Source organism: Porites lutea, chromosome 3 (genome assembly GCF_958299795.1).
Source record: "Porites lutea chromosome 3, jaPorLute2.1, whole genome shotgun sequence".
NCBI lineage: Eukaryota > Metazoa > Cnidaria > Anthozoa > Scleractinia > Poritidae > Porites > Porites lutea.
Window position 1 is genome coordinate 35,190,256 of NC_133203.1, and position 62,345 is coordinate 35,252,600.

The 62,345-nt window shown below is 38.6% G+C and overlaps 3 protein-coding genes, 1 long non-coding RNA gene and 1 pseudogene across 4 annotated transcripts in view; 2 read left to right on the forward strand and 3 right to left on the reverse strand.

Moving 5' to 3' along the window:
• The window catches only part of LOC140931021 (fibroblast growth factor receptor 1-like), an 11,683-nt gene extending 8,436 nt beyond the window's left edge, over positions 1–3,247 (reverse strand). The window contains exons 1-3 of the mRNA XM_073380767.1: positions 3,081–3,247; positions 1,606–1,897; positions 866–1,167 (exon numbers count right to left, since the gene is read on the reverse strand). Of these exons, the coding sequence (XP_073236868.1) occupies positions 866–1,167; positions 1,606–1,897; positions 3,081–3,233 (747 nt within the window). The 5' untranslated portion in view covers positions 3,234–3,247. The remainder of the gene's footprint in view (positions 1–865; positions 1,168–1,605; positions 1,898–3,080) is intronic.
• Positions 3,248–23,833: 20,586 nt separating this feature from the next.
• On the reverse strand, positions 23,834–52,719 carry LOC140931022 (oxidoreductase NAD-binding domain-containing protein 1-like). Its single transcript, XM_073380768.1, has 7 exons — positions 52,648–52,719; positions 52,274–52,380; positions 49,869–50,010; positions 49,138–49,368; positions 26,416–26,521; positions 24,676–25,570; positions 23,834–24,484 (listed from the first exon to the last, which is right to left on the reverse strand). Exons 1-6 carry the CDS (start codon positions 52,717–52,719, stop codon positions 25,398–25,400), a joined length of 831 nt encoding a protein of 276 aa, XP_073236869.1. The 3' UTR covers positions 23,834–24,484; positions 24,676–25,397.
• Positions 41,232–47,816, reverse strand: LOC140929967 (uncharacterized). Its single transcript, XM_073379644.1, has 9 exons — positions 46,884–47,816; positions 45,940–46,016; positions 45,518–45,721; positions 44,806–44,876; positions 43,498–43,681; positions 43,092–43,214; positions 42,533–42,719; positions 41,664–41,993; positions 41,232–41,268 (listed from the first exon to the last, which is right to left on the reverse strand). Exons 1-9 carry the CDS (start codon positions 47,507–47,509, stop codon positions 41,232–41,234), a joined length of 1,839 nt encoding a protein of 612 aa, XP_073235745.1. The 5' UTR covers positions 47,510–47,816.
• Positions 52,720–55,656: 2,937 nt separating the features above from the next.
• On the forward strand, positions 55,657–58,086 carry LOC140932206 (post-GPI attachment to proteins factor 3-like; annotated as a pseudogene).
• A 188-nt stretch (positions 58,087–58,274) lies between these two features.
• On the forward strand, positions 58,275–60,237 carry LOC140929673 (uncharacterized). The gene is made up of 3 exons (XR_012164767.1): positions 58,275–58,303; positions 59,515–59,624; positions 60,197–60,237. It is a non-coding gene; the product is annotated as an uncharacterized lncRNA (long non-coding RNA).
• Positions 60,238–62,345: the final 2,108 nt, after the last annotated feature.

Genomic DNA, 62,345 nt, shown 5'->3' on the forward strand with positions numbered 1-62,345 from the left:
GCTAAAGGTCCCTAATGTCACAGCTGTTGCGCACGCTTCTGAGGTCCCGTAACCTTTTCTCCTACATGTTGCTTTTTGTAATCCTTTGCGCGAGCTTTTGGCTACTGAGGTCTTTTCTCTCTAAGTTACTTTACTTTTTACCATTTACTACTCATAATAAACTCTTACAGTGCGAATACTCGACGCTGGGCTTTTGGAAATAGATTATCCAAACACAAATCATAATAATCATGGCGGTTTTTGAAAACGTAAGATTCTCATTAAATTTGAGGGCCAATTCCTGAGAGGTCAGGTAAGTTCAAACGGTTTTTAAGTTATCAACAGTTTCATAGTTGCACATTGAATTTTTTTTGGTCTGTTTACATTAACAGAGAATCTCTTGTTTCCAAAAAAAAAAAACGGTAAGTTCAAACGATTTGATTGGATAATAATCTTTCAAGCGCCCCGGTTCAAATAGTCATACTCTTTAAAACGCGAAAAACAAACAAATAGGCGCAGATTTAGAGTCGAATGAACGATTTAAATCATAACAAAACTCCTTGAAGCCAAACGGAGAAAATAACCAAGTGCTGGAGAATAAACCTTTTTAGCTTGTATGTTTTGTCTTCCCTTTTCAGACCACTTGATGGTACCCCAGAGAACCGTTCCTTTCAAAAGTTGTCCTTTGCTCGTGCATCCACGAGCATATGTATGTATATTTTATGAAAAGACAAAACGCCTTGAGAACATCACGCGGTGTGAAATGGGAAAATAAAACATAAGCCAAAAAGGTCTATTACAACCAAGAGCCACTACAACTCTTTTTAGAACTGAATTTCCTTCAGAAACGTGGGAATCCTTGAACGGGGCAACATTACTACATTACCTTTTTAGACGCCAGGTATTCCATTCCACGGGATATTTGGTAAGAGTAGTTTACAAGATTTGATATATTCAATCCTATCTCTGGGTCACTCGCAGTCGTAGTCCAGGTTGCTTCATAAACATCTCGCTTGCCTCGTAAGAACTTTTGTAAACTCCCATGTGGTGCATATTCCAGAATGACAAGGATACGATCTCGCTTGACACAAGCACCAAGGAGGTTTACAATGTTTTTGTGTTCTCCAACGCAAATTAGAATTTTCAGCTCTGATGCCAGGTCTCTTACTTCCTCTTTAGTAGCTTCCCCTGAAGAGCCAAAATATCGTACTCGGTCAGTTAAAAAAGTGCAGTTTCCACAGGGTCTAGTGGAGTCCATGTGACCATATAACAAGCAACGTTCACTTTAACTGGGCACAAACCTCAGCAATAGGAATGAGCACGAACGGTTCTCATGCATGAGAGACGCCCTATGCGAATTGCCCACCTCTCCAGGGGCATGGCTGGAGTTTTTTCCACTGGTAGGCGCAGATTCCCAAATCAACCCTACCCCGTCTCCCACATCATTACCGCGCAGGTAACCTGGTAACTCGTCCCCTCCCCTGCATATTATCAGCTGCTACAGTAACTATAAACCAAATTCCTTTTTTGTCCCCCTCCACCAACCCCGGACAAGTACCAGCCATCCTTGCTCCATGGTAAATGTTACACAAGTTGAAATAGAGATCTCTTGACTTGAAACATTACCTTTAACAGTCTTTACAGCTACGATGGTCTTCGAGTACGCACTGCCTCTGGGATCATGGTACGCATGGCCGGCCCTGTGTTGACGAAACATTTTAGGCCACCGCTGACTTTTCTTTTGACTTTTGTCTCTGGGACTAAAGTTGTTTATTCCTATAGCCTCTGCTTTAATGACTTCTCCGAAGGCCCCTGATCCTAGCAACTCCCCAAGAATGAGCTTGTCCTCAGGAAACTCGAAATCAGGGTCATAAGGCAGATCATTACATTGTTCAAGCAGTGTACGATTAGGGTCAATCTAAAACAATCAAGAAATATTTTATTAATTAACGTATACAGTAGGGACCTATTTAGTCTAAGCAATGGTAAGTTCATTCCCTCCAACTGGAAACTGTTTGGTTCATGAGTATTACCTGAATTTAGAAGGCCATTTCAGGGCGATGGATCACCTTTTTAGTCGAGTCAAAGAATAAACAAAAGCCAGTTTAGGTTTTAAAAGTAGACTTAAATTTATGGCCACTCCGCAAAGAAACTAGGCACCTCGTTCACGGTAGGTCGACAAAAAAAGTCGTGACTATTTTTGCGGAACAGACTGGTTCGTAGCCTGAAATGAAATGAACAAAATGCCAGCCATCTTTACTATCCGTGAGTATACATCTATTTATCCGTGAGTATATATCTATTTTAAAACGAGGAGCAATCTATGGTTGCAATTTTGCAAATTGTGTCTGTCGACTGGCCTCGAACAAGCAACTCAGATGCTGATAATTGTATAATCATTCATTTCTCAAAAGTGTCCAACACCATGAGAGTTTACACGAATGTACGTAAAGTGGCCATAAGTAAAGCAACCCTCCACTTTCGAAAGGTTACTAAGGATTTTAAGCAAAAGAGAGTCGACGATGGTAACGAGAAGGTAAACCACTAGCGGGTCGGATTAACAACCAAAAACGACAACTTTGCACGGGCTATCAAACCTAATTGCACGACTACGACGTGAAAAATTAGTCCCAATGAGCGTTTTGCGAAGGAAGTTAACCGGCACTGACAATAGATTTTTTATTACCTTTTTTAAACTGGTTGTCCATAGAAATTCAACTACTCCACGTAAAGTCACCTACGTTTCACATATCAAAGGAGATGACGATAATCGAGATGAAGTTTGAAAGATTGCAAATTCATTTTATTTTCGCCGTCATGTTTGAACAAAGGTTGAGAGACGTTTGCTTATAAAACTCCTTCTCTAATTTCATCGCTCCTCTGAGACAAAATTTTCACAAGTAAAAGAAATCCCCCTTCTCCGTTCTTTCGCGTTTAAAGTTGTCATTGTAGGTGTTGAGTATGATCCTTGAATGGGAGGGGTGTGAAATTTAAGCCGTCCAACAAGCATCATTTTTAGCCAAAATAAGTTGCAGAATCCCAGCAGGCACTGGTTGTTATGTAGTGGCTTCATTTTAAGCTCGTTTTACATGGTATTTTACCTGGTGTTTTCCAGTGTATACTGGAAAAAATTGATTACGATACTCCACAATCTGCTTCCGCTGGTGGTGTTTAAAGCAAAAGAAGGCGAACCCAAGGACGATACACAGGAACAGGATTGCTACGACAACAGAAAGGGCAACAGTGGCATCCATCCTAAGAACTTCTGTTGGAGATAGATTTGGGTTGGAGCTGGTTGACACTAGAAAATATTCAAAGACAATATCGCTTATTGCTTCAGTTAAATTACATTATTGTTCATTCAAAATATTTCCCTAATTCTGATTGGCTAAAACACACGCATAATTCACCATAACCAGTTACTGATGACCAAATTTTGAAGAATTTTGTGTTTAACGAGGAAACGACGTCACAAATGCAGCCCGCTGCAGGTTAAGGCACTGTTACCGAGAAGACCTGGAGACGTAATCAGGTCAGTTTCTTTCATTAAAACACTTACTTGCTTTCAATGATGTGATAAACACGTGCTGATATACGTGCACATTTAATATTCTAGGCCGTTGCGCGAAGGGCTTGTCTTTAAATCAAGGCAAGGAAGAGACGTTATTTACGTCTGCAAGTAGGAGTTATTCTGTTATATATTTGGATATTTTTGCTGGGCTTGTTGGACTTGTTTGCCGCTTTTGCTATGTGATCGCTTCGCTTTTCATCGCTCGCTGGATTAAAAATAGAGAACTTGTCAACAATCGAGCGGCGATCGCAGCGATTTTGATGTAACGATTGACTCGAGAGGCAGGTATTGGATTTGATCAACACCTTAATCTCAATGGATGACAATAGTACCCGTCACATTTTGCTTCCTAGTACCATAATTTGTAAACTATAGGTCATGCACGATCCAGTGCCGAGTTTTGTATCTCGATCGCTGCCGTATTGCCAAGTTGTTGGTTTATAATTGTAGTGTGTACTTTTTTCAAGCTGTGATACTCAGTTATTAAATTATAATTCCAATCGAGTTTACCTAGAAATAGATTTACAAAATCGTTTTCATGATTAAACAGGTTTAGATGAACATCTTATAAGTCTATCAGTAAAGAAAAGAATTGACTCCGATGTCTGAATGCTGAACGGCCGATCGCGTTTGAATATCATTTTTGTTTTTAACAACTTGAAAATTAAGTCATCTAATTAAAACAAAATTTGTTGAAAATGAAAAAAAGGGTTTTAAAAAAGAAAACCAGCGAAAAAAAAAAAGAAAAGAAGAAGAAGAAGAAGAGAAAACTTGTCTCGCACAAGATTTGAACTTGCGCCTTTGGACGCAAAACACAGGGAAAAAATACTGTAATAACGTACTCGGCCACGCCAGCAAGCGCTGAAAAATTAGGCTTAAAACAGGTACATATTCCATCTCTAAAATGATTGACAGTTTTCAGGAATAAGTTTTTAGGTTTTTTGTGCAACTATGGAATATTTAACTGAACTTAACTAGACAAAAAGTTAAAAATAAAATCATGTTCACTTGAAAGAGTCGACTGAACTTGATAAAAAGGTCATTCACGACATTTCTCCGTACGCATCTTGATTTACTGCTGAGTTGAGAATATCGAGCAGTGTAAAACCAAAAAACCTAATATTTTGATATGACTACATCATTTTAAACCCTAATAATTTAATAACCATAAAACTGGCTTTTTTTTCTGTGAGACAGTGATAGTTTTTTCTCTTTTGGCCCACTTCTGCTAAACTAAGAGCTATGACTAGCGAGAACAGTCCCATCGCATTTTGAAGCCTCGCATCGATCACAGTAGACTTGGAAAATTGTTCAGAATGCTGGTTTTTCATAAGCAATTTTGGTTATATATTACTTTTGGCGAAAAGAAAGCTTGACCACTAAAGGCTTCAGGTAAATAAAAGTTGGAGAGAAATGAGAGAGTGATTAGAAGACTCGGCTGTGGATATTTTCGACCGTAATGGCGGACGGAGCAAGAATGATCCGGCTTAATTTAACTTTTGCGTTTTTACGATTAATAGTCTGGAAATACGCATCATACGACTAATAATCGTACAATTTCAAGTATAATAACCGTAAAGTTACGTCTTTCACGGTTAATAAACTGAAAATGTATTTCACGATTATTACACTGGTTTGGCGTGGAAAGAACGATTAATAACCGTAGAATCTGCATTTCTACGTTTATTAGTCTGTACTCCAAAAGTATTTTGACGCTCCAGAAATAAATTGACGTCTGTTACAGAAAATCAGGACAGAATATGAATTGCGATAACTGAGACGAATGTGAAAGGCATGTGCACCAGTAAACAAAGAATTAGCGCGATTAACATATTTAGCGATTAATGCGGCCGTAAGACGCCAACTTCTTGTCAATACAACTGAACGTTCCATCAGTTAAATATGTGAACCATCGTGACCGACCTCTCTTTAAATTTGGTCCTGTTGTACAAATGCCGCGGTAAGAGCCAAAATTCACTTATATCTATTGCTCGTTTTAAGTTTTGTAAATCTTTCTTCGTTGTTATTTCCTTTGCAGTTATAACCTTGCCCTATTGATGTTTCATAGACTTTTTGAGGACCAGCGCCATGTGCTAAATAAGGTTCGAGAGCGACATAATGTCTTTATAACAGGCTAGGGTGGTACGGGGAAATCGTTTTTGGTTAAGGAAATATATAAAGAGCTGATGAGATCGGGAAAGCGCGTGGCGATCATTTGTTCAAGTGGAATCGCAGGAAAAGGACGTTTCTTCCATGTTAGCGACATTTCTAAGAAAATGGGGCGCCTTGTAACTCGGCAGACTATCCTGGTTTTATTTCATTATTTTTTTTAGCCGTTTAAATTTAGGCGCGTGTGCGGGGTTTGCTCTGGCGAATTGTGATTGGCTAGGAAGAACAATTGCCTTCTATCAAGTATTTTTCCAGCAGGGGAGGGTGGCTTTGGGCAAATGATGTATTGGTCCCCAGAAAGGTCACCCCAGGACTCCCGCGGGATGGAGTTTTTTTTTACAGTTCCCAGGCCTCATTTTCTTGGCCTGGCGTTGATCTGACCCGGCTACTTCGGCGAGCATGTTCTCGGTCTTTTTGGATTATATCCTTCGAGTTTGTCAAAGTCTGTGGGATTCGTTTCTCTATCTGGGAAAGCTTCATTGGTTTCTATATCTGCTGTTATTCTATTTCTACGATCCTGGCATGTTTGTTCGAATTTCGTGGAAAAAGGTGTGTTGAAAGGGAGCATGGCGGCGTCTCCTACCTTGTCTCAAATTAATGAGTGTCTCCTACCTTGTATATTATTATTGTATATAGAGTGAATTTGAACAAACTATCACGAAACTTCGTTGGAGCATTAAGGACAACAACAACTAACTACAGAGTAAGTTTCATTAATCTTTATTCAGTATTTTCTAGAAATTTTAGGATCGTATTTTTACCCCATACAAACACTGTAATTTTACCCCCGGGGGTGGTGGGGATTCCGCATATGAAAGTGGTGGGGATGCTCGTCGTCTCGCTTAGGGGTGTAGGTTTCGGATTTTGGTCTCATTTACGGTGTTCTGGGCAAAACGCCATCATATTTAGCCGTGAAGGTCTCGTTTAAGGTTGCACGCGAAAAAATATAAAAATATATATCTACCTGGAGTTATGAAAACCGGGTTAGCAAATATTTTGCAATTTTTCTCAACTTCCCCTGTCTAATAGCTTGTTTACTGTGTTGTTTGCTTATGTCGTTTTTTTTTTTTTGGTTGTTTTGTGGTCAGGGATTTGTGTAGAAGTGGAATTAGACAAAATTACTATCTTATCCCCCCCCCCTTATTCTTTTTCCTACCCACAATTCTTTCTTCACAGGTGACAGTTCATCATCATCATCATCATCATCATCATCATCATCATCTTCATTTAGAAACACGGTAAATACATGAGGCATTAACAATTTAATATAGAGCTACAACTTAATATGAAACTATGTATACAGATTAATCTTCTATAATTTAAAATATTGCTAACTATTAAAGAAAAGTAAAGTAAAGTAAAGCCTGTTTTACATGAACGCCGTGTCGGAATTAATTAAGAATCGTCGGAAATTAGTCAGAGATGTTGCTTGCCTAGCAGCAGAGGGTAGACTGTTCCAGAGGACTGCGCCACTATAGGCAAAGCTATTTTTGTAATGGTTAGTACGTGGCAATGGTATTGCAAGCTTATTATCAGAATCGCGCAAATTGTAAGAAGTAATCTCATAACTCCGCTGAATGAATTTCGAGGAGAAATAATTCGGTGCGAGGCCGTTTAAGGACTTTTAGACCATCTTAGCCTTTAGTTTTTGACGTCGAGTTTCTAAATTGTCCCAGCCTAATTCTTTAAATAGTTGGTTGGCGTCAGCATCATAACTAGAATGGGTAAGGACGCGGACAGCACGATTTTGAAGTCTCTGTAATTTGTCAGATAATGTTTTGGCACAGTTACCCCAAACAACACTACAGTAGTCAAAGTGCGATTGAACTAACCCATGATAGATATTATGTGGAGTTGCAGGAGGAACACAGTGACTTATTCGTTGAATAGATATCGATCCAATACCAGAAGAAATTTTTTTAGACATAGGGTTGATAGGATTACTCCATGTTAGATTCTCATCAATTAATACACCAAGAGACTTGGTAAAATCGACTCTGTTTAATTGTGTACCATTAATTTCTAAGTCTGGGAGAACGGATAGACTATTCAATTCTTGTCTTGATCCGATTAACATAAATTCAGTTTTTTGTCATATTGGGAGTCAATTTATTGGCAACGAGCCAATTGTTTATATTTAACAAGTCCTGATTTAAAGAAGCCTCAAGGGAGCAGATGTCATCGTCAGCATATGTTAGGTGAGTATCATCCGCATACATTCTTGGTTGCGAATTTGATAAACAATTAGGCAATTCATTAATGTATAAGAGAAACAGCTAAGGCCTCAGTATTGTCCCCTGGGGAATCCCACAAGTTGAAGTGCAGTTTTTAGAAAGGACACCGTTGACAGCACATTTTTGCGTACGATTTTCTGAGTAAGAAGAAAGCAATTCGTGGGCAATTTCTTTGACTCCATATGAATATAGTTTAAATAATAGAATAGAGTGATTGACTGTGTCAAATGCTTTTTTTAGATCTAAAAAGACAACAGCGTTAACATAGCCACGATCTATGTTAAAGGCCCAATTATCAGTGGCTTCGAGCAAAGCGGTTACAGTTGAGTGAAAGGATCGAAAACCAGACTGATATTTTGACAAAATATTATTTTCGGATAAATAGGAAGAAAGCTGATTATAAACTATTCTCTCGAAGACTTTTGCTATTGCTGAGATCACAGAAATTGGGCGATAATTGTTCATATCACTTCTATTTCCCTGCTTGAATATAGGCGTAACTTAGGCCAATTTCCAGTCATCAGGGAATGTGCCGGTAGTTAAACAGCAATTAAAAATAATTGAGATATATGGCGAAATAAGGTCAGCACATTCACGAATAAGCCGACTTGATAGCTTATCGAGACCAGCCCCTTTAGACTTATTTAGTTGCCCCCGCAGGGATTTAGCCCAGAAGGCGAAATCCCGAGGAGGCACTCTGGTAACTCGCGCGTATATTAAGGAAAGTACCTACAGTTAAAATATACAGTCATACAGTCAATATAGAAAAAATCTCGATTTGCTTGAACAGGGGTAGCCTCCCACGCAGGCGTTTTAAGGGGAGCTCGTGTTTCGCCCCCCCCCCCCCCCCCACTCCCCCCCGCAAACGCCTGCTCAATCGAGAACAACACTCCTTTCCCAAGCTTAGCCAATCACACTATACTTTAATTCCAAATTCTGGAAAGGTGACCTTGACCGCAGGGTAACCCGATAATTACTCGATCTGCATGAAACACAAGGAAATTTTTATGACTTCTAATAAATGTAAGACTCACAGCGGCAAAAGTAAAATTTAGTCAGATTTTAGAATACTCCGGCACTGCATAACCTTAGCGAAGGAATGAAGAGAAGGAAAAAAGTAATTCTGGAGTCACGTTTTTACACTACCACGAGCTTATGAGTCATGCTTAGCCTGTCAACACTTTTTTTCACAACTGTTGATTGGTCACGTACCACGCCAATAAAACAATGGGAAAGGAATGTTGTTCTCGCCTGAGCAGGCGTTTGTGGGGAGGGACGAAATACGAGCTCCCCTAAAAAGGCCTGCGTGGGAGGCTAGAACCGGGGCCGCGAGGAATCGGTAGGTAATGATGACGTTTCTATTGTTTGCGCCCGCAAGTGTGAAATGGTTAGGATGACGTTAAGACAGAACATCCCCAAGGGACCGCTTAGGTAGATTTTGTGACATTTATTGTGCAGTCATACTTCGACACTCTTTTGCGTTACGTGTTATTAGTGACATTCTGTGGAGCAGTTGTTTCAGTGAAAGTTATGGACCAAAATTTTAACGACACTCGTTAAGCGCAGAAGAAGTTATAAGGTGCGTATAACTGTGTTTAGTATATACTAAAACAGTGGATAGTGTTTTTCGCGCGCTCTGATTGGCTACTCAATCAGTGAATATCCTGCACTATTCACTGATTCACCTCCAGTTCCTCGGAGCGAGCGACGGCAAACTCGCGTAAGTTGCAAGCAAAATGCCTTCCCGGTTTGCTGCCGTAAACAAACAAAGAAATTTCACAACTAATCAAGCCAGCTGTTTCCGAAATACAGGAAGAAGGTGACAAAGTTTCGGTTGGAAATTTTAACAGGTAAAGCTTTGTCTTTTTGACACGAATTTATCGATAAAACCGGTGAAAAAGTTTTTTGTTTACAAATGCAAATTAAGCTGAAGTCTTGCCTACTTTATTTAGTTGAGTTGTTCATAAATAAGCTTAAAACTAAATTTAATAATCTTTTTTTATAGAATGATTTTAAATACAAAAAGAATTCACAACTCCTTTTAAAGAAATTTCCCCGTAAGAGCTAAACAAATGCCTTCAAAAGTTTTAGTTGTCGGCAAGAAAAAGCGACGGCCGCGGCCGCCCGGTCATTACGCGCCAAAATTGTAATCGTTGGCAACAGTATTTGATCAGTTAAAAATCGTCATTTTTGTGCTCAATTATCTCACTGTTTTAGTATATACTAAAACAATTATTCACCTCAGTGTCGGTGGCTAGTCGTGGATATTTACCTCACTGCTTCGCAGTTCGGTAAATATCCAGGACTAGCCACCTCCACTTCGGTGAATAATTGTTATATATATAAACACTTGGAGAGTTTGCCAGACACGAGTTCACAAATCTTTCATCGGAAACCTTGACAGACACTCTTTCTCTCTCTTTTACCGGAATAAGATTCAGCCCCAAACAAGCAAGACGAGTGAACAACGGCTAGCCTCTCACTAACAGAACGATGGACGATTACAGAAATTCGCCGACAATCAAATTCTGTGCTGACTTATTCTCTGCTCACAGATGTCCTCCCGCTATAAAGTTTAAAATAAGACTAGAATGCGCGAGTGTGAATTGATCAAACGTCCTTTTAATTTCTAAGGCTTCCTTTCCGGCAAATAAAATGAACTGAATGTAAAAAGTGACAGGGAAATAGCGAAGAATTTAACTTCTAATTAAATCTTTTCTTATGGTTTAGAATAAACTATTCTCGAAACTGAGAAAGTTTTGATCAAAGCTGTGTAAATCGACCTTAAACTGTGCATGGAACCTTGCGTTTCCTGTATTTATCTCACCTATTGTATGGAATATGTGTGAAAATCTTCTTTAGGAATGGGTATATTTCAAAGGGCTAAACATCGAGCAAGAATGCTATTGACCGACAATATACAGAGCGGGGGCAGCTGTAGTGTCAACTATTACTAGTTTATTCAGTAGCTTTAAAACCTGTCCACTATCAGTAGGGCGGAACTCGAATCTATTGTTAATGTGATGTCATTAGCAAGTTTAGGTCCTATTGATAAGAAATGATCATTGAAAGCATTCGACAAGTCGGATGATTCAAATATAGAAGTACCATTTAGATTTATTTCTCTAATCGATAAATTAACGGCCTTACGAGATGTAAGATCTTGGATGATTTGCCACGTTTTACGCGGGTCGCCATTAGTTTCGGTAAACTTATTATTGTAAATTTCAGTATTAACTTTGTTACGCACTCTTTTGAAATTGGCCCAATCGTGCAGATCATTCGACTTGATTGCTTTGATCTTTAATGTGTCACGATTATGCATGCGTTCTTTTAAACCAGCAGTAATCCACGGAGAATTTTTAGATCTAACGCGCTTAATGCGAATCGGAGCATGTTTGTCAACAATTTGTAAAATTTGGTTTTCCACTCTGTCCACATTTGGTTGGGATCAAGAGTTGGAGCCAAAAATTCCCAGTTCTCATTGCAGATATCGTTACGAAATTTGGCACGATTGAAAGTGTTAAAGTTTGTGTACGTTATTGAAGTGTGACCCTTTCCGAAGTTAATGGAAAGTTTACGAAACGCATAAACAAGACTGTGATCACTTATACTGATATGGGCAACTCAGGAGCAGACTACCCTCTTGTATAAATTAAATCAATCAGAGTAGATGATTTATCTGTTATCCGAGTAGGCTCAGAAATGAGTTGGTGGAGGCCATAAATATCAGCAATGTTTATTAGTTGAAGGACATTGTTGTCGTAATTGGTTGAGGCCGTATCGGCGTTCATATCACCAAGTAGGAAAAATTCATTATTTTGAAATGATCGCGCGCCTAAAGCTGGTTTCGGTGCCGTTTATCGCAGTTTAGTTTTCTATGGCACCATGAGAAAAGTTTCCCGGAGAGCATCATGTAAAGCTCTGAGATGGGACAAAGTTATTACGAGTCGCATCGTCTGCATCGTCCAACATCGTATTATACTATCGTTTCATTTGGCTAAACGGATCAATCATTCTGATCCGGGCTGAGACAGGAAGGTACGATATTGTTCGCTTTTCTAAGGTGACCACCAAGCCTTTGGCCTCGGGAATAGGCTCTTAGGAGTCAAATGAATTAGGTGAGAGCAAAATTGCAGGTGAACTTTGACCCGGGCCAAGAGTTTTTTTTCTGGTGTGAAAACAAGGCTAAGGTGATCCGCCGACCGTGTGACTCTACATCCGGGAACTTGAATAAGACGAGTGTAAGAGAAAAGGCCAGAGCATGTTTATCTGGAAATAGGCTGAGTTTTTCCGAGTTATTCGATGATATTTCGCTTATGTTAAACGTGAGAAGATTATGCGTGGTTGTGGATAGTCTTATCAGTGCCGCGAAAGTGTGTGATTGTGTGATTTCTGCATGGTGTTGACAGGTATGTAATGGCGTGGTTGAACAAAAATATTCTGTGCCAGCCATTAATATTGTTTCGTCGGTGTTTAGCTTAGCTGATTATACCTTGGAAAAGTAACTCTCGACTCAGGAAAATTGGATCTACGTCGAGTTTCAGCGGACTCTAATGGCATTGCAACATAGGCAGGTTTTTGCAGATAAGAAGGTGACAATTTGTACACTATGTTTCATTCAGTTTGTTGTCTATTTCATGCGGAATCCTGTTGTTTATCGGACCGCGAAAAAAGTAGTGTTTTGCTAACTATTTGAGTTGTTATGTAAGCCTTAACCAGGCAATCGTTTGCTGCAGTTCACTTAACTTAAAAATTCTGGACTGAAATGACACCGGTTTGAAACTTCGCGAAGTCAGTTTACTGAATATATGTCCTAAAATTTGCGTCATTTTAAATTTGGACTCGTTGGAATGCTTCTAGGGACCATTAACTTACTGCCCGACGTCAGCTAAAGGCTTTTAAGGTGACTCGACCCAGTTTTTTTTTTTTTTTTTTTTTGGGGGGGGGGGGGGGGTACCATCCTACTTTGAAGCTCTCTGGTATCATTCGAGCATTCGGAAGTCAGCCAAGCGTGGTAATTGCAAGCGTGCTGAACAAGAATGCTGTATAATGACAGACTAGAAACAATAGACAACTCCCAAAGCACAAACTCAGCCAAAACGCTAAAAATCTTCAATGTTTACTCAAGTTTGGGCTTATAGAAGATAATGTCACAGTTTTTCAATGACCATGAAATTCAGAGTCGGGGTAGTTAGTTAATCAATTGTGGCCCTGAAAAAATTTGAAGGAAAAAAAACTACGAATTTTTAAGAAAATGCTTTTTTCGTGAGATCTTTCTCACGAAAAAAGCATTTTCTTAAAAATTCGTAGTTTTTTTCCCTCTTGAACGCTGACAAACGTCAACAAATAGCGAAAACTATAATTTATATATGTTTGCTTTGCTCGAAATCGCGCGCATTTACAAGGCCCTAAAGCGTTTTGCTGACTTGCAATGACCCATCTGTTATAACGATGCCCAAAATAAAGAGATGAATCTCATAGTTTATTAGATATAATCCATGTAAAGTTTGCTTATCATTTTCGCATAAATTATGACCTAAATTTGGAAACCGGTGAATTTCTCGAATTGGGTCTTTGCGATTTTGATGAAACTGTTCAGCGCAAGGCACTAATGTGCACTATGTGTAGCCGAGAGATTTTCACGAAAAAATGCCGGCAACAGCAGATTTTCGACTCAGACCTCAAAGGGGCGTGGCATTATAACCACGTGACATTTACTCCGATGGCCAAAAATTTTATGTTATATTGTAGATTGATCTATATGTTATACATTCTATGTGTTAGACTTACGATAAAAGTAAAGGTGGGGATACAAGAGAGCTTCAAAGTAGGATGGTACCCTCCCCAAAAAACTAGGTCGAGTCACCTTAATCGGCCTTTGAATGAGTTTTGTTGTTTTAAATTGCCAAGTAGTAGAATGAGTTGATATTTTTCCTAACCCGGTTTTCAAAAATCCAGGTATATATTTGATATCCATATTTTTAATTCGTTTTATTTACTCCATTCATATAATCCAAGTTTTCTCATTTGTCTGTGTTTTAACATGGCCTCTTTTAGGGATCAAAAAAAGCTTGGGCCACTCCCAGATCGATCTCCTTTAGGGGTTTAATTCAAAATTTCCGACGAGCATCTCCACCCCTTTCATATGCGGAGCCCAACCCCTCCCGGGAATTTTACTAGAACCGTACTGTGGTACTATCACAGAGCCTGGGTTACCTTTGGGTCTACCCGGGATTAATACACTATATTTTGTTAATTTGTGAAAATGTGTCTTTAGACTGGAGCACGATGCAACTCGTTGGTAAATACGGGTGTCAGTAGAACGCGGGTCGGAGTCTATCTTCTTTTTAAAGAATACTGTTTTAGGGTTAGGGTTAGGGTCCGAGTTGACACCAACCCTAACCCTAACCCTAGCTTTACCCTAATCTTAACCCTAATCCTAACCCTAAAACAGTATTCTTTGAATAAAGGAATAGACCCCGACCTCGTCCCCGGCAGCGACCCTGCGTTTTACTGACACCCGGTAATTACTTTTGAATTCCCATAACAGTCCCGCAACTCAGGGGCCGACTCAAGCTGGTTCTGTTTTCTTCCATTGTTTCGTGTTATTTGAAAAGCGATAAGATCTGGATACTATTTTTAGATTTGGTTGGCAATTCAGAGGCGGATCCAGGGAAGGGGCCCGGGGGGGGCCTCCCCGTTATTTTTGGACCAAACTGAGGCCTGATAGGTCCAAAAAAAAATTTTTAAGGCCGCCCCCTCTTATCTCAGGGTCTGGATGACCGCCCCCCCCTATATGACGGTCTGGATCCGCCACTGCAATTAGTCCCATTGCAACACTATACTTAGTGACCACCCCTTAACATCACTGACCTGTTGAAGTTGAGTTTGTGGTATTTTGTGACGATGGTGTCGAGGAATCTGCAAATAAAGTTGATAAAGGGGAAACGTCCTCAACATATTACTTTCATTGATACAAAAAAAAATGGAAATTTTAAATGAAAAGAGAAACGAATACGATTACTAATAGAGGTAAACATATGAGTTTGTGAAAATTTCTTTAGACTGGAGCACGATGCAACTTGTTGGTAATTACGGGTGTCAGTAGAACGCGGGTCGGGGTTTATCTTCTTTTTAAAGAATAATGTTTTAGGGTTAGGGTTAGGGTTCGAGTTGACACTAACCCTAACCCTAACATAACCCTAATCCTAATCCTAAAACGGTATTCTTTAAATAAAGAAATAGACCCCGACCTCGGCCCCGGCCGCGACCCTGCGTTTTACTGACACCCGGTAATTACTTTTGAATTCCCATAACAGTCCCACGACTCAGGGGCCGACTCAGGCTGGTTCTGTTTTCTTCCATTGTTTCGTGTTATTTGGAAAGCGATAAGATCTGGATACTATTTTTAGATTTGGTTGGCAATTCAGAGGCGGATCCAGGGAAGGGGCCCGGGGGGGGGCCTCCCCGTTATTTTTGGACCAAACTGAGGCCTGATAGGTCCAAAAAAAATTTTTTAAGGCTGCCTCCCCTTATCTCAGGGTCTGGATGACCGCCCCCCCTATATGACGGTCTGGATCCGCTACTGCAATTAGTCTCATTGCAACACTATACTTAGTGACCACCCCTTAACATCACTGACCTGTTGAAGTTGAGTTTGTGGTATTTTGTGACGATGGTGTCGAAGAATCTGCAAATAAAGTTGATAAAGGGGAAACGTCCTCAACATATTACTTTCATCGATACAAAAAAAAAAGGAAATTTTAAATGAAAAGAGAAACAAATACGATTACTAATAGAGGTAATCATATGAGTTTGTGAAAATGTGTCTTTAGACTGGAGCACGATGCAACTTGTTGGTAATTACGGGTGTCAGTAGAACGCGGGTCGGGGTCTATCTTCTTTTTAAAGAATACTGTTTTAGGATTAGGGTTAGAGTTCGAGTTGACACTCAGTTTGGTCCAAAAATAACGGGCAGGCCCAGGTCCCTTCCCTGGATCCGCCTCTGAATTGCCAACCAAATCTAAAAATAGTATCCAGATCTTATCGCTTTTCAAAGAACACGAAACAATGGAAGAAAACAGAACCACCCTGAGTCGATCCTGAGTCGCGGGACTGTTTTGGGAATTCAAAAGTAATTACCGGGTGTCCGTAAAACGCAGGGTCACGGCCGGGGTCTATTTCTTTATTCAAAGACTACTGTTTTAGGGTTAGGATTAGGGTTATGCTAGGGTTAGAGTTAGGGTTAGGCCTGATAGGTTGAAAAAAAAATTTTTAAGGCCACCCGCTCTTATCTCAGGGTCTGGATGACCGCCCCCACCCCCCATATCTGAACGTCTGGATCCACCACTGTATTTTACGAATGCCGTGTTTAAGTTCAGGACGGAGGTTTTGGTTGTCGTCAAAAGGATTCAATAAAGTTAACAGTTAAAAAACAAAACAAAACGGACTGACCAGTTAGGGGGTCATAGTATCCGCAATGACATTCTTAAGGATTTGATTTAAAAATATTAAAAAATGACCTCGGGCCCGAAAAGTTACCGAGACTTTCGACAAACGGACCTGAAAAAAAGCGTTCATTTCGCGACGCCACCACTGTTTTCCCCGCGAAATGACGTCTGAGAAAAGAGCTCAGAAATTCCACACTAATGACGTGTAACTACCCAGATCTGGGCAGTGTTTCTGAAAATTTCCCGCGCGGCACGACTAATCAGAAGCACTACCCAGAACTGGGTAGTGACAGTGGTGGCGTCGCAAAATGTCGGCTGTTTCTCAGGGTAGTAGGGAGCGTAAGCAACAAGGAAGGCGACGGTTACGAACATGCAGTCACTTAAATAGTGAATTCGCGCTGCCTTAAACTTTATCACCCTTTTTCCATCTTGTTTCATTCGTCAAATGTTGGTAAAGTTTTTTTGAAGTTGAATTCTAAAGGACTGTATCAAAGTTCAGAAAAAAAAAGAGAAAGTTGTTGTCTTGTGTTCCCGGCCTCGACAAAAGCTGAAATCAGGCACTTTCATGTTGTAATCGTGCAACGAGGGCAAAGAAATATACAAAATAACTGTGACACACGTGCAAAGTTGTTGTTTTGCTTAATAAACTTATTGCTTTTTTGCCGTTTTCGATGCCGTCGCCGGCGTCGTTGCTTAAGCTATCTTAACCACGAGGACGGGTTGTTTCAGCTCACTGAATAACTGAATATGTTACCTATGGTACCGTTGGGCTGCGCGCGTGCAACAGTTCTCAGCTCAATGGCGCCTTTTCCGGGATTAGGCCTGTAGGGACAAGACATCTGACAGATGTAGATTCCATCATCTTCATGTGTCACGTTGATAATGTCAAGAGAAAACTCAGCTTCCAGACGTCTTACTCCACACTCGTTCTTTATATGGTGCTGCCTTATTGTATACTTAGTGCTGTTTTGGAGGGTCTTGTTTTTAGAAATATAGTGCCATGATAACTTGACAGGACTAAACCAACACTGGGTTGTCCAGGATAATGCCGAGCAATGCAGGCTTACGTTGGAAAACTCAGTGGCAGTGATTATGTCGCGGTGAGGAGTGATATAACCTTCCTCACCTGTGTAAAGAATTTAAGTGCAAATGTGTCACACTACAGAACATAAGAAGTAGTACAGTAAAACCCGTGACTAAGAAGTCAACCTAAACAGGATCTTACGGTAATTAGCACAGATTTAGGCTATGTGGGTTGTTAAATAGAATCTTATTTTCGGAAGAAAAATACACCGAAGCTAAGAGGATTTAGTGTTATATTCAGTTTATTCCTTATATAAAAATCTGCATACGATTACATTGCAGTTGGAGTGATAAGACTATGTCTCCAAAGAGGATTCTAAATGTTGACTTAATATCTTATTTGGACAAGTGTAGAGAATTTTTTTTTTATAGCTTTTAGAAAATAAGAACCTGTTTCAAATTTTCGGCTAAACAAGTTCTTGTGAAGAAGGGGTCTAACTGGCAAATTTTAGGCTAACAGGTTCTTAGAAACCAAGTTCTTGGTCGCGGGTTTTTACTGTAAAGCTCAATCTTGTTTCCAGAGGCGTCGATCCTTTTGATTAGCAGCAAGGATACCGCTGGACAAGGGTAATGAAGGCTTCGGGGACGAAATTGCAGGATAAGCACATATGCGCGACGTTTTTCCTCTTTGTGTTGGCGCATTACCTCTCATCCCACATGACAAGGGTTAATCCACGCTCAGAGGTAATTGTGAAATCATTATCGCACTCAAAGTTGCCTGCATCATATTGCTGGCTTTAAATCACCAAATGATTTCCAGGTTTGAGTTACAGAAGATATTTTAGAACTGTTGAGCACTTACCCTAACACACGTTGCAAGTTCGACATGGTCATTCACCTCGAAGGGGAGGTAATTAATAAGTTTTATGTGCAGGGGAACTTCGCTTCGCGGTTTAACCCCGCGTACTTGCAGCAAGTATTACTGGAAGCGATGCTAACCGAAAAACAATATTATTTATTCAGGTCTTTGTGATGGGCCCTTTTTGCCTGAATGTCAGATTTGACTTCTGTTCCATATTCTTCAATTGAAATAATCCTTACCCCTCTATGGACCTGAAGTCTGAAAAAGCACTGGCACTACGCGGCCACTACGGGCAACAAGAGCCATGTAGGCAAGTTACCCCTCCCCCGCGTTTACTCGTTTTCAAACGAGTAAATAGTTTTATAAAAGCAGATAAAGATTTGAGCTTACCTTTTGAGCTTTTTGTTACCTAAATCGGCCCCTTGTATTTGAATAAGGGGAGTACTATAGTTTTAATGCTTACGAACTCTATAGAGACTTAGGGTGTCTCTGTAAAAGGCACTCACTGATACAGCGTCCACATACTAAGCTCTTCAAGTTAAATTTGAATGAAATGTTCTTGATATTCTTCAAATACTAGAATCTTAACAAAATTGTGTCAGTATTTATCTTTTTTCAAGTCTCAGCGTCTTGAATTCATTAGTTGAATATAGCTCTCTTTAAATTATTTTTGATGACTTGGCAACAGCCTGTTCCAGGCTTTCAGATGGTAGAGTGAAGCGTTCAGATGGTGGGGAGCGCGTTAAACTGAAGACGCGGAAAACGAGGGGAACGAACGAAGGGAGACAGACTACCTAGCCTCATGCTCCCCTTGTTTTTTTTTCTCGTCAATTTTCGCCTGCGCTATCTGATCGCCACTGACAGGCTAACCTGGTATTAAAAATACGCATTAATTAAATAACTCAAATCCTCTTAAAAGGCCACACTTACATTTAACTTGGACTGTAATTTTACAGCAGCTGCTGTTGCCTCCTTCATTTGCTTTGCAGGTATAGGAGCCGGCGTGTTCCATGCGCACAGTGAAGAAGTTTAGTGTGCTGTAAAGTTTACCATCGGCTGACTGTTCCTCTATTTGATAAAGACCATCCGTCCCATTTAAAACCAGCTTATTATACTTGAACCAGGAGACATTTTGCACTGAAGGCCACGCATCAAATTCACATTTAAGTTTCCCTACAGTTTTCCCCCTTTTGAAAACCATATGTCCGCTGTAGGTGCACACTTGTGTGGCAGCTGTGAGACACAAGCAAATAACTCATTGAGCTCTGTTACGCCCGTCTATTTATTTGTTCATTTATTTACTAGTATTTAACAGGATTTGCCTCTTCAGCAGTTCTGAATGATAACAATACAAAAATATACTATGTTTCCTCTTCAAAATATTTCGTCGTTTCTGGTTGACTCCAATCAGCGGCTCATTCAATAACACACTGTCCTCAGCAGAGGCCTCTTTGTATCGTAGAGAGGGCTGGAGAGAGGGAAAAAGAAAGCGCGCGGGGGACAATGGGAATGGAAGAGGAGAAGCAAGGCCTTTTCCCGTTTCTCACGCCTTTTCCCTCTTCCCATCGTCCCCCGCGCGCTTTCTATTTTTCGATTATTGCTATTTTATTCTCATACCCAGTGGAAGCCTCTGCGAAGGAGAGACTCTGTGCGCAGTTTTGTTCCCACAGAAAGAGCGAGAGAGAGCCCCTGCCAAAACTTGTCGATTCTTAGACCTCCAGTTTTGCAACACATGAGTATATCTTTGTAATGATGCACCAACGGAGTAATGCTATTATCGGGTCAAACGAAGGATATTCTCAAACGCTAAGCTAAGTTTTGCAAAGCTTACGTTGTCCGTTTCACACTAGTCTCACTGTTTAAATTTTTAAAACAAAATACCAACATGACTGACGATATATAATACTTAGCTCTGAAAATTTTCTAAAATAATTCTGAGTGTTTGAATACAAAATCGTCAGAGCAGAATAACAATGGGGGACACCATTTGCCAACATAATTTGCAGAGCGACAAGCTCGATAGTTTTAAAAGAAATGAAAGTACAGTGAAGCCTCGCCTTACGGCCACCTCGGTAATACGGTCACCTCGTTATTTCGGCCACTTTATTTTGGCTGCCTGGCAAAACGGCCATACATTTTCTTGTAAAAATACTCTCGTTAAGTGGTCACCCGTTAATATGGTCAAATTATTTTTTGGTTCCATAGGTGACCGTATTAACGGGGTTCCACTGAATACTCTCACATTTAGTATTTTAAACCGAGTCGCGCATGACAAGTTTCCTCATTAAATAATGTACATTATGCCACTTAAGAAAACAAAACGAAAGAAAACTCTCAACGTTAGGCCACGGTGTAATTAAAGCCTGAACTTCTGGGAATCCCATCAGAATGGAACGCTCTGTCCCAGAGCCTTTCTGGTTAATTTCTTTTCCACTCGTTAAGAGTAACGCGGGAAACGCTTTTTAATCAACATCACATAACAACATTGGCACATCAATTAGCAACAAGACAAAAACAGAGTAACTGAAAATGCACTTGCCACGCGCGCTAATGAGGACAGTCTATTTAGCCGCAATTAAAGTTTGATGTGTGAAATTAAACTTGCGCATTATGGACTCTTCTTTGAGGCGACCAATTTCTGCACTGAAAAACCGGGGGGTACTTGGTGTAAGTTTAGCCCTATACAGTTGACGCAGGGGTTTAAAACACCAAACCTGAATAGGAAAAAATAAGGAAAATCAAACATCAGCAGAAGCCTTATAATGCTTTAAAAAGGCGGTTTCAGCACCGAGCTTTTCATAACACTACCCGCGATTAAAACAATGCCAGGTGATAAGTATTGCTTATCAGTACCAGCGTTTATTAAGCGTGAGATCTGCGCTCATCGACACTCAAACGCACGAATCGAAAATATTCTCCCACCACGGGCTCCTGCCCACGATCTTAATTTTTTTTTTCACGAAAAAGAGAATAACTGCTTTGGGAATTTTCTAGTTTATTTCTCTAGTGGTTAATTAGGTACGTGAGCGGAATAAATAAACTAAGTGAACTTTAAATGGTTTCCACCTTGTTTTTATTAATGATGCTCTTTCAGTGATAAAGTTTGGCTTACACAATGCAAAGCGCCATTTATATCAAAATTTTGGGGGTAATCCGTATACAAATCCGGTTTAATGATTGATATACTGGATATCAAATTCTAATTAATTATCATGACTTGACTACAGAGACAATAATGACTGCAGATGTTTTGCTTTGAATTAAAGTCAGGGCCTTTTATTGTGCAATTTGACTAAAAATTTTAGCCTTTGTAGCAGAGTGGTTTCTCAAAGAGATCGCATGGAAAGCGGGCCTTAGTGGGACTAATATAAACAATTTTGGTTACTATCCTTCACACCTGCAAACAAGACAAAAAAAACATCAACAAATAAAACCCAAGTGAAAATTGATTAGCAATAGAAACATTTTTTGTGACTAAGTTTTATCAATCATTGGGGGAAAAGAGTTCAAATAAATTGCTTCGTATATCTAGGCGTTTTATGCAAGATCGTCAAGATCCTCTTTTTCGTCAGTACGTAGCGAATTCAGTGTGCGTCAATTAAGAGATTTAACCAGCCCACAAGGAGTCTAACATATTCGCAACCAGATGAATTGTTTATGATATATCATAATTAATTCTTATCAAAAATCTTCTGAACCTAGGTTTGTAATAGCGACAGTGCCTAACGCTTAGTAACTATTTGATTACGTGAAATTTGTAAGACGGTTGACCTAAGAGATGCCTAAATAAAAATAGTCCTTCCTTTGTAGCGGCTAAATAATACTTTATTATGACGATGAAGTGAGAAAGACAAAGCAATGAGCCACGAAGGTCTACCGCTTATGAATGGATTTCCTTTGAACGCATCGGAAAGCGGGAAAGGCCTTGGTTATTCACTTTCCATACGATCTCGTAATTTGAGACGATGACCAAGACTGTGTCAAAAGTTTAAGGGGAAGCAGATGGGTCGGCTTTTCTTAAAATCCATGTTGGCCGGGAAAATGTCACAGATGTCATCCCACACGTATTGTAGACTGTAGGGATATTTTCACCAATTTACGCTGGAGAATCCGCCAGTGATACATCTGGGGCCGGCCAGAGGAAGGAATTGTAACTTCCAAGCGTTACATTTAAAAATCATTCTGTTTTTCAAATATTCAAATGTGTTTTTATCCTTGTTCAAATTCAATTGCCCAAGTAGACTTCAGCCTACCTGACATTCATCTCAGATGTAATCTTGGATGAGCAGTCCTCATCCAAGATTACAGAAGATGGCCACAGCTCTCTAAGGTTATTTTACTGAAAACCTGCATGGAGTTCGTTTTGCTTACAAGTGATAAGAATTACTCAGTATCCATTTAAATCCTAGGGTGGCGTCGTTTCCGCATTTTATATAAACGGCTTTTTATTCGGTGTAGTTTTGATTACACGGTTGGCCTAACGTTCAACATATTGATTCTGCATGTGATTGAATGCTTCATAATTTGAAGGCAGCGACACAGAAGTAATATGAACCCTTACAGGAAAAGTCAGTTGACCCTTGAAAATGTTTGAGGAACTTACCTTCGTTTAACTCTAGCACAAGGCAACAAACGATGATGTAAATTACAGTAAAGAGGTGGGCCATATCTACCCAAGAACTAAAGCCAGTAATTTGCGCAAATTCAGTCTGGCACCTGGTTTTTGAACCTTTGGTCATTCTCGACTAAATGCATAATGCTTTTTTGTCCTCGCTAACACCAACTGCTGCTTTGGTTGGTTGATTAGATAGTTTGGTCTTTAGTTTCGGCTGGATTGTAAATAAATGAAAAATTAAAGACTTAATTGGAACTTCCAAGAAAATTAAAATTTTGAAAATTACGAAGGTAGATATGTTACGAATTTGTCCTTTTTATTATATTTTTCACGTAAAATCAGTTACATGAATCATTTGCGCTTTGAGACTGGACAACCTTAATAGTACATTCATCAAACGCTGACAATTTTCTTGTGCTATATTTTTTTATTCTTTTTACATTGCTCTCGTGACTATTGACATCTAATACGCGACCCACTTGTACAGCATTCATTTCTGGCAGAGGAGTTAAAAGCCCCAAAATTTGCAAGTCCTTAATGAATGTTTGCCTTGTTACTTTTTCTATCGGCTTAATTTTGTCTTTGAAATTAATGTCCCATGTCCATAGGGAGCCCAAGCACATTATTTTACTGAGCTAAGTGTTTTTATTGATTTGTGAGGTGAAATAACTATCGAAAAATACTATTCTTACTAGTTATTCTTCTCATAATCCACGAAAAAAAAATTAGCTGATCAGCAGCAGATTCTTTGTCGTTTTATGAATTTTGAATCGTTATCTAACCTCGCTCTTTTAGCTTCTATTCTGGTCACTGCCATAGAGAGAAGTGGAATTTCTGGATCTCAAAAATCTTTTTTGACAGAGACAGTTATTTGCTTTGTCAACGATGGAAGAAAAGTATGGGCTACCGTTTTGTTCCCCCGGGGGGTGGGGGGGGGACTCCCATATGAAACAGACGGGGATGCTAGTCGTCTCGCTTAGGGGTGTAAATTTTGGATTTTGGTCTCGCTTAGGGTGTTCCGGGCAAAGCGCCAATATTTTAAGCCGCCAAGGTCTCGTTTAGGGTTCCGCGAAAAAACACAGAATTACGCGAAGAGAAACAGAAGCCAAATTTTCTTTTTAACTTTGTTTGTTATGTCTTTATATCATTAAAACTCATTGCATGTCGTATTTGTGTGTTTTTAAGCAGTCTCTTTTACAGGTCAAAATTTGCTTAAGCCACGCCCAGATTGGTCTCCTTTAGAGGTCGCAAAAAGCTTGAGCGACGCCCAGATGGTCTCCTTTAGGGGTTAAATTCAAAATTTCCGACGAGCATCCCCGTCTGTTTCTTATGGAAGTCCCCCCCGGGTTTTGTTCCTGAGTGCAATCATGCAAAGGAAAGTTACACATGTCAATTTTTTTCTGCCATTTTTGCAGGACAACGGTTTGTTGACTTAACGACTTCTGAAAATGAAGAAATGATCGTCGCAGTGAAGGCAATTTATGCAATTGCGTAAAGAAGCCTGAAAAAAAATTCAGGGCTTCAACGGGGTTTGAACCCGTGACCTCGCGATACCGGTGCGATGCTCTACCAACTGAGCTATGAAGCCACTGACGTTGGGAGTAGGTCAATTGTGGGTTCATATGTTCCCGTGAAAGAAATGAGTGTTAATGATATATGAAATTAATCATATATGAACTGCGGAAATGAAATGAAAATGAAGAAATGATCGTCGCAGTGAACGCAATTTATGCAATTGCGTAAAGAAGCCTGAAAACAAAATTCAAGACTTCAACGACTTCACCTCTCTATTCAAAAACCAACCACAAATCATCAAAAAATCACCCAGAGTGCTACATTTGTTATTCCAAATTTAGGATAGCAAGGGAGTTTGAAATATGACTCGTGGTATTTATACCAAATATCATTACAAATCATGCTATTACCTATACTAATTCGAGGAGGTTTTTGTACCTTGGGCAGGAACAACACTGTTCAAGGCAATTGCATATTACATGCATTAAGACGGAATCCAACAGGAAACTGAGTAATTTTAATTTTCACTGGACAAAAACCTTGTACCAGAATAATTTAAACAATATTGCATTCTTTTTTACATTTTTCAAGGGCTATAGATGTAATTAGTTATCTGTAATAACGCCAAAGAAAATTTCTTATGAGAGCCCGAGAATATAAATTAATGTCAAATTTCACAAAATGACGTCTTACACATGAAATCTTCAGAATTTTACCTGTGTTTTCATAATTCTTGTGAAATTTGAAGCTATTTGACATCTATTTTCTCGGGCTCCCATGCGAAATAGTCTTAGGTGTTACTACATATAACTAATAATATCCATAGCCCTAAGGCCTAGAAAAATGTAACTAAATGTAAAAAAAGAATGCGATATTATTCACATTTTTCTGGCAAAAGGTTTTTCTCCACTGAAAACTAAAATTACTCAATTCCCTGATGGATTCCTTCTTAAGCTGTGTGGCTGGAAGCTGTTGGCTACCACCATTTTTCGAAGTGTATTCTGCTGTCTCCAATGTTCAGCCTGTGTAAAATATCAGTTATATGCTTTATCATAGGTGGTGGACCGCAGATATAACAAGTTAGCTGACTTCTGTCCAGGGAAGACACGGCTTCTTTGAGACTTGAGTCGCTTATACGACCATGGTGACCTGAAAATGCATTAACAAAGCATCAGATTTTCACTGCTGATGTTGACATCAAAAGCTGTATATACAACGTGTCTTTTATTTTGCAGTGATAATCTGATTTGCCTGAAGCTAAAATTTCAAAATGATCCCACTTGAAGTTTCTTAACGCTGGGGTTTTGACAACGTTGGCAATAGCTGACTGGGACTGAAGTGAGGTCATTTTGCGGTCAAGCGTTCAGTCTTCTGATCACGGATTCGTCGCTTTGTTTTGCCAATAGGCTGATTTAGCAACAGAACGGGGACGTAAGTTGACGACGGCGCGGGCAGTTCAAACAACTGGCTTGACCAATGGTAGAGCGGCAAATTAAGCACCGGAAGTCGTGTTTAGTCCTTTCCGCGCGCTTTCCCGTCGCCAACTGACGTTTCCGTCCTGTTGCTAAATTAGCCTGATGCAGAAATAGTTGCAATCCAGCAACAAACTTTACAAATGATTTTGGATCTTTAATAGTGATTTAGGGGGTCTTTGTATGCGAAAAAAAAAAGACTTATGTGGCAAGTGTTTTGAAAAGTTATCTTTAAACTAACACAAGAGTAGGTTGTAATGGTATATGCAGGATTTTAGGCGCTTTCATGACGTAGAAATTTGGTTACTTTGAAGACTTAAGTAAGATAACAGGATAATTATCCTGTAATAATCCTTTAATTATGTGGATCTAGAAATAGATTTAAAACGAAATTTGCATGTCCACATCCCTTCCATGTCATGCCTGTCAGTCAGAACACTGAGAGCAAAGTAAAGGATTTAGCATTGCTAGCAACAGTCACTCAAAAATACATTTTGTACGTTTTTGGAAAGGTTTACATACATTGTATACTCTCTGCTGCAGGTCTTTGATTGTCACTTCCTGGCTTTGTGGTAAAATACTTGCAGACTATTGAAGGGTGTCTTTTAGAAATTTGCAAAAGAGAATTCTGCAATGAGTTAAAAGTAGAGTAAGTATTACAAGGTAGAATTATCAACAAAGAACAGGACTTTCATGTAATATGCAGTACGAATACAGTACAAAAAAAGATATCTTTCAAAGCCAACAAACTCTTGAAAGTTATGTGGAGCTTTTGGAACCCATCTGGATCCCTTCATCAGTGATGTTTTCTGTTACCGTAAAATTCCGAAAATAAGCCCCCCAATCCGGTAACGCAAAATACTGTCCGTTAAATCGCCCCTCCAAATATAAGCCCCCAGGGGCTTGTACTTGGAAAATTGCAATCAAATACAAAGTAAAACAAAGCAAAAACGGTAAATTTACTTCCAGCTATATGGCTAGCCCAATCAATTTTGAAATGCAAATTTCCCTCCGTAGATAAGCCCCTCCAAAAATAAGCCCCTCAAAAAGGGCCTTTGAAAAATATAAGTCCCGGGGCTTATTTTTGGAATTTTACGATATTTGCAGCCTTGTTTTGAGGAGGCTGCAAATTGTTTCATAAATTGGGTGAAGGTGGTAGCCCTGAGATGCTTTCCATTCAACCAAAATTCCGGTTTGACATTTCGGAAATTCCACATGCCCAATAGAACGGTACATTCCGGTTACACAGACCCAACCCAAGCCAACGGCATTTGGTTGTTGTTCTTGGAAGCAGGATACAAAAGAGTGGTACTGGGGACAACAATTTTGTCAAATGGAAAGGGACATTGCGGTCCGACTGACCAAGATAACCTTCAAAGCTGGTCGTGCATATTCTGGTCGGACCAAACTGAAATGGTCCATTCCATTTGATGTACCAACCAAATTTTCCGTAATTTTAGGTTGAATGGAAAGCGTCCCTGATCAGTGCACACAGTACAGTGCATCATCACAAAGGAATGCAGTTTCCACTGGTACAATGTTCCAATGCTAACAATCATCTGTGAGGGGCTGTGCTACGTTACAGTAAAAATCTTCTACATAAGAATTTGGAAAGGTAGGGAATGAGAATTACTGTGCATTACAGAAACGCGCCCATTGAAAAACGTCGCCCGTGAAAAGTGGGGTACCCATTAGGCTTTGCGAGCAAAAACGAAGTTTCAAAGACTACCGTCGTTTTCGGGCTCTTATGAACTTCATAGCGGTTAACTATTCTCACACTTTCAAGAGACAATGCAGAAACAATAGAAGTAGGTTGCCATTGTTTTAAGTGTTGGAATGTCTTTGTCATTGCTACAAAGAAGAAAATGTTTATGCAAAGAGAAGCATTTTTCTTCCTCGTATACTAACATAAAACCCTCGCGAATTCGGTAGTCTCGTGCGAATCGTTTTGATGGCAAAACAGTTAAAGCTAATCAGAAACCAAAGTATTCTTCACTTAAAAACTCATCTTCACGAAAATCACTCGATAAGATTGAATAAAAATGTTTGCAGCGTTTATAAATATTATTATCAGAAGCGGTATTGTAGTTGTTTTCAAGAGACGGATTAGATCGCTGTCTAGGTTTGGCCGTTGAATATGTAGTTATAGCGTTCTTAAAGAAAGTATCACTCTTAATTTTGCCTTATACTTTGCTAAAATCAATATCTTAAATGAAGAATGTAAGTGAGAGTGCTTTTTCGTCGAATTTGCCCGTAAATTTTAAGGTTTATAATATTATCCAAAACCCGTGACAAAATGTAAACAAACTATTAACGCATCGGTTGCGCTCATATTTCATCGATCGATTCGAACACCAAGAAGTTTGTAAAAGGTAGAAATTCATTTTAAGTCAGTGCATTGAATTATTTACGGCAAAATCAACAACAATGATCCGAGGATTTTTCAATTTTGACGCGTTTAACAGGAAAAAGTCACATGCTAATTCGGAGTAAGTTTATATACAGTGCACGATTTGGGGACAACTGATTAAGGACACAAAGTTTGTGATCGCATAGCCGCGCATGGCCTTACACAGCTGTGCATAGCCTCGCATAGCAGTACATAGCCGTACATTATTGCTCGATTTCTGCCCCTTTATCTAATAGCTTTGACCTCGACCTATGTGTTTGCATTTGACCTCGACCTACGTGTACGTGCGAAGTTATTCAAGCGTGTTAACGAAGGCTGTCCCTTGGTATTTCGAAATTGAATTCTGAGAAATAATTTGTTTCAAAATGCGATTCTGTGAGCGTGCAATTGTGAAGACCTTAGAAAAGGAAAGTGCAAGTGGTGCGAGTGATTTTCATTGAATCGTAGTCACATGCCCTTAAATCTGATACGCTTAATTACGATGCTACTGTGCATGGTCAAACCTTTTTTGTTACTGGCCCCTTTGCCATTTGTAAAGTTATTGAAAAAATGATCGATTAGTTGTATTAAAAAATATCGAGTCAGCACTAGGTAAACCATTTTAAAAGTGCACAACCCCCACCCCCCTCCCCCACTACACTTCAAAAGAGGGGGATCGACCCCCTCACTTTGAAAACTACTCTGGGGGCCCTGAAATAGCAGGAGAAAAACAACCAGATTGAAGACTGTATATAATTTACAGCCTATCTGATCATGCACTGCACTTGTCAATAATATAATAGTTAATTGTTTCAAGGTTTAATATTTATGTTATTATTCTGCCTAGTCATGACCCAACCAGAATTTGTCATTAATGAAAGAACCATGGGAGTTATGGGACAAGATTCTAAAGGCAATCCTAAATATTTTGAGAAGGCCAGTTTTTCAATAACTCTTCTGAAACACGTGGAAGCAGAAGCCCAGGACAGTGGTTTTTTGTCATTAGTGAAGTGCTCCATTACTGGCAAAGACAAGTATGTTACACTTTTTATTATTGTATTTTTGTCAACTGAAAGTTATTGACAAATTATTTCTGGATTCACTTCTAACTTCCTCATTAAAGGTGTGTCTGAGAAAACGGGGCAGAACGGAAAAAATGTAGGAAGAAGGGGGTTCGGCAGATCTCTGTCATAGTTATATATGTTCTGGTATGCATTTAAACTAGAGTTTCTGGAATACGCTGTCAAAGTTGACCAAAAATCACAACTTTCGTCACGCCACTGAGGCTATTTTTATTTTGTTTTATTTTTTTCTGGTTAACATAATTATTCAGTAGTAGTAATAAGATAAAATCTGTCAAATTCAATTTTGCCAAAAAAGCACTCTTCTGACTTGGATTTTATGTAGAACATGTAGAAATTGGCTTGTCTATCTAGTCATCATAAACTGACTTGATTAATAGTTAACACTTACAAAGAAGCGATTGAAAATTCTGGGAGTTTTAACAATGTAGTTCTAAAGCTAAATTGGAATTTCTAGAGGGGAGAGAGGTCATAAGAACCTCCCTTTGCATGGAAGTGGGGGGATACGTTTATTTTCTAAAATCATATATACTTAACTAACAATTGGTATTTTTCCTAATTATATCCAGGCAATGTTTCTTCAGGGCACAGAAAGTAATTATCGGAGGAGTGAACAAGTTCTTGGAGGAACTTAATTCCTCTTTCGGCCCAGGAGTACTGATGTGCAACTTCGAAAGTGGAGAATTTAGAATGTTTCTGAAAATGATTATGTCATCTTACTTCCGGTGAGTAGCAGAATATTGAGTTGTGTCTACACCCTTGAGTCCTTTTTTTCAAGGAAAACCCATGTGGCTCTAGAGATTAAAAGCTTTCAATTTAATATGGACGTTAAGGCTAACCAATTTCACTTGCACAGTTTGGCATATGTTACTTTATTTTACACATACACCAAGCTTTTCATTTGGTTTTGATAGAGTCACTTACCGTACGGTCATGATTCAAGACAGGTCCAGCTCCCATTGACAAAGTTTTTTTTTTTTTTTAACAGAAACTGTGCAAATGAGAACCGCTGCGACAGTTTCAAAGCTGCTACCACGCTTGGCAGACCAAAAGATAATTTGAAGGTATGGGTGATGGGAGAAGTGCAAGTGAACAACCTTGGGGAAGTGGTACCAGAAGATGCCAGGGAATATGTCTACATTCCAGAGTTGACGGCATCAAGGATCAAGCCTCCTGAGTTGGTGCTCCCATTCAAAAAAGAAGCATTGAATGGTGTCTTCTCTTCTTTGAAAGACACCATTCACCACAATTACATGGGAGGACTTGTGGCAGTGGGTAAGAATTAAATTACCATTTTGTAAACTTTATCAGACTTAAACCAGAAACCTGTTGTTTTTAAACATCTGGGTCCAGTACTGTTGTTCGAAAGGTTGATAGTGCTATCCACTGGATAAATCTCTATTCAGAGGATAATGTGATTGGTCTCCCTAATACTTGTCCACCAGATAGGGATTTATCCATTGGATAGTGCTATCCAACGTTTGAACAACTGGGGCCTGATGAAAATTGGTCAATAACAATAACAATATAATTTTTGTCTCATAAATAGAATAACTGGATGCTTGCACGTGATATCTTAATTAACAAAAACCTGCCTTTTTTTTATAAAAATCTTTCAAATAAAATCTGTCAAATTCGTCAGTTGCCAAATAGAGATTATTCCCAAAGCCCAACCCTCTACTAAATGAAAAAAGAGGCTGAAAAAAACAAAAATAGTCTTCTGACTTAGATTTCATTGAACTTTGGGATTATCGTGACGCAACTTCATGAAAACATTTTTTTCTTTAGCTGGGCTCTGCATTGGGCTGCATTATGAGCAAATCATAAGGGAGGGGTACCACTGCCCCATTCCTGTCATTTGCGGTGAGCATCGCCTTGGAAAGACAAAGAGTGCTAGAGTAGCTCTCCGGCTGATGGGCAATGACCATCACTTCTTTTCTTCTGCGAGGGAACGGTTCATCCCACACCTTTGCTCACGATCATCCTTCCCTCCAGTGTTGGATGACTTGAAGAATGCCCATCAGCTAGGGGAGATTGCTCTAGCATATTATGATGGTGGCAAGGACGGTACATGTGCAAAAGAAATGGAACCCAAGACGTGTCCGATGGTGACCATGAATTGGGAGGCACTCGACGGCCTAGCTCAGGACTATAGGTATGGTTTAATGTTATATTTAAGCCCAAATTTGCTAACAATTGTTTAATTAAAAGCTTCTTTATTCATCATCAGGTTTCATTTGAGCAGGCGTCTTGTGAGCAAGTTAAGAACAGAACTCACTAGCCCAATAATAAAATCACCTTGCCCTGGGCTATCAGACAGTTCTTTGTTTGCATGCTGCCCATGCATATATGTGCATCTGAAATAAAAATTTAAAGAGACACTTATCCACTAAGAAATCAACCTATTACAGAAGGCACATTTTTGACACAAAGTTTTTTTTTTCTCCATATTCAGGGTTGCCAGTCGCCTAACATTCATCCCCTTTGTCGTGGGACCACGTAGTCCAAATGGACTAGAGCAGCAGCAGCAAGCTGAAGCCACATGGAAGGCACGATACGATGAAGCACCCATGGCATTGGGCCCACTTCTGGCCATCAATGTGGCTGACGTGATAGAACAAGGGAAATGCCTAAAGCGTGAAATAGCAGGCTTGTACCCGGATGTTGATGACCGTATTTGTGAAAACTATGGAATCCTTCTAGCTATGGCAAGCGAGGTAAAGTAAAAAAAAAAAACAACAACCTTCTTAACTGGTTGTCGGATTAAAGAAATTGAGGACTTCAAATAAAAGAAAAGAAAAAATAAATAGATGGTGCAAGGTACACAATAAAATTAATACCGGTATGTTCAATATTTGGCTAATGTATGATGTTTAGTCAAGCAGTTGAGTCAAATCATCAATCTAGTGAGGTGTATTATATCAAAAAAACCTGCAAATTGCAGTAACAATTTATGTTTCCTCAATTAACTTAGTCAATTGTTCTTTTCATTATTATAAATTTTTGTTAAAATTTTTTTTTTCTTAAGATCATTGAAATCGTGGGTGATGAAAAACTATGCTCCAATGAGGATCTTGGAAGATACTTCCACCAGGTGGTATACCCCCTGGGAATAAACAAGTATCAAGTGAAGCATTCACATGCAACCACTGAAGATGGAGAGCCCATAATCACCACCCTCGTTATGGATGCAATTAACAGCGAGGATTTCACTCGAGGATCAGTACGTGCAAACTGAGTTTTTTTTTTCTGGACCTGTTATGTAGCTCAATTTTAATTTTAAGAAGTAAGTCACCAGACAATGCTGTATGCAAATTAATATAACTTAATTTAACCAGTCCACTGAATGTACCAAAACCTCCAGGTGAGGGGAACAAGAAAATGGGCTCCATAGATCGATGGTGAAATTACAGAGAAGTCAATGTCACACATGTCTCGACATTAATTTCCATTTTCATTTAGTTTCAACAAATGCGGATTATAATTTGTGTATTAATGTTTGGAGTATGTGAATAACTTTTTCTCCATTGAATACATGTTCTGACACTTTTTTTTTAAAGCTAGTTAATGAAGATTATGTGTTAATGCAATGAACTGGTAACTGCGTATTTCACTGACATACTAGTATCCTTTTTTGAATTGCAGTTGCTAACCTGCATCAACCCAAACGTACAATTTAAGCAGGCCACACCAGAAGGGGGGGAAAGAAAATTTAGTGGGATTGCTGTGGCGCTGAACCCCCTAATTAACCTGCTCACAGAAAAAGGAGTGGAAACGCCAACTGCTGAGCAGATCAAGAACAATATCAACATTCACAACATTGGGACAACGAAAAGGGCTAAGCAAGTCTTCAATGTTGCAGCAAATGGCATGACCATTTCAAGGTCGTGTAATGCCGTTGAAACAAAATTTAAAATCTGTGTCCTCATCAAGAAGACTGCCTTTTCACCCGAGGATTGGCTGATCTTTGAAGCTTGTAAGTATATCATTATACATTTCAAATGTCATAATACATAAATTTTGTAGACTGATTTAACAACAATCTACATTTTAGTTTCTCAATTTATGTTGAAATCATGATCTGGCCATAATATACAGAATGATTATTAAAAGAATAAGCACAGTAGATGGGTAATATTAGATGGTATTATACAAGTGCAACACCAACAAAGTAAAAGTTGTAAATTAAACCAATTATTAGTTGGATTATGCAGATTTTAAGTTTAACCAACAGACAACTAATGTACCACATTCAAATGTCAATAGATTTTGGATTGACTGATGAGGCCACCAACCAGATAGAAACTGGTAAAGGGGAGGAACCATTGAGACAAAGTCACACTGAAAAATCACCAGTGACACCAGGTGAAAAGGACGTGACAACAGTGACACCAGTTCAGATAGAAGTGAAACCAGTAAGAGCACTTCAGAAGGAAGTGACACCATTTCAGATGGAATCATCAGAAGTGACACCAATGAGAGGAGGTCAGAAGAAAACATCCACAGTGACACCAGTCCAGATGGAATCATCAGCAGTGACACAAGTTAGAACGGCTCAGAAAGAAGTGTTACCAATGACACCAGTTGAGGTGGAATCATCACCAGTGGAAGCTGCTCAGAAGAACACATTACCAGTGAGAGCAGGTCAGGTGGAATTGGGGTATTATGTCTCACGCACTTAGTGCATAATATGTTTAATAATGTTACTGTTGTTATTCATAGATTCCCTGGTAGAGGTGACCGAGACAGCAGCTTCCATCCCTAAGGACTGCAGCCTAACAAGTCCAAGCTCAAGAAGTGGAAGCAGTGTAAACAAAGGTATGTTGAATGTCACATTTGTTTACAATATGCATGAGTGCTTTATGTCCAGTCATGAACTTGGCGTATCTGCCTGCGTAACATGTTATCTTCATCTGAATTTTCCTACCTAGATTCCTCACTGAAGTTGACTGAGACAAAAGACTCCAGCCCTAGGGACTGCAACCTAGCAAGTCAACCAAGCTCAAGAAGTCAAAGCAGTGTAAACAAAGGTGTGTTGAATGTCAAATTTGTTTACACTATTTATTAGGGCTTTATGACTCATGAACTTAATGTATAAGCCTGCATAACATGTTAATTTTGCTGCTGTTGGTCATAGATTCATCAGTAGAGGCGACTGAGACAGCAGCTTCTAGCAACCTAACAAGTCCAAGCTCAAGAAGTCAAAGCAGTGTAAATAAAGGTGTGTGGAATGTCAAATTTGTTTACAGTATTTATTAGGGCTTTATGTCCAGTCATGAACTTGGTGTATTTGCCTGCGTTAGGTGTTATTGTCAACTGAATTTTCCTTCGTAGATTCCTCAGTGAAGTTGACCGAGACAAAAGCCTCCAGCCCTAGGGACTGCAACTTAACAAGTTCAAGCTCAAGAAGTCAAAGCAGTGTAAACAAAGGTGCGTTGAATGTCAAATTTGTTTGCAATATTTATTGCGTGCGCCTTTATGTCTCACAAACTTGGTGTATCTGCCTGCATAACATGTTAATCTTACTGTTGTTATTCATAGATTGCTTGGTAGACGTGATAGAGACAGCAGCTTCCAGCCTTAGCGACCACAGCCTAACAACTCCTAACTCAAGAAGTCAAAGCAGTGTAAACAAAGGTGTGTTGAATGTCAAATTTGTTTACAACATTTATTGGAGCTTTATGTCCAGTCATGCACTTGGCCTATCTACCTGCGTAACATGTTATTGTCAACTGAATTTTCCTTCATAGATTCGTCAGTGAAGTTGACCGAGACAAAAGCCTCCAGCCCTAGGGACTGCAACTTAACAAGTTCAAGCTCAAGAAGTCAAAGCAGTGTTAACAAAGGTGTGTTGAATACCAAATTTGTTTTGAAATATTTATTGGGGCTTTATGTCCATTCATGAACTTGGCGTATTTGCCTGTGTAACATGTTATTGTCAACTGAATTTTCCTTCATAGACTCGTCAGTGAAGTTGACCGAGACAAAAGTCTCCAGCCCTAGGGACCACAACCTAACAAGTTCAAGCTCAAGAAGTCAAAGCAGTGTGAACAAAGGTGTGTTGAATGTCAAATTTGTTTACAATCCAGGAAGTCTGGGAGGCAGCGTGCAACTGCCACCTGGTTAGCTCAGTTGGGGTAAAGCATGTCTGCTGAGTGGGAGATCACCGGTTCGAACTCCAATCGGACCAACACTCAAGGTCTTTTAATAACTGCCTTTGTAATGACATCTGCACAGCACTTACACTTATCTGGTTCTTGTGGAACGTAAAAGAAAATAGTAGGGGGCATAGACCCCAGTGGCATGGTCAACCTTGACACATCAGTCACATCATGGGTTGGGTGGGTACAGTAAGCATGTAAATGGACTGAGAATGGCTGTTAGTAGTGCCTTTGTATGCTGACGTCTGAGCGTACTTATATATAAATATACTTAATACATATTGTAAGAGGGCACGTCTGTTGTCCTTTCATCCATGATTCCTTTCTTCCTTCCTTCCTTCTTACAGAGACTTTAACTGAAAAGATGATTGAATTGGAGGGGGGTCACGAGGGCCAGCAACTGAGTGGAAAAGACATTGGTGTTGAGACACCTTATTTGACTGGCCAGAAAGGATATGCAACGAAAACAATCCAGGGTAAAGAAATTTCCCTATATTTTTATATAATAATATTATTTTGTTCTGCCTTATTTCAAGATGAAGGTCATAATGAAAAGTTTCTTAAGAATCTTAAAAATTTATTTATTTTCTTTAAGTAGTGGTAATTTACTGAGAACTTGACAATACTGACATTAAGAAGGTCTGAGAGTAACATCCCTTGTTCAATTTATAGCTGAACACCAATTTCCCAAAGTGGTCAGAGGAATTAATTTTGAAAGTGATTGGCAACTCACCAAGTCAAAGCAAACGAAAGGTAAACAGAGAAAAGTTGCTGCTAATGAATTAAAATTAATGTTATAAACAATGTAGCCAGTGTGGCGAAAAGTGCAATGAACTGAACTAGGAACACCCGAACATTAATAATTGAAGTAATCGCATATCACATTCACATCAAATAAATCTGACTATTGAGTCTTTACACTGTCATAAAGGAGAAAACATTCTTTAAGTCAAGTTAGTGTAAGGGAAAAATTATACTGTGTCTAAATATCCTTCCATGGCCATGTACATCTCAAAATAATACATGACAAGTACCTGTTAGATTGAAGTGAACATCCATCCAACCAGTAATACCTCATTTATCACTTTTATGAAATGTACTAATAGACATGTAAAGCATGTAAAGCTGCACAACTAATAATACCAGTCCATTCCTCTGTAGTACAAGGGAAAAGAAGGAAGACCTCAAAAAAAGAGGACAGACAAGACAATAAGAGGCCTAGGAAACAAGAAGGTAATCAACAGTATTAATGCCCAAGCAAAAAAAATTTATAAAATGCTAAGTTTTAGAGGAACCAAAACTACTTGAGTAGCACCCTGTTAATAAAGACGCCAATGAAACCTTGAACATTGTCTGTATTATTAACAAGGTTTCTACGATGATTGGGGGCAAAAGTATAGGGGTAATTCAATCACAACAGTTCCTATCAAAAAAACACTTAAAGTCACTGATAGTCAGTGCATCAGTCGGCATTTGTTAAAAATTTCTATGACATACAACAAGCATATATGCCTATGTTTAGCACTTAGTTCATCAAAAGAGAAAACAGTTCACTGCCCCAATCAAGGGTTGTCTGTATTAAGCGGTTAAATTTTCAACGCAATGTATAGACTTCTGGCCAGGACTGAAGCTTAATGTTTGTTATGTACAATAGGGTGTCCAGAAAGTTGGGTTGGACTGTATTTTAATATCTTCTATATAGTTTTATGTTCAGTGTCGGATCACAGTACACAACAAACCTGTCTGACTGACATGATCCTTTTTTGGGTTCCTTAGATAATTCGAAAAAAAAGTCAAGTGTTGGATATAACTACTGCACATGTAAACAGGTAATCTAAATCACACCATAATTTAATATTGTGCCTAGCAGATCAAATATAAATTAAATGTTAACTGTAATCTCAACTCCAATGTGAATAAAATGAAATGCTTTTGATTTCAACAGGAGACAGATGAAGTGATGGTGGAGTGTGAAAACAAAAAGAGAAAAACGGGTCAAAAGGTAAGAAAAATGAGAATCTTGGAAGCATTTTATAACTTTCAAATTTGTCATTGAGATACAAAGCTGAATGATAGAGTGCACACACAAGACTTCTGATAAAATACTCTGGAATTATGTCTGAATGTAGTTAAAGAAGCCTTAATTAAGCCTTACAATCCAAAAATGTATAATATCCTATCAGAAACTGAAGGTTTTAAAATTTTATTTACTTTCAGTGTCCTGGCAATCGATATTTCCACCTGACTTGTCTCAAGCTGAAAGAAGTGCCTGAGGAAGATCCATGGTATGTGTCCCTTTTTTTTTGTATCAATCTCAAAATGTTTTCCACTACCAGCCAATGGGAAATAAAACCATTCACTATTAAAGAAAAAAAGCAATATTAGATGTGCTTGGTAGAACATTCCATTGAAAACTCAATGAACTAGATTAAGCCTGGTAAGAGCTTTTTACCGGTATCGCAGAGGTCAAGGGTTGAAATCCCGTACAAGCCTGAAATGTTTTCAAGCTTTCTTGTCTATAACTGAATAGAACTACTTCCATATAATAATTTAAGTGTCATACTAATAAAAGAAATTAATCGTTTCAGGTATTGTCCAACATGCAGGAAGCAATTCAAGTAAATCATGAATGCTAATTGTCTAAGATAGACAAAGAATTCCATAACAAGAAAAAACATACCTTTTCGTTGATTAAAAATTTCATGGAACAGATGTGAGGTTTTTTTTTAAACCAGACAACATGAACCAATGCAAAATAAAGAACAGATGATTGTCGAATTTGTATGTTTGAGGTTGAAGTGATATTTATATTGAAAGATATAAAGAGTATTAAAATGTAATTCACACAGCACATTGTCTCCTGGTCGTGTTTGTTGAGTAACACCTTGCGGGTCCGAAAACCTTTATCGAAATACATGTAGCTGTATTCTCAGTTTGCAACCAAGTGACAAGGAGGCCATGTGGGTTCAATACAATAGAATTTTTTCAAAGACAATGGACATGAAAACAGACTCTAGTTCCAAGAGGAGTGAAATGCTTTTGTTCTTGACCACAACATGGGCTCCATGACGTCACATGCAAACCAGCTATACGTAATAGTGCATAGACTAAACAGTGCTTTAATATATATGATCCGTAAAATGAGTTAACAACTCAGCGCTTAACGCTAATGAAAGTCAGCCATAAAGAACCAAGCAGGGAACATTTTTCTCGCAATTGCAATGTCATAAAATTGCATAAAATTGCAATGTCATAAAAGTTTATTTTTTTATAGCTTGCATCAGATTGTCCGGCCTCAAAATCAGGCTATAGTACGAAGTTTGAGTGAATTGTTACCTCAACACTTATGCAGGCTACCCTGAGCATTTTCGAGTCGCACTTTATATAAAAATATAAATGTACAATTACTTGGATGGCTGATTTTGCAGACTGGTGAATTGAGCCAGAAGTGGTTCCAGCTAACTGTAACACCAACGAAAACTTATCGATTAGGGAGAACTCTGCGTGGGGGACACCAACTTTTCTCACTTTACCCTAACCTGTTGCGCATTTCATCAAATTGTCAGTCATAGCACTACATTAGCTTACCTATAAAAAACCTGAAACACTTATTTTCTTCTTTCCGAGTCTTATAAGGCGTTGGATGCAAACTTCATATTCGTTAATCAAACAACTTCGTTTCCAGGGACTCTCATTTTTTGTTTACCTTCGGAAGTGAGAGACTTGGTAGGAGGTAGAGGAGAATCAGTCTCGTTAATAAAGGCTCGTTAGAGAAGAGGTTCAAAGATGGCAAAATTTCAAAATTAGGGTTAACCTATATCACTTCGGTAAACTTTACCAACTCTGACATGTTTTGTCACACGTAATTGCACTGTACTAAAATGATATGAAAGAAAATTGAAACTCTCTATGGAGAACAGACTAAATTCACAATTAAACTGGACAATATTATCATCATATGCCAAAAAAAACCTTATTAAATTGAACTGAGTTCTATTATTATGCTTAAAAAAATATAGAACTCCCTTCAGATTTACTGGTCATGCACGACGGAGGAAAGTTGTCCCAAGTAGGTGAGTTAGCCCCAGCATAACGCTTACAAGGCAGGTAGAGTCATCCAGTTGCTGGGTTATCATAGAGCCTGCTAGGGATAAGTCACTTACTAGGGATTACTACAAACTAGGGAAACCCTGAAGTTGAAGGATAACCCCCCCCCCCCTCACTGTAAACAGGGCGTTAAAAATCGAACAGAGGACCTTCAATGGATTCTTTACGTAGGAGACCGCAATATAACTAAAGCAAAAACCTCTATGGGCATGCCCTATTTAAGCGGCCCAGTAATAATTGTATTTTTTTTTTAATCATGAGTGCCAGAGTCTCAGTAATTCACCTTCACAGGGCAGTAACAATGAACTCAAATATAGACGGAAATATAGACGGTGTTGAAAAATAAAAAGTAATATTCATTGACTCTTGAAAATAATTACTTAAAGAGGAACATACAAATCAGACATTGGTGTAATGGGTTATCAATAATAGTATTTTTATTGAAGTTCTAATTCTGATTATTTACAGTGTACTGCATACCCCAACTTTATCCTTGATATGTAACACGAGTCATTCAATGATGGATAATAACAAAAGAAGAAAAAGATATGTATGCTAGTAAACATCTGAAACCAACTATGTAAGAAAACCATTTACATGCAAACTATAGTTGATGTAGCTTCAGTTGAAGCTGAAATGAATGCTTCTAAGTTTGTATCTTTAATTAAAATCATGATCTTTGGGAATGTAACATCTTACAAAGAAAACTAACAAGCTGGGTCTAGTGAGATACAACTTAATTGAAGAAAAACATCATATTCATGGATGAAAGAAAATCGTTTTGGTACATTCTTTTTTATGTGGATATATATTTTAGGAATATCAAGGCTGACATTTGCAAAATTAATCCGTTAAGAATAAACCACAGGCAATTTAGCCGATGCAAAGATCCCCTCCCACCCCTTTTCCATTCTGAAAAAATAGGGTAGTCTCTATCCCCATTTTCCTGAGGGGAAGGGGCATCTGTATACAGGGTGATATAATTTTGTGTTTTGAAACTCTGTAAACACCAAAGAATGTATGTTTCAACTTGCATATTTGTATAAACAGAAAACTAGAAAAAAAATACAAAAGTACACTATTATTGATACACCAAAAATTGGAAAATGACCAAATAAAAAATGACATGTTATATAACCTATACTTTATAAATTATTCAAGAATATTTTCAGCCTAAAAACTGCAGAAAAATAAGAAGATTCAGCATGGACTGAAAAGACAACAATCTTATAAGAGAAAAAATTGCATTCAGATCCAGAGGGGACTTTGGAGAAATTTAAAAACCTGATTTAGCCAGAATAAAGAGCGTGAAGCTCAACAATATGTCAAACAAAATGCCTTTGCAACAGAGGGCTAATCTGGCGACCAAAAACAAACCAAAGGGAATTGATATGCGTGCCATGACCCCGCCTGTATACAGATGTTGTTTTATTTTTCCTTTCATTCTTTTCGAAAAGATTGGCAAGGCCACAAGTGAAGTGAACGCGCAAGAAGTAGCGCGGAGCGCGACAAATAACAAAAAACATCTTGGTATAAGGAAAATAATTTGCTTGTTCAATAAGTTTTCTCAACTTTTCTTAAAATGATTTAGCCCTTGTTTCACACTGAGAGGTAATGGCCAGCCTGTTCACAGACCCTAAGAGAATAAAAAGCCGTAAAGTATGTAGTGTTTCAAAACATGTTGGGAGTGCCATGTATTGTAAACATTTCTGGAAATAAGAGAAACCCCTTAACTGTCACTGTTGTCAATTTTACCGAAAATGACGAAATGTCTGGCAAAGACCTCTCTCTCTCCCACCTCATACCCCCTGTGCCCAACCCCCCCACTTCCCTCCCCCCCCCCATCAAAGGAAAAAGACATGTTAGGAATAAGGTCGTAACAAAACTCATGTGCCTTTCCTAGCCTTAGGGAGTACCGGTTTTTTCCCATTTTTATAACAGGTCACGGTGTAAGTATTTCTACGAACAACCATTCGATGCAGGAAGAACATATGATGGATTTTGGGCATTGAACATAAAATTTTTTTAAACCTGGAAAGCCAGGTAAATGTCTGTTCTCCTGCCATGGTGTTTCCATCAGGTAGCTTGTCCTTTAACTTAGCTGGATTGTACTTCTCTTTACAATCCCCCGACTTATGGTTACTAATGTGCAAGGAGTCAATGATCTTGTTTACTTTTAACCACATGTTGTCAAAAGGTGGTTGGAAGGGAAGAGCCTTTCGTGCAACATTCATCCCATCAACATGGCACATGTTGTCGTATGATAAGAATATGTCACCCCATTGACTTTCAGGAATGTCTTTGAAAGTGACCAGCATCCATTCAATCAAAAACAGGAAAGCCTGAGAAGGACTTTCAGATCTGCAAGGAAAGGAACAAAATTAACTAAGCATTAATTTGTCATTGCTACTGATTATTGACATAATTTCAAATACAGAAAAGGTTGATGAGGACAAGAGAGGAACTTGCTCTAATTGATTCAATTTCTACTTGGCTTAGTTTGAGACCAGTTTTCCACGACACTAATATTATGGACCTACATGGATAGAAAATTCATGCTGTTTGAGTGTATGTGCTTATTCAACTAGGCCACTAATCAGTATCATCTGAACCAATGGTTGGTGATCAATATTGATTAGCTAATAATTGTACATTATGCGGGGTTGACGAAAATGTTATTGGTCAACAAAACTTTGAGATTTGAACAGGAAGTGCGATTTCTGCACTATGGGACTGTAAAGTTTGGCAATCAGCTTTGTCAACAATAAAAAGGGGATAAAGTGAACTTTAGTTGAACAAATATTTCACTTAAAATACATTTATGTACTTTGTTAAAATGCACTTTTCCTATAGCCTACGAGAGACTTGAAATAGCTACAATTAATCTACTATCACAATACCTGAATAATGGATTCCACTTGTCGATAATGCCACTTCCTCGAACAATAAAAAAATGACCCCTAGACCACTTGTGCAATGCCTGCTTTTCCCCTGTATCCTTGTTGCAGGTAGTTGGATGCGTCTCCACACAATCATCCAGGATGGTATTAATTTCTGCATCGTTTAACGTAAGGACACTAGCATTTCCTGGACATGTTAAGGAAAAAATTAATAATTATTATCAACCTAACTTTTCTACAAGGAATAAGTATATAAGCATACAATAAAATCTGTGGGCTATCAATCTGTGTAAAGATTAAAATTCATCAACACTATAGCAACTATTGAAAAATTTGGACACACTTTGTCTATATGTTACCTGAGATACTTGTAGAACAAATTATGTTAACTAGAACAATGAGATATACTCTAACACAGTAAAGAGATACTAGTGCCATTAAAGAGGTAAATACCAAAAAAAATGCAGGTAGAACAACAGGCTATGTGTATCTCAATCACACCTCTCTAACCAACATTGTAAGTCAAGAATAGTACTCTACATGTGCATTCAACACATACCTTGAGATTCAATGACAGAGATTCCCACAGTTGAGGATCTTTCATTGCTCAATTGCTGTACCACAGATTTCAATTTCTCAACATCACTTACATTCGTGTCCCGGGTAGCAGACTCCACATCATCTAGGAAAGATTAATAAAAAGGTAAAGTAGAGGCCAGACTGTATCTGGGCTAGGGTTCCAGACAGTAACACAATTATCAACTTCAGAACCACTGCTTCCTGGTCAGTTAAATTGCTAATTAAGAATAATTGGCAAAGGGTCATAAAATAAGAAATAAATGGATAATGTGGAAATCAGTTTAACAAATCACTGGAATTTCCCTGCCTACAAGAAAACCAACTGTTAGCATTTCCTTCATCCCAAATGAAATATAGGACTTGAAATAATACTATGGGTGATATACCTGCAGACAACTGTGGAGTTCTTAGGACACCACAGTATTGTAGAAAGCCACGGAGATCTGTGGGGACTTCTGGATGACTGCTTTCAATGAACTGACAATGTGCCAGACAAAATGCTTTCCCATGCTGGGGCTGGGCAGTACATACATCTGGATAATTCAACAGTGGAAGGCCACTTACGACATTCTAAAAAGAGAACATGAATGTGAAATTGTAGAGATAAGATTGACTGGCAAAATACAATCTGGTATATTACTTTAACATGATAACAAAATTAATATAAACCAATAATTGTTAATGAATTATTAATTATTAATGACAGAAAGGAAAAAGAATAATTATTTTAAGCTAAAAGAGCTGCAATCAAACTGGGAGCAGGAAATATTGAACACAAAATTGTGATGGTTATATTCTGGAATGGGAAAAAGCACAATACAGTTGAAGCTCTCCTTGCACCCAATGTCGTAAGGGAACATCTCCAGTTACAACCACCTTCGTGAAACCCTGTTTGAAGTGTGACTTAAACTTTGTAATGAAAAGCTCTTGTAAGCGACCACTCCTTTGAGCGCCCACAACCACTTTTGGGTTTACACAACTGACCTTTTCTTTTGTTTTTAAGCTCTCGTAAGCAACAACTCACAGATTTGTTCACATAAATGAACACTTTAATGAAACTCCACACTCAGCGTGCAAAGAAAGTAGTGTCCGATTGCCCGGGGCTAGTGGATTTTGCTATCGGGCTAGTGAATTCTGTTTTTAACTTGCCCAACGGGCAAGTGATATTTTTTTAGGAATTCGAATAACAGAAATACTGTAATCAATCCTGCTCATCAATTTTTTTTCAGGCTAGTTGAAATGACTTTCGGGCTAGTACATGTTAGTTACAGCTTGCCCGAATGGCAAGCTGTAAAACTGACTTTCTTTGCACCCTGACACTGATGTTATGGTCCAAAAAAAATTGGACGTAAAATTTAGCCATGTCTACAACAGAAGTAAAGACACTCATAAAACATTAATTTCTTTTGTAATGAATTATTAATGAGCTTTTTAACAATAGTAAGACACCATTCTCTGTTGTTATTCCATGCAGTCACTTCTGTCAGCTCATTCTTGTAAGCAGACAGTTCTATTTATGACCACTATTTCAAGTTTCGGAGGTGATTGCTCATGCGAGTGATGACTGTATTTAAAATCAAAAGTTGCTTTTAGGAGCAATGGACAAATATGCATGTATGAGAATTAAGCAGATCCCCTTAAGGAAGGTGACTGCAGAATAAGGGCTAGAGAAATTAACTATGTCAAGTTTTTACCTTTGTAGACATTGCACAATGTGGGAACATTATCTTCCACAGCCCATCAGCCACCCAGAGCCTACCACAACCTATGATTAGAAATTTAATTGAACTTTCAAGGGTGTTGATGGCATTCCTTGGCAAATGTATACATGTACGGGTTAATATTATAAAATACCCATGCAGGGATACATGTCAATAGTTGTTGATTTGACATTACTAAGTTATTAAAAAACCTGCAGCAACAGCTGCCCTTATTGGAAATTAAATTCAAAATTAAACTACCTGTTCAATCCAAAAACTTAAGACATCAAATTGTATGAATCAAATCGACTTTATTAAAAAGCATACAATTGTCAAAGAAATTAACCCAACAATAGCAGTTTTTGACAAAAGAAACGTGAAGAAGTTAAATTTAAAATCTTAATAATAAATATTAAAAATTAGTGACAATATTATAATATACAAGTGACGTCTCAAATGATATTTTACAGTTATACAGTAAGCAACAATACTTGTGTGTCAACAAATCATACAAGGAAAATATGCAACTATATGAGGAAACAGTTTAGCAAAAAATAAATATACAGAAATCTTCTGTGGATAAGTAATAAATAGACTCTGCATTGCCCTGAAGTATTTTATTACAAGTTATCATAAGCACCAGATAACAGGCACAGCATCGTACTAATAATGCACCATTTAAAGAAACTAATTCACTTAAACATACCCCTCTTTTTGCAGTCTTGTGAACAATCCTCGGAACTGTGAACATAAACTGACTGAGATCTTCTTCTTTCTATTTCCTCCATCACTGCCTCCCTGTCCTCGTTTTTATGGAATAATCCATAAAAGTTAAGCTGCCCTGTTCCCCTAACTTCAATTTCCAGCTCACCGTTCCAAAACGTAGCTGCTACTTGTTTTTCCGACAATTCTAATACAGATGACAATAAGGGATTAGCTATACTGCACTAAAAAGTGGTTAAAAGTATTAGCAGTACACTGTTGAGAGACATCTTTTAAGAAAATGAATTCTCTAAGTAAAGGCCAACCAATACGAAAAATCATGAGAATTGGACAAAGCAAACATATGAGAGGTACATGTTTCTTTATGAGTTTCTGGTATGAAAACATTAAATACTGACTACTTACCATGGGGGTTAGAAAGTAGGCCAAACGCCTCATTATATGCAACACACCAACCACTAAAACTCACCCAGCAGTGATTTCTGCGGTAAGAAAAAACAATATAGTATCAGCAGGATATAATATAACAATCAGCGAGATTAATCTAGCCATTCTAATGTTCACAAGTTTATACGGTACAATTGCTGGACAGAGGATACCCACACGATCTGGTAGAAAAACTGCTATCACAAAATCAATATAACTCACACCAAAAGGATTCAGCGATTAAAATAAACAACGCAACTCAATAAAAGAAGAAATCTTGCGTTTTGAATGGACCTTGTCACGGTTTTCGACGACATCTTGACGAGTAGGCAAACGTGTGCGAAATTGCAGTGTTTGTATGAGAATGTACTGTCGAATGATTTTCGTAAAACGGCTGTTCTCAAAAAAATATTAATTGTAAACTAAACCTACAAAGCAAAGGATTGTCCTAAAAAAATTTTCGGGGGCGTACCTGTGCTGAGATTTCTCCAGAGGCTTACTCTAGATTAATTTTCCCTATATATAATATACATTACTCTGTAATTTTCCCGGGACATAATGTATATCGTTAATGACACCCCCTTGCAGTTACTCACTTCACAAATGTCACATTAATTCAAGTTGGAATGAATTCATGTATATATACATCCACAAATATTGTAGCCTGTGCCTGTTGTTCAGATAGCGGAGGAAGGAAACAAGTCAAGGAGTGGGAAAAAACGGCGAGAGAGACGAGAAAATATGAGACGTAAAGGACAAACAAGAGATTAACTAAGCTTAAGATAAAAAACAGACCCTTTTCCCTTTTTCTTGAACAAAATAATAACGATGGGTGAGCCTAACTGGAATAATCATCACATTAGACTGGAATAATCAGATAAAATAACAAGCTAGAATACAGTATATGTAAGCTATAAACTTACGCTAGCGAACACTGCAGCTCGAACATAGGTCTTTCGACGAAGCAGGCGTCGCTAGCCTCAACCAAATCCCTGGCTTCCTGATACAGAGTCCAACCATCCCCAGCGTTTCCGAAGGAGGTGTAGTTGTATATGTTGCGGCAACGCTGACACCTTGTGGAGATCTTTGTTGCTTGCCTTGCCCCACCAAAACCGTACACTACTACGTTGCACTTGTGATGTACACTAAGATGAGGTGAATTAGGGCAAAGCAAGCAGGAGGATGTAGGAGGAGTTAGAACAGACGTTTGACAACTCTTTAACACAGCCGGCGAAGTCCTGGCAACTCTATGCAGCACATGGAAGTGTTTGGCATCAACGTGGGGATGAAATGTCGCCAGCAAACGTTGTTGTTCATTTGCTGGCAAGGACATCGCAGATCGAGTGAAAGATAACATTTCAACGGTAGCGAGGAGACCATACCTTGCAACAAGCCAAGCCTCGAGAGTTCTAGGATTCGACTCAGGGGCATTCTCTGCTGGAAAGGCAATAAAATTGCCCAGGAGTTGCTGGAAAGAGCTCTCGTTGGCTACCTCTTGTCTGAGGTCATCGACTGAGAACGATTTCCTAACCCGCTTCTTGCTAGTCATTATCAAGAGGACGTTCCTCGAACTGGCTTGGAAACGGCCTGAGCACTTGATTGTATCTGAAGCAGCAAACAATAATACAGCAAACTGTTTTCATTAACTCTTTTGTGTCAACAAACTATCACACTAAGCCACGCACAAATAATTCAGCCGAAGAAGCGACGACCGGAAATAAGCCGGTGATTTATGGTATCGGCTATCCTGTGATGTATCATCAAATAAACAATGAAAAAAGACTCTTAAATAATTCTTTTGTTTTAACCTGATAACGCGAAATCAAAGCAAAATAACACGGCATTCCAAATAAATCACCCTCGGAAGACAACAAATTACCAGTATTGAAATCGGTGAACAGCAAATAAATGAATCAATGATTACCAAAACTCCCCGGAACCTAAGAGATTATTAACCGTTATTTCATACTGGGCGATATCCTTTGAATGTTCCTATGTGGCATTGTGACATTGCGAACGTTATGAAGATTGATTATGGTACACTCACACCTTCTCTCTTGTCTTTAAATTTAGTACGCAAATTGTGATGTTGTGATGCTCACAAATTGCAAGGCCCAATCCCCCACTCCCCAAATCGGGCACCAAGTGTAAGTTTAGACAGTTTTTAAACAGACTGAGCTATTGTTAGTCGCGTGAAGTTCTATTCTTCATCAAAGAATAGGCAAATGTTGCGGATGTCTGAGCAGGAACAATAACCAGGAAAGGGATATACCCAGGAGATTTCTTGATTGACACTAAATTGACGTCATTTTTTACTTATTTGCATTTTCACGATCGACGTTTTTGAATGGGCGCGTTTCTGTAATGGATGGGGGTAAATTATATCAGCAGGGTCTTGAAGGGTATTTTCGAGATCCAGGATTTGACCAAAATACAGAGCGGGATTTGCAAAGACACAAAATTTCTACATGGGATACATCATTTGACTGCTGCTCATGAAGTGGGATTTGCTAAAAATGTTGGCATGGGATGTGGTATTAGTATGGGTAATAGCATGATTTGTAGTGATATTTGGCATAAATACCACGAGTGATATTTTCACATGTAGGTATTTCAAATTTAACTGAAATACCACCGCTTTAAGCCAATCAAATTTCAGAAATTATTTTCTCATGTAGTAGTATAGGGAAAGAAAACTGTATTCAGGATAAAGATAACAGAAGTTCAGGATGTGGAATTTTCACCAAAGAGTCGCACCAAGTAAGGGAATCCAAGACAGTCTTGGATTCTGGATTCCATACCATGGATTCCGGATTCCAGGTACTATATACAGGATTCTTTACCAGTGGAAATTGGATTCCGCATTCCAATCATCAGCGGGATTCCGGATTCCTTGACAGTATTCCGTAATACAAAGCCCAGGATTCAGGATTCCACAAGCAAAAATTTCCTGTATTCTGGATTCTGCAAGCAAAATTTTCTCAGATTCTGGAATCCGGATTTCCTTAAACGGGAATGTGGAATCAAGACACCCCTTAGAGACCCTCAAAACTGTAAATCCCAAGACTGATCAACATCAGTTTTCTCCCAACAATATCAATATATTATCCAAAAACAAGGTTATGAGAATCAATATGATGATCACCAAGGAGAAATACTTTGAGTTAGTTTCTGTACCTTGTAAAGCAGCTCATCTTGGTTTTTTGCACTAAATAACAATGTTGTTTTTGCAGTATAATTATGCTGGGGATCACTGGTAATATCACCAACATGTTGCAGTATGGAATAAAGTGGGTTAATACCAACTCCGCCAGCAACTAGAAGCAAGTCCGGGCTTGGAGCTCCAGGTTCTGGATCAAAGAAAAAGTTACCACCAACTCTCATTTGAACCTTGCTGCCAGTGTTGCACTACAATTAAAAACAGCACATGTAAAAACATTTATAATATTATTGATTGAAAGTATCTGCAGTCCACATAACACAGATACAGTCATAAACAGTTAAAGGTTAGAAAATAATACAGTTAAATCTGAGGGCGCCTTCCAAAAGTCAGAACTGGCCAGCCAGACCATAGCCGGGCCACTCATTTTCACAATGAAAAATGCTTTTTTCCAAGAGCTTTTTTTGAAACACCTCTTCCTTCATGCATGCTACTTAGGATCTGACTAAGAGTTTTGATTAAAAGTGTAATTCTCATTATGACTGGAATGGTCTAGCTGATCAGTTCTGACAAAGGGGAAGTGCTCTGAGTCTACTTCTACACAATGAACACTTGTACTTTGAGAGTGGTATTAATCTTTTTATTGGCTGACTTTTTCTAATAAATTAATGAAAATCAATTTTGATAATTAATATTTTTACCAATACTTTAGCATAAAAAAGGCAAATGCTTATAATAAAACACAAACCTTGGTGTGTACCCAAAGAGCGGGAGGGTGATCACTGTATTTAACAGCCAGCTCAATGGTGCTTGTGTCTTTAAGTGTTTTGGGACTGGAGCAGATAGAAAATCCACCCACAGTTTCTACGCCAGGAATAAAAAAATCAACCCTGTACAAAGAAAAATAAAATAAAATAATTAAAGCTGATGGTGATAAAAAATAAGTGTTCAGTGAGGTTTACTAAGTTGATCCATAAGGTTTGATAATTGATTTTAAAGAAAATTAATTGGTGGATTGTTTCCAAACATCACATTGGCTGATGGGAGGATTACTGGTGCATGAAAGATTTATATGAGGAAGTGATTTCAATTATTACATTTGTAATTTGTTCCTGACGAATCTATAGGAAAACCATGACTCCTCAGAGTTTGTTAAGTGGGCTACATCTCATAATCTCTCCCTTTGTAATATGGTATAAATATCATAGGATTAACAGGATAACAGTAGCCTAAAGAACCGTTCAAAAGGAAGTTGACACTTGATTCTCGATCCTCTTGAGAATCGAGAATCGGGTTGAGAACCGATTCTCAATTGTTGCGCCTCGATCTTCGATTCCCGCGAGACTTATCAACCAGAATGGCCTCTTTAAAAGGGTTTTTGTTTCTAGTAATTTGCTCTCGATTCTCCGCGCAATACTCAATTGCTGCAAGAATCCACAACCTTTGTTCAAGTTTTGAGCATCTTCTAACTTCTTCTACGTCAAAAAAAGTCTTTCTACTCCAAAAAATAACAAACTCTACTCAGCGTTTGATTCTTGTGAGAAATTCCTGAACTACATGTATGCAAATTATACAGGAGCGGTTGACATTTACATTTGCTCGCACGGCTCGGGTGGCACTTTGAGTTGAAATCTTAAAAAATGTTCGAATGGCATTTTGTATCATTTAAATAGCAGAAATTGTCTGTAATAGTTGAACTCAAAAAGCAATTTATGACTTTTTATCTGTAACATCCAAAATACATGGAAAAGGCAGCTTGTGTAAATAAATGACAAATACATGACGATATGTAAACAAAGTCTCAAGGGGCTTCTCGTTGCTTTCAAATTTTACTTGCCGATATTTTTTCAATTGCCTGTTTGTGAATGTCCATTGGCATAATCGCAGCTGAATGTCTGATTATCGTTTATATAGTTTGAGGTTTTTTTTTTCACTGGAAATTAAACTTTACTTGTACTTTGACCTAGAACTGCTGTTTAATTTTGCAATACGCATTAGCATCTCCATTTGATATTTCGCCCTTTGCTTTTTATGAGAAGTGACTGCGCACAAAAAAGTTTTGATTTGAATATACATGACTGTAAAGTTTCAGAAAACTTCCAAAACGTCCAAGAGCTTTGAAAACAATATTTTGTCTCGTGCAATATGGTCCGCTTTTGAAATCAACATCTCACAATTTTTCATCACGGTAGTTGCAGTCACGTGCTAAACAAAAAAGTTCGCAAAACTGTGAAAGGTTTGAACCCAGGAGTCATTTTGCGCCTGTCATGTTCCATCGTGGAAGAAACAAGCCCAATTTTAAGAGAGATTATCTCAAAGACCTCAAATTTTAAAAAACACGCAAATTTCCTAGTAGAATTAGAACCACTGTCTCAAAAGTTTTCAAGGAGCACGAACGCAGTTTCAGAGATTAGTCATGTTAAGGACGGGCGTGTATGTTACAGCTGATCTTTATCAAGCCAAGTGGCCGGATAAGCCCAGAATCGTTTGACGTTACAAAATAAACATGCTGTTGCTTGTACACAAGTATACACTGTTTGTTTGCATAATTATGGAGCAGGCATTTGAAACTTTACTTGAAACATTCCCTTTATAACTGGAATCAGTCTTGTTTCTAGCAACAGTTGCTTTTGTGAATCGCTTATACATGTGTAACCATGCTGTTGTGTTACAGCTGTATGTCTTTGTAAAATTTTCAAGAAATCAGTGATAGGTGAATCTTTTGTTTTTTGTCCTGCCAGACTCGATCGTCGACTCGATTCTCCATAGCTTGTTCTTGAGTCTCGATTCTTGATTCGCGCAGGAATCGAGAATCGAGACTCGCAACGGACTGTCAACTTACTTTTGAACGGAACTATACATGAACATAATTGTAGGTTCTCCAAAAGCTCGACAATAGCTATCTGATCATCATGGAAGTGCTGGCTAGTCGCAGAATTATTATTAAGTAGGATAATAAATCTTGATGCACATTTGTTTGAAAACTATAATGATACAATGCAATAATTATAAAGCAAATGTGGATATCTCATCTTACTGCTAAAATTCATAATTTCTTGAACTGGTATTTAAATAATTGATTAATCAATACATAAGTTATTAATAATTATTACTATAATTATTCTTCAATATTAATAATTAATAATCAATTACCATTGTCCTGGTTTGAAGGTGAACCTGTCATCCTCAACTTTTAAGCACAACCTTTTAACAGTTTCTGACAAGTGACTTATTTCAGTCACAGTAGCCGGGGCTATAACCTACAATGTACATATAGTAGCAGCAGAGAAAACATATGATTACACTTTCAAATATACAAATGATTACCTTGTATAATAAATACATTGTTTATAGATTATTACAAAAAGTTGTCTTGCGCGACTAGCGTGACCACGTTTTGATACAGAGGCCCGGGGGACTCGGAAATGGCCTATTGGTTCTATGCCAAAAGTAGCTTTAAATCTTTGAGACCTTTCTGTGTGAAAAAGGGAATATCATGTCACTATTCTTTAACCTCAGCTCATTACCTCCTGTCTTTCCAAGGTCTCTGTTCTTTCAACGTGAGTGCCAGTAGTGGAGCCATTTGAATTGCTTGACATGCTAAAAATAATCAAAGAACCATTGCAAACAAATGACCCATCGAATATACATTTTGCAAGAAGAAATGATAAAATTCTTCCGCAGCTTGCGGCTGTTTGAACAAAGAATACACTTTACGAGCAGAGCAGGAGCGCCAAACGTTTGATAAGAGCAAGGAAAACGACCGCCAAGGGCTTGAGAAATTGTAGCACTTTCGCACTTGGACCTATCAGCTGTTGCTATTCACTGTCGTCACGTCACTGACTTCACTTTTCACCAACCTTGAGCGGCAAATCGCCCGTCTCGCAAAGAAATACTGTAAACTCGACGAAAGGTAAGCTACTGGTAATCTCCAAGTACTAACCAAGGTGAAAGCCATGTATTTAACCTTTAAATAACGCCATTGAAACTACATAAACTGTAGTTCATCAACCACTGGTTACATAGGGTGTGTTCCTTTCGGTAAATCCAAAAACGGATTTTAGATCTAAGAACGGATTTCGCGTTCCTTTCGACAAATCCAAATCCGGATTTTTGATCTGGTGAATCCTTTTTGAAAAAGGATTCATTGGATTTGAAATCCGAAGAATCCAAATCCAGATTAACGGATTAGTGATCTACGCTGTTCCATTCACAGTGGATCCGAAATTAGTCAGATGATCCAGCGGTATTTCCAGTTGAAGTATTCCGATAGAGGCCGTAGAGTTTCCTCGTTGCTGTCATTTGCCGCAAAACATCTGAAAACACGAGACGACTGTTCCTGGTACGTCAAAATATCCATATATATACTAACCATTTGTCTCTAAAGATTGCTTGAAATCAGAAATAAGTTAAAGTAACAAATGAACTGCTATCTGACTACAAACTCGCTTGTAGACGCGACAGGCACTCGATCGTGTTACATAAAAAAATCTGAGCTACGGAACTGGATCAAACTGGCCGACATTCTTTAGATAATTTTCAATTTTAATGCGCTTCTTTCTTTGTCCGTTTTATATGTTCCATCGTCGCTATTCGAACTGTCGACCACTAAACTCTGCACAGTATAATCCCATAATTTAATATTTATTTTCGTGCGTACATCTTCAAAATCCCACGGTACGCCCTTGAGCATGTCATTTCTTGAGAGGCTGTCATGCATATTGCACGCGTTGGTGAAAGGTCACCAAGGTTACAAATCCAATTTCGGATTTCACGTTCCTTTCGACCGCAAAATCTGGCAAATCTAGAATCAAAAATCCGTTTTTGGATTCGCCGAAAGGAACACACACATAATTATGAAGGAAATGGAAGAAAAACGTCAGGCGTTGCTTACATGAGGAGAGGAGACTGGTAGCAGTGTGGAAATCGTCCCCAGGTCTCTCTTGCGGGATGAAGAGTTCAAGAGTTCAGTGACAGTGACTGTTCGACTGTGAGTGTAGTTGTTTTTAGCCTCACACTTTTTTTCAGTGAATGACTCTTTAGGTAGCCAGTCATGCATATTTCTTATAGCTGAACCCTCTAGTCTTCAGATCGGCGAGATCCTCATAATTACGTGAAAATATATTGTGTGTGAACTTTCCGGTTTCAGCTGGGTTCGGATCAGGAGAATGGCGTGACAAGAAGGAAAAAGTTCGTAAGCTCAGGTTTTTGAGGAAAGATTTTATCCCAGTAATAAGGTTGGTAACCATGTATTTCTATTAACAAAACTATTCAAACGCCCACTTCCATAGTTTGCTCTCTTTTTATGTAGGAGTAGCCACCCGAATTTTGGTTGTGGAACTCACTTTTGTGTGTTGATAAAAATAAGCTTAATTAAGTTTGATAACAATAAATTATAAATGAGGTAGTATAATTGTTTTACTTGTTGCCCATAGATTATTGTTGTCACGATCGACCTATGCCAGTGGGTTGGGGGCCATCTAATATCCCCCCTATATTGATGAGGTGTTTTGGCAGTACCCTCTTCAGAAAATTTTCCCTGGGGTAACCCCCTTCAGAAATTAATATTTATTCGTAGAATCCCTGAACAAAAGTATCATTTCTGTTCCCTACCCCTCAGAAAGAGGGCAATGTTATTTGTCCCAATCAGAAAAAAAAAGTACACTCAGAGCACTCACTCTTCATCAGGACAAGATTCAGAAGAATCAGTATTGACACCATCCCTGTAATTATGAATGATGTAACACTCCCCTTATTCCTTCAGAAATTTATTCATAGTATTTTCAGTCCTCAGAAATTGGTATTTTTGATAACAATCCTCTTCATAAAAACCTCTCTCCTTAAGAGTTGACCCACTCAGAAAATCTAATCAGTAGGGCAAGGCTCAGAAAAAGTTGCAATCAATAGTCAGGATGAATAAGCTTTCTCACTGGGTAAGTAACTTTAAAGCTCACTTTTAACCCAATGGTCAAGGATCCAGTCAAGTCATAGTCTCCTTCGTAGGGGTTTTTAGGTTCGTCATGTACCAGCGTTGTGTGATGAGCCTAAAAACGGCTGTGAAGAAGACTAGTCAAGTCACCCTCCATCTAAAGACATAAACCTGGTTGCCATGGTCGATCTGTCTGCAGGTACCAACATTATCATGGGTGGGCAAGGTGAGATGGATCATCATAGACAGGGGCGGATCCAGGATTTTTTTTAGGAGGGAGTGCACTCGTCTCTTGCTCTACTTCAACACCAATAAACCAAATAGTTTTTTTTTTGCAAAATACCAGTTGTATTGGAAAACCGCAGGTCATGTCAGGGAGGGGGGATGCACAGCCCCTGCACCCTCCCCCTAGATCCGCCCCTGATAGACCTAAGCAGCAGCAGTAGTAGTATGCACCTTCATGTGCGGAGGTCTGATCTCACCTCTCTGAATCCTTTGCACTTCAAGACTGGCTTCATGGGTTTGGGGGTGAAGGAATTGCACCATATTCTTCTGCTAGATTTCTTCTATTTTTCCAATCTTAAAATCACTTTTACAGGACTGGTGTACAATGTACCTTCAAAGTATTGTTGTCTTAATGGTCTTGTTCCACGTTCCTTTTAAGTGCTCAAAAGGAGACAGGAGTTTCCCTTTTCGTAACTGTGTAAAGAGCTGCAAACAACGTGGATGCCACCTTAATGAATATCCTGGCAAGCTGCCGCTGTATCTGACAATATTTTGGTGGAATTGTCTTGATGAATGCAAGTACCAGTGCATGCATAATGTAACAGCAACAGATGTAAAATTCAATTATCCAATCAAACAGTTTTATGGCAAGGTAATTTCTGATTTTTAATCATTCTGAAATTTGCATTATATTTTAAATACTAGTGATGCAATTTATATTGCTCAAATTTCATGCAATCAGTAATAAAAAATAATGCTCTGAAAACCTGGAGCAATTACTTTTATCAATGAGTGGTTACTGTTCTACTACATGTACACCTGTATTGATAAAACAGTCATTAGCAATAGCAAATTATCCTCCATGTTAAATATATTTTTGATTTTACTTAGAACCATTACTATTAACATTTATAAAATAAATAATGAATAATAAAAATATAAATAAAATAATAATAATATGAAATTAGCAGTAGCACATCCAAATAGTGGCTTTTTTGTCTACCATTCCTTATTGGGATGTTGGTTGTTGAGGAGAAAGATAACTGGAGTAGTTTGGAGTGGAGAAAAACCTCTTGGTCGAGCAAGGGTCAGAGAACCAACAAAAAACTCTACCCACATTTGGTGTTGAAGCCGGGATTTAAACCTGGGGCACATTGGTGGGTGCTAGGCAAGTGCTGTCACCACTGTGCAACCCTTGCTTCCCCATAATAACATTTTAACAAAGTTTTATGTTGTAATGTATTGAAACATATTCATCTTCTTGATTGATTTATAGTGGCCATTTGTGAGATTTCTTGGCATACAAGAACCTGCCTCAGTTTTATTTTCAATTTTCAATGGAGTTGGGCACATTTTTGGCTGGAGGAATGGATGCTCAGATCTACCGTTCCAAACAGAGACTACAGCATGTTTTTAGTTTGGAAAATGAACCTAGTGGTAAGGCTCAAATTTCAGCAAATTTAAGCATTTTAATTTACCACTCGACTTGTGGCAGTTAAATGGCTCCATGCCTATTTTAAAAACAATACTGGAGTACGCTTTTGTAAGAATTTAATTAACTTGATGGCTGATTTTTATTTTTGATTCAAGTGGTAACATAATCATACTTTTACTGTCAAACTCAGAAAACTATCCAGAAATTTTTTCGTTGTGTCTACAGTTTCCAAAGTTTCACAGTAAACCATATTTACTCTAATTGCAGGTTAGTTTAAATGCTTGGTTCTGGTCAGCAGTTTTTCATACTCGTGATTTAAACTGGACTGAGGTAAATAATATTGTAGTATTGCCTATTTGCCTTAATTATTCACGAGAAAAAAAAAATATATTGTTTTTTTTTTTATCCTTATGATTTACAATATATGATACCACCTTTCAATAGTAAACAGACTGGTTTGTTTTACCCTTTATTCTGATGAGTAGTTTTTTGCCTGATCTTTTTAAATTTATTCTGTTCTCTCTGTAAACAGTTTTCAAGTTGGCAAATAAAGTAGTTGGTTGTTGTATCGTTTCTGCACAACCCACTGTCTTAATAGTCAATGCATTTATTTCAACTGTGGTTCCACAGTGGTCAGCCAACAAAAACATTGAGGTTACTTGGATAGATGATCATGATTGATTATGTTGGGGGAAGGGGGTGGGGTCATATGTATATACTTGTGTGTATGCAGTTTAAAACCAAACATATTCCTGTTGGTGGAAACAAAAATATGAAAACTGTGTTCTAATTACATCCTATTATTACATTTGAACCCTTGGTACTAATGGCCACCTATACACAACGGTACACCCCAGCAGATACTTTATTTGTTGTTTTAAAATCTCCCCCACAGCCACTTCGTTTCTTCCCAAAGTGTGTCTGTTGTATGGAACTTAAACTGTACCGGTATTTATTTTATTATTTTTTTAAAGAAAATGGATTACTTCTGTGCTACATCTCTGGTGATGTACTCATTCTTTGCCTTGTTTAATGAGGTAGGTGCTTGACTCAAACAGCTGTACAGTGTATACCATTTGGTTCCCCAGCTAAGGAAATTGGGGGAATTTTTGGTCGTGGAATCCACAATCCGGAATCCACAAAATGGAACTACAACATCTATACATTCCTTTACATGGGGCGATATATGGCACTCTTCATCAGTCATTATGAACAATTCTCTCTAAGTCCCTCCCGTAATGGCAAGATTTACTGATTTGTGACTTTAACTTTTACATCTCTGGACAAAATCGTAAGTTGTTACCATTCTAATATATATTATCCTCATTTAATTTTGTACTCTGTTATGGATGGATTTTTGTTTAGGCTTTGTGTTAAACTTTTTAAAAAAGTGTTTTCATCACAGGGAGAAATACCCTGTATGGTGTAGCCAGATTACTTAATTTATAAAGAACTTATTATAATCTGCATTGATTGTCTGCGGTAAAGAACCCGGTAATTAGACTTGTGACTAGTAAATTATTATAATTATCAAAAACGGTGTTTTTGTTCTATTTTTGCTTAAAAGGTTTATTGGGCTCAAGAATAAAGTCCGGTAGGTGTTAATATGACAACATAATTGTTGGGTCATTGTTATTGATTATATTTATATTACAGTCGACTCCCGATAATTCGAACCTTCAAGGGAAATAGAAAAAAGTTCCAGTTATCACGAGGTCGAGTTATCGAGGGTAAAATTATATGGAAAATGATTTGAAGAGAATTGAAAATTTAATTTAATTACTTCGAATTAACGGGAGGTTCGAGTTATAGAGGGTTCGAGTTACCGGGAGTTGACTGTACCAGTAAACATGCAGTCAACGTCTCTAATACTTAATCTCATGCTAGTGCCTTATTTAAGTTTCATTTGGAGGCTGCTCTTTTAAGACGTTTTTTATTGGTCTTATTAGAGACCCTTAAATTCGAGGACGAAGACGACTACGAGAACTAGATTTGACTATTAGTTTTTTTCTCGCGTATTTTCAAAATCTAGACACGCTGGAAAGCTTCATTTTGCTATTTTTCACCAGAAAAGTTAACACGGTTATTTTAATTTATTAAAGGAGGTTAAGCCCTCTCCCGATCGCAAAATGATAAAACTTTTAAGATTTGATAACTTCTTTCCGTCACTACCTGACGACATTTTTGCTAAAACTGGTAGTGGATCATGTTTTCCCGCCAAAATGACGCGGGTTGCACGTGTACCGTACTTAGTATTTAGAAAATGTCGGAAATCTTGTCCTCGTAGTCGAAGTCGTCTTAGAATCTTATAAACAAATCGAAAAGTAGGGTTCTATCTAGGATTTATCGTTTCGGGAAGAAGTCTAGGGTCTGTACTTTTATCGACCATGGAAATGACGTTAAAATCTTCAAAACTTAAGTGGAACCACTTATTGCAAGCTAGTGGTTTCACTGCAAAGTTTTTATTGAACATTTTGACGTCGTTTCTATAGTCGATAAGAGTAAAGACCATGGAAACGTGGATAGTTTTTAGCGTCCATTTCTGTTGAAGTTTCTCGGAAAATCGCACGCGCAAGTAAGAGAAAGACAAATCGCGCCACCATCACTTCATTTCTGTGGTCTGACTCGGAAGGGGGAGGGGGGAGGGGGGAGGGGCTGGTCTGACTATCATCGATCATAACTGTCAACCAATCAGCGCACGACAACTCGCTCAGTTATTGTTAAAAGTTTTTTTTTGTAATTTCAAAAGGTCTAAAAACTCAACGTCGAATGATGTTCGATGTTTGTTGTTGTTATTCCTTGCAGCTGTTTTTGTGTTGGACTATTCCTATTATGTGTTTACTGTGGTCATGTATTCTACCTCAGCGTTATTCGATTTGACTATGGATACAACATGAAATTTAATGTGACAATAGGTGAGATTTACTGAATCAAGTTGTTAGCTATTGTAGTTCTGAGGCAATTGATATAATATCATGACTGTAGCGGTGCTATAGATTCGCCTTAAACTGAAGCAATTGACATATCCGGACCTAGGCCGCTTTTTCTTAAGAGAAACTACTGTTGAGCCATCCAGAAGCCACCACCTGAAATGTTGCGATTTGCTGGTCGCCGACTTGGGCCATACCCCCATGGGGGTCTTAACTAGGTAACAGTTCTGGCACAAGGTAGCCTGGAGGTAGACTGAACGAAACTCCCTCCGTCTGCTCGCGATTTTTAGGCCCCTTCACCCAAAACGGAGGGCCTGTTCAGAGGCTAATTTGAATGTACTCTGTAATAATTTGCCTCTGATCCGTTGCATCAACAAGGAACGTAGACTTTTTCCAAAGTTCGTTTTGGTTAAGTAATCGGTAGTCGATTTGTGAGCAAGTCTACTTAAAATGTCGTAATGAAAGATTAAACTTGATTGTCTAGTTATCATGATTATGCCCTGCGCGCGCGGCGAATTTGAACATGAATAACTTATATCCGATTTTTTTTCCTGAAGGCATTATTAATTTGTGCAGCTGGTTAAGTTGGTGTTTCACGGTAGGTGGAGGGTCTTCTTATTTTTAATTATACGGTGGGTTGCCAATAAAGAGAAATCAATTTTTTCCATAGACTACGAGTAGTCCGCCATTTTTCCTCAGGGATAGTAGAGCGTGCGAAACGCGAGCACGCGTGAAAATCACCCCACACAAGAAAAGGCAACACGCTTTTAAAAAAAAGTTAAAAAAAATAGGGGAAGGGGGAGGGGACAGAAGGAAACCTTCTTTCTCTCCCCCCCTTCCCTGCCCAATTTTTTTGCTCTCGAAATAGGTTCGCGGAAAGGCTTGCTACGCAGGCCAGGTTTTTCCTAGTGCGAGTACCCGTTCATTGACGAACCGATGGTCATAACTGGGCCCACTACTGTACCAAGCGCACAAGCGCACGGCTGTTATGCCTGGGTTCAAAACTGTATCCTAGCAACATGCAACGAATGCTCAACAAAGATCTTAGTCGATTCATGCAGAGTCTCTCTCGAGTACGCCAAAATTGAGCAAGAAATTGAAAGGCTCTGCTAGCAGGGTGCGATAAGAACTAAAAAAAGAGTGGAGACCTTAAGGAAAGGTTCGACTGTATTTCGATCACTATTGTTTTTTATGTCCGTCAATTTAACTCACAGTAGCGATGATAAGTACAAAGGATATGTAAACCTTTCAGACTAGCTTGCGAAAACATCCGTCTATCATCGCTTCCTGTCTTTGCCAGGCGTTTCGCGGGAGAGACGTTTGCGTCATGTCCCCCAAAATTCCATACTGATGACGTTAGTCAGCCTAGAATCTGGTCAGAAGCTCTGATTGGTTGACATGGCAATTGTACTCTTTCTTCTATTGTTTATCTATTGTTTAAAAATGACTAACAAAAGACAAAGGGTCGCCACGACCAAATGTTTAGGGCGCTGAATCTACCAAGAAACTCTCAATTTACTGGAATATCTTTGCTTTACAAGAAGTGTTGCAGCTTTGCTCGCAAGAGGCTACTCTCTGACACGTCACCTCAAAAGTCCTCTTCCCAGAAAGTTGTGGGTTTGTTGCTAGGGGTCGGCTTAAACTACCGAAGCAGAAGCTCCAGCCTTAGCCCTCCTAGACTGATAGAAATTTATTGGCCCGGACGAACACGTAGTAGTGGCGGAATATGGAATATATAGTATAAACAACAGACTCGCTTTCAAAGAGTTGCATGTGTTTCAAAGTACTACATTTAATTCGCGTTAATTTAAGTCGCGTTGATTTCCAATATCTTAATTTCGTGGAGCGTTAATTTCCGTTACAGAAGTGCCTCCCACGCCACTCCCCCCTCCCCGGGGGGAGGTGCCAGCTTATCAAACTGGATTTCACGAGTATGTCTTCGAAATGTCTTCTTCCAGCCTTTTTATTTCTTTCTTTTACTTACTCAATAGATGTGTCAACTCCAAGAAGTCCGGACTGTGAAATAAGTGCTTCTTGCTTCCACTCACAGAAATGCCAGCCGCCTTTTCAGACAATAACAGTAACGCCGAAAGACTCTAAAGTGACTTCCAACTGCTCGATAGTGACCGGTGGAAACATACAAGACATGACTTGGCAGGATCTTGAAAAAATCCTCCATGCCACCAGTAACGGCCTATTCTTACAACAAATCGATTCAAAAGATGGAAATGAGTCATGTAGATGTTTTTCTATACAATACGCAAGTAAGTATTTTCTCTCTTTGCCCCTTTTTGAATTCATGACGAAGCGAAAAACATGTGGCATTTTTGTCTCTTGTTACATGAATTATTGGTGCCGAATCCAATGAAGGCCTCTTAACATTTCAAAGGAGATTTCAGTTCAGCTAAAGCAGTCTTTACGGTAAAAGTAATCGTTAAACTAGAAACGATACATTCGTTTTGTCCGGCTGAATCACGGGGCCTTAACTGAATAGGTTAGCATCGGAACCGATTTGCTAATTAAAAATCAACATCAAGGGCTAGGTTGGTCCGTATTAGGGAGGGGAGAGTGAAGGATAGCCTGAATACAGCTAATTCAAAATGTTTACCACCAGTAAAGCGCAACTAGGCAAAACTGTGACCCAATAGAAGTATGGGAATTTTTGAAGAACCTAATATTTGCATTTCCCTTTCGCAGAAAACAAAA

Bases quoted from the DNA above. Each gene is read 5' to 3' on its own strand.
- LOC140929967 (XM_073379644.1), bottom strand. From the start codon at position 47,509: ATGACTAGCAAGAAGCGGGTTAGGAAATCGTTCTCAGTCGATGACCTC. The intron at 44,877-45,517 runs GTATGTTTAAGT...TTCTAATCATAG, and splicing joins ACAAGACTGCAAAAAGAGGG to GTTGTGGTAGGCTCTGGGTG. The intron at 42,720-43,091 runs GTATGTGTTGAA...TAACATGTCCAG, and splicing joins CTCTGTCATTGAATCTCAAG to GAAATGCTAGTGTCCTTACG.
- LOC140931022 (XM_073380768.1), bottom strand. From the start codon at position 52,719: ATGTCAAGCAATTCAAATGGCTCCACTACTGGCACTCACGTTGAAAGA. The intron at 49,369-49,868 runs GTTTGTGTTTTA...TTTTAATTGTAG, and splicing joins CTCTTTGGGTACACACCAAG to TGCAACACTGGCAGCAAGGT. The intron at 26,522-49,137 runs GTACAGAAACTA...AACTCATTGCAG, and splicing joins AAGATGAGCTGCTTTACAAG to AATTCTCTTTTGCAAATTTC.